Source organism: Microchirus variegatus (assembly GCF_963457635.1).
Source record: "Microchirus variegatus genome assembly, chromosome: 2".
Taxonomy (NCBI): domain Eukaryota; kingdom Metazoa; phylum Chordata; class Actinopteri; order Pleuronectiformes; family Soleidae; genus Microchirus; species Microchirus variegatus.
Window position 1 is genome coordinate 737,700 of NC_139803.1, and position 65,643 is coordinate 803,342.

Sequence of the window (65,643 nt, forward strand, 5' to 3'; positions counted from 1 at the left end):
CTAATTCCAAAAGTTTCAAAATTTTCCAAAAAGTTTCCAAAATCTACCTAAAATTCCAAAATCTACTTAAACTTCCAAAATCTACTTAAACTTCTATAATCTACTTAAACTTCCAAAATCTACTTAAGATCTACTTAAAGTTCCAAAATCTACTTATAATTCCAAAAATCTACTTAAACTTCCAAAATCTACTTAAAGTTCCAAAATCTACTTAAAGTTCCAAAATCTACTTAAAATTCCAAAAATCTACTTAAAGTTCCAAAATCTACTTTTAAGTTCCAAAATCTACTTAAAGTTCCAAAATCTACTTAAAATTCCAAAAATCTACTTAAAGTTCCAAAATCTACTTTAAGTTCCAAAATCTACTTAAAGTTCCAAAATCTACTTAAAATTCCAAAATCGACTTAAAATTCCAAAATCTACTTAAAATTCCAAAATCTACCTATAATTCCAAAATCTACTTAAAATTCCCAAATCTACTTAAAACTTCAAAAAATTATCTATAAACTTCCAAAATCTACCTAAAATTCCAAAAATCTACTTAAAGTTCCAAAATCTACTTAAAGTTCCAAAATCTACTTAAAATTCCAAAAATCTACTTAAAGTTCCAAAATCTACTTAAAATTCCAAAATCTACTTTAAGTTCCAAAATCTACTTAAAGTTCCAAAATCTACTTGAAGTTCCAAAATCTACTTAAAATTCCAAAATCTACTTAAACTTCCAAAATCTACTTTTAAGTCCCAAAATCTACTTATAGTTAAAAAAATCTACTTAAAATTCCAAAATCAACTTAAACGTTTCCTTGTGTAAACTGAAGTTTGTAAACCACTCACTCTCCCACACCAAAGTCCATAGAGTAAACCAGTGATTTTAACATCACAGCACACAGGAGTTCACAGGAGTTGTTGATCCACTGCTGCCTCCATCACTAACTTACAATGACTGATTTTAGTGAATTCGGCTTTTAAAATATTTAATTTAGACTTAACTCAGTGACACAAAGTGACCACACGAGGCAGCAGAGGACCAGCAGCTCCTGTGTCCCTGTGAGCTAAAATCCCCGGTGTTCTCTATGGGCTTTGGTGAGGCAGAGTTCCCTCGTCTTACCTGGATGTCGCGGTTAAAAATGGCCTTGGTGAGTCTCTTCAGTGACGCACACTCTCTCTCGGTGAAGCCGGCCTTCAGGTTGAGCAGAGGGATCCTGGACGTGTCCCTGGTCAAGGCCTTGGGGTGAGAGTAGCCCAGGACCTTGAAGTCGTTGTGGACGGCGTGGCCGATCACCACCTTCCCCATCAGCAGCCTGAGGATCTGCCACAATAACAAGTTTACATGAACCAGGAAACCTTTGCTTTATCTTTATGACTTAAAGGTTTAGAGTTGTAAAATAAAAGGAACTCCCATTCAACATGTGGAATAAAAGCATTTTCCCCAGAGCTTCTTGAGCCTGATTTCTGCAGGTTCTGCATTTTGCCAAAAGCTTTCAGACTTCTTCCTGAACCTCAGTGTCCTCAGTGTTCCAGCTTCTCAGGTCTGGGTCCTCCAGGTTCTAACTCCTCAGTTCTGGATCCTCTGCGTTCTGACTCCTCGGCTCTGGATCCTCCAGGTTGTAAATCCTCCAGGTTGTAAATCCTCCAGGTTGTAAATCCTCAGTGGGTGCTTCAGGTTCTAACTCCTCCCGGTTCTGACTTCATGGCTCTGGGTTGTCAGCTTTCTGACTCCTTGGCTCTGGGTCCTCCAGGTTCAAACACTTTAGCTCTGGGTCCTCCAGGTTCAAACACTTTAGCTCTGGGTCCTCCAGGTTCTAACTCCTTGGCTCTGGGTCCTCGAGGTTCTAACTACTCAGCTCAGGGTCCTCCAGGTTCTGACTCCTCCAGGCCTTCTGACTCCTCTGCATTCGGAATCCTCGGCTTTGGATCCTCCAGGTTCCGACTCCTCCAGGTTCCGACTCCTCCAGGTTCCGACTCCTCCAGGTTCCGACTCCTCCAGACCTTCTGACTCCTCGAGGTTGTAAATCCTCAGCATTGGGTCCTCCAGGTTCTAACTCTACCAGGTTCTGGGTCCTCCAGGTTCTGACTCCACGGCTCTGGATCCTCTGCGTTATGACTCCTTGCTTTGGATCCTCCATGTTCTACCTCCTCAGCGTTCTGACTCCTCAGCTCTGGGTCCTCTGAATTCTGACTCCTCGGCTCTGGGTCCTCCAGGATCTCCCTCCAGGATCTAACTCCTCAGCTCTGGATCCTCCAGGTTCTGACTCCACGGCTCTGGATCCTCTGCGTTCTGACTCCTCGGCTCTGGATCCTCCGGAATCTAACTCCTCAGCTCTGACTCCTCCAGGTTCTGACTCCACGGCTCTGGATCCTCTGCGTTCTGACTCCTCGGCTCTGGGTCCTCCAGAATCTAACTCCTCAGCTCTGGGTCCTCCAGGTTCTGACTCCATGGCTCTGGGTCCTCTGCATTCTGACTCCTCGGCTCTGGGTCCTCCAGAATCTAACTCCTCAGCTCAGACTCCTCCAGGTTCTGACTCCTCGGCTCTGGGTCCTCCAGAATCTAACTCCTCAGCTCTGGGTCCTCCAGGTTCTGACTCCATGGCTCTGGGTCCTCTGCATTCTGACTCCTCGGCTCTGGGTCCTCCAGAATCTAACTCCTCAGCTCAGACTCCTCCAGGTTCTGACTCCTCGGCTCTGGGTCCTTCAGGATCTAACGCCTCAGTGTTCTGACTCCTCAGCTCTGGATCCTCCAGGATCTAGCTCCTCCAGGATCTAACTCCTCAGCGTTCTGACTCCTCAGCTCTGGATCCTCCAGGATCTAGCTCCTCCAGGATCTAACTCCTCAGCTCTGGGTCCTTCAGGATCTAACGCCTCAGTGTTCTGACTCCTCAGCTCTGGATCCTCCAGGATCTAGCTCCTCCAGGATCTAACTCCTCAGCGTTCTGACTCCTCAGCTCTGGATCCTCCAGGATCTAGCTCCTCCAGGATCTAACTCCTCAGTGTTCTAACTCCTCAGCTCTGGGTCAGAGGCTCAGAGTGAGCGAGGTTTGTCTGTACGGCCGCTCGTTTCTCCAGTCGCTCATTCGTGAGCCTGTCGCTAACCTTTGAGCCGAAGGATCCAGAGCCGAAGAGTCGGAACACCGAGGACGCTGAGGTTCAGGAAGAAGCCTGAAAGTTTTTGGCAAAACGCAGAACCTGCAGAAACCCGAGAAGAAGAAGCTCCGGGGGAGAACGCTTTTATCTGACATCATTTTGAAGGTGGATCTGTAAGAAACATTACCGAAACGCAGAGTTTGCTCACCTCCCTGCGAGCCTCGCTGTACGGCGTGGCGTTGACCAGATCGCCGCGCCGGATGCCGCTCCATCGCGTGCGGTAGTCCGTGACGGGCACGGAGGGGTTGATGAACTTGTCGTAAACGACGTCCCCGTCGTAGGACACGATGCTGCAGCGCGCTAGCTGGCTAATGTGTCCTTTAGGTCCCGTCCCCACCATCTCACAGTCAAGAGCCAGGTACTTTGTCGGGTTTGCTGCGGAGGACGTGGAGGACGTGGAGGACGTGGAGGACGTGGCGGACGTGGAGGGTCCTGCTGCTGCTGCTGCTGCTGCTGCTGTTGTTGTCATGTTTACACTCGGAAAAGAGGAAGCCCTGGAACCTGCTTGTGCTAAACCCCTCCTCTGCCTGGGACCAGCAGGTGGCGCCGGTTGCGCTCCATTGTAGCGCAGAGCGTGGTCGATTCTGCACCACTCGACGTGCTGCTGCTGCTGGTTGTTGTTGTTGTTGTTGTTCTTGCGTTTGCCTTCGACGAATCGCTTCCTCTCTGAGAACGGTACGATTTTCCTCTTAAAGTTCGCCGCTCCTCGCTGCGCGTCGCCGCCACCGCCACCGCCGCCACGGGGAAGCCGCGCGTGGTTGGTAAAGTCCGACATGGCACCTCGACACAAACGGAGCGCGGAGTTCTGCTTAGTTTTGACCTTATCAACATTCGTGGTCGACGTTTGTAAACGACATCCTGCAAAAAAACAAAGGCGCGATCAACACACGGAGGAACTCACGGCACGTTTATACACTTCTAACTGACTTTGGTATCAGTCACGTGACCTCAGAGCTCCTCCCCAATGTGGGCGGAGTCACTGACACACCAGACTCCTCTGTTAAATATGGACATTTGAGACGTTTGCTTTGCTAAATGTTGGAAATTGTCTTTAATGTTTTCAGGGAATTTAAAGTCTTTTTTAACTTTAATCTACAGTTGGACATCGTTGGCTTTGATTCTTGTGTCTGACATCAAACTCATGATTCTGACAAATCTGTGCGATTAGGGATTATCAGTAGATTGTGGAACTTTAAATAGATTTTCAAAGTTTATATAGAATTTGGACATTTTAAATAGATTTTGGAACTATAAGTAGATTTTGGAATTATAAGTATTTTGGAACATTAAGTAGATTTTTGGAATTATAAGTAGATTTTGAATGTTTATAGAAAATTTGGGAATTTTAAGAAGATTTTGGAACTATAAGTATTTTGGAATTATAAGTAGATTTTGGGATTTTAAGTAGATTTTGGAACTTTAAGTAGATTTTGGAATTATAAGTAGATTTTGGAGCTTGAAGTAGATTTTGGAACTGTTACAACAAATATAAGTAGTATTTTTAAGTCTTTTTATCTTTAATCTACAGCTGAACATTGTTGACTTTGATGTCACACTCACAACTCTTCAGTGATGACACTGACCAACAGTGGGATTAGGGATTGTCATCAGATTTGTAGTCTTTTTAACAGACCATCAGTTCAGCATTATTCATCAGAGCAGGAACTAAACAAAACTTGACTCTTTGTTTATAAAATGAGTTCGTTTTCATGAGTTAGTTAATATGGAGAATTTGCCAGGTGCAAGATTCAAAAAGGTGATTTAAAAAAATAAAAAAATACACTTTCATCAGAGCGAAAAGGGATTATGTATAAAATAAATAAAAAGTAAAGTTTTGTAAACACACAATTTAGTTTTTTAACCTCTAGTTTTTATAATCACCATGATTTAAGATCATCTGGGACAGATACTGACCACTGCTGTATGTTGTTATTTAACGCTATACAAGTAAAATTCAATTAAATTGGGCGAAATTTTACTTTATACTTTTATACAGCACAGGACACAAGAACACCGGCTAAAGAATTAAAGATAAAACATAAACGAGTGAAGTTCTGAAAGACGAGTACATTTAAAGACAAAATAAAAACATCAACTTCCGCTTCTTATCAGCGTTAGCCAGCACATGCTACATGCTACTTCGCCGGTCCTGACTCTCCGTGAGCGGGAAACTGTGCGCTGTGACGCCGCAGACACGGGCAACGTCGGCGGCGACAGACATTCAACAAGTCGGTCCGTAAATAAAAAGAGTTTACAACGAGCGGAAATGAGTAATAATGAGGAAAAAGGAGCAGACCTGGCGCGAGGCGGAGCGGTGACCTCCGTTCACCGCAGAACGACACGTTCACATCCGGGTCACGATGCCTTCACGGACCATGGGAAAAGAGCGGATCAAGCAGCACTCTGAGCAGAATGTAAGAATCTAAACAGCCTTTGTTTATGAAACATCTTTTTAACAAACAACTAAATAATCTGAGATAATTCACCAAACTGAGATTAGCTTTTTGTTGAGGATTTATAGTTTTAGTCTCAGGTTTGTAAAACAATATTATGGGATTGAAATGTTGCTCCAAAAAAGTCTGAAAACTCTGGAGTCAAACTTGTTTTGTCTCAGGTTGGATGGATGGACTGATGGTTGGATGGATGGACAGATGGTTGGATGACTGGACAGATGGTTGGTTGGATGGATGGATGGATGGACAGATGGTTGGATGATGGACAGATGGTTGGTTGGATGGATGGATGGATGGACAGATGGTTGGATGGATGGATGGATGGATGGATGGATGGTTGGACAGATGGTTGGGTGGATGGATGGATGGACGGATGGTTGGACGTCTGTCTTTTCATGTGTTTGTTGACTTGTTTAGTCTCAGGTTGGATGGCTGGACGGACGGTTGGATGGTTGGATGGATGGACAGATGGTTGGACGTCTGTCTTTTCATGTGTTGTTTGTTGACTTGTTTCATCTCAGGTTGGATGGATGGATGGACGGATGGTTGGATGGATGGACAGATGGTTGGACGTCTGTCTTTTCATGTGTTTGTTTACTTGTTTTGTCTTAGGTTGGATGGATGGACAGAAGGTTGGATGATGGTTGATTGGATGGAAAGATGGTTGGATGGTTGGACAGATGGTTGGATGGATGGACAGATGGTTGGACGTCTGTCTTTTCATGTGTTGTTTGTTGACTTGTTTTGACTCAGGTTGGATGGATGGACAGAAGGTTGGATGATGGTTGGATGGATGGAAAGATGGTTGGATGGATGGACAGATGGTTGGACAGATGGTTGGATGGATGGACAGATGGTTGGACGTCTGTCTTTTCATGTGTTGTTTGTTGACTTGTTTTGACTCAGGTTGGATGGATGGACAGAAGGTTGGATGATGGTTGGATGGACAGATGGCTGGATGGACACATGGTTGGATGGATGGACGGATGGCTGGATGGATGGACAGATGGTTTGATGGATGGACAGATGGTTGGATTGATGGACAGATGGTTGGATGTGAAGCGAACTGGGGGCCTCGGTCGGACACAATGTCGGAGGGGAACCCGTGGAGCCTGAAGACATGGTTCACCATCAATTCACCGGTTTCTGTAGACGATGGCAGCTTTGGGAGAGGAATAAAGTGTACTGCCTTGGAGAACCAGTCGATGGCGGTGAGGACGGTGGTGTTACCGTGTGAGGCAGGTAGACCAGTAATTAAGTCACCGGCGATGTGGGACCAAGGACAACGGGTGGGTTGAGAAGCCCAGCTGGAGGACGGTTGGACGATTTCCCTCGGGCGCAGATGGAGCAGGCGGAGACGAAGGTCGTGGTGCTGGTGAGGAACCTCAGAGAGGTTGGGAGGCTCAGCAGCAGTCGGAATTCCTGCCTGGAGGACGACTCGCTGGTCGATGAATGACTCGTCGGCACCAGAGTCTATGAGGAAGACGAGGGAGATGGATTGTTGCGCCCAGAGAACCTGACCAGCCAGAGCGATCAAAAACCCTTCGTAAGTCACTGGAGAAGGCGTTAAAAGTGACTGAAGAAGGTTCGGTTAGCCCATTGCGCAGCTCTACCAGATAATAAATTATCCGCAAATTCTATCTTAGCACTGTCGGTGGGATAGTTAGTTGGTTGAAGGTTAAATACTAAAAAACACTGGAACAAACCAAAAAACTAGAACATTTTCCAATCTCCCCGGAATAATGTTCAGGAATAGGAACGTATGGTTCACGTGAAACAGAGGGAGTAACAGGAGTGGAAGTAGCCGCTAGCTAGGCGAGGTGTAGCGTTAGCAGATGCCTGATAATAATGCAAATGAGTTAGCTTAGCTGCGACACGTCGTCGTTTCCAAACCTGCTGCTGATTTTGAATTTGAATTCACCCACAGGGTTTTAGAAAGACACTTTTCCAACAGGAAACTGGAGTTTGTAAACCACTCACTCTGCCACACCAAAGTCCACAGAGGAAATCTCAAACACTGACAAACAACGTGAGCTTTTGTTCTAGAGTCTCGTCTTTGTCTCTGAAGACAAACACAGACGTCCTGAGTGAGTTTGGACAGTGGGACAAACACTGAGCCATAAAGTGCTGCTGCTTTGCATCCAACGTTAATATTAACTCAGTGTTGACAAATGATATGGTGACTTTGACTGTAACGGCTGTTTCTGTCTGATCGTCCGTCATTTTGTCTCTGCTCGTCTTCATTTCACCTAAGAAGACAAACCACAGAGATCTGAAGACATCGACGGACACAGAAGTAAGTCCATCTTTATCATAGAGCTGACAGATGGACGGACGTCTGTCTCCTCATGTGTTTGTTGACTTGTTTTGTCTCAGGTTGGTTGGATGGACAGATGGATGTTGGATGGATGGCTGGATGGACAGATTGACGGACGTCTGTCTCTTCATGTGTTGTTTGATGACTGTCTCAGGTTGGATGGGTGGACAGATGGTTGGATGTTGGACGGATGGTTGGATGGATGGACAGATGGTTGGATGTTGGACAGATGGTTGGATGGATGGACAGATGGTTGGATGTTGGACGGATGGTTGGATGGATGGATGGACAGATGGTTAAATGAATTGTTGGATGGATGGACAGATGGTTGGATGTCTGTCTCTTCATGTGTTTGTTGACTTGTTTTGTCTCAGGTTGGATGGGTGGATGGATGAACAGATGGTTGGATGTTGGATGGATGTTGGATGGATGGACAGATGGTTGGATGGGTGGACGGATGGTTGGATAGATGGACGGATGGTTGGATCAATGGACAGATGGTTGGATGTTGGACGGATGGTTGGATGGCTGGACAGATGGTTGGACGTCTGTCTCCATGTAATTTTTGTTGACTTGTTTTGTCTCAGGTTGGATGGGTGGACAGATGGTTGGATGGACAGATGGTTGGTTGGATGGACAGATGGTTGATGATCGACAGATGGTTGGATGGATGCATGGATGGACAGATGGTTGGATGGATGTACAGATGATTGGATGATGGACAGATGGTTGGTTGGACAGATGGTTTGACGGATGTACAGATGATTGGATGATGACAGATGATTGGATGGATGGACACATGGTTGGATGATGGACAGATGGTTGGACGCCTGTCTTTTCATGTCTTCTTTCTTGTCTCAGGTCAACGATGAACATGGGGGAGAACAGTGACATCATCCTCTCAGTTTACATCATCTCCTTCCTGATTGGCTTCCCGTCCAACGTCCTCGCTCTCTACGCCTTCAGTGTGAAGATCAACTCCAAACCACGTCCCATGGACATCCTGCTCCTCAACCTGACTGTGTCCGACCTGCTCTTGTTGATCTTCCTTCCTCTGAAGATGCATGAGGCGGCGTCAGATATGATGTGGAATCTTCCCTACGTCCTGTGCTCCATCACTGCTTTTATCTTCTTCTGGACCATCTACACCAGCTCCTTGTTGCTGATGGCAGTTAGCATGGTCCGCTACATTGGAGTAGCTTTCCCCATCAACTATCATCTGCTGCAAAGACCTTTGTACGCAGTCGTGATCGGTGCTGTTTGTTGGATCATTTCAGGAGCTCATTGCACCATCACCTTCTTCATCCAGGAGCATCCAGACTTTGCTAACATCTCCACCCGTGCTAATCACAGTTTTTGCTACTCGCACCTCTCAGAGAAGCAGCTCGGGGTTCTCCTCCCGGTGCGTTTGGAAATGTTCTTCGTGCTCTGCCTCGTTCCTCTTCTAGTTTCTTCTTACTGCTACTTGCACTGCATCTGGATCCTCTACAGATACCCCGGGTTTTCTCAGAACCAGAAGAGGAAGTCCATCGGCATGGCCCTGGGAACTCTGGCTGTGTTTGTTGTTTGTGTGATTCCATACAACATCTCTCACGTCGTGGGTTTCTTTGGGAACGAGAGTCCAACATGGAGGAAATACGCCTTGCTTCTCTGTGTCTTCAACACTTGTATTGATCCAATCATCTTCTACTTTTCTTCTTCAGGCTTCTTCAGCTGCTCGGGTGAAAAGTCCATTTTCAGGAAGCGTGGACTCCTTCGTTTTAATATGCAGGGCACAAACTCGGGCTAAAAATACCCCATAATAATCATATACTGTATATAGGTACATAACACAACAGCTTCATATCTGGCTTCAATCTTATGTTTGTGTTGAAAGTGCTACGACACAGCACGTGTTGACGTTTGTGCTAACTTAGCTTGTAGCTGCTTTTAAATTAGGCTTCGTCTCAGGCTCATTAAAATAAGGTGATCTCAGGTTTGTCCACAAGAGTCCGCTGCATTGGAATTGGAACAAGATCCGAGCCATCAATACCTAGTCCCTGTCGGTAATTGCATTCCCTGCTAGCATAACTGCTTTGGTCAAAGTAAGAGCGAGAGGTCGCTGACAACAACAACCCTCAGTACTCTCAGGGTTGTGCGGAGGACGAGTGAGCGTCAAAGCCACGATGAAACGACCATCATCCAAGATTATAGAACAGGAAGATGGCCCCCAGTGATGACCTGGCTCAGGGCAGAGAGGAAAACATGGAAGGACAAGTCCATACATGGAATGTTCCACCGTCAAATTAAAGAAGTGGCTGGTATCAGGAACAGGCCCTAAGAACCAGATCAGCAGAAGTTAAGGTCTAAAACCAATGATTTACCGAGTGGAACGGTTCAGTACGGTCCATTTATTTTTGTGTTTCCATTAGAAGTAGAACCAACAATAACCCTAACCCCAACAGTTCCATTCTTTAGCACCCTTTTTCCTTGAGGTATCAGAGTAAAATGGTACATTAAGGTCATGGTGGAGTGAGGGTTAGGGGTTAGGTGTTAGGGTAGAAGGTTAAACTACGAGACTCCCCCCACTGACCACCAGTAACAACAGCAAATCATCTAATGTTCCTGCTCAGTGATGGACATTTTCTACTGACACTGATCCTGAATGTGCTGCTGATTTGCATCTGAAGGTAATTATAACTGCAGATTTGACTGTGACTGTTGTTTCCTCTTAAACCTTTTTCATTTTGCCTCATTTGAAATCAGTCGTCTTTGACCAAAGGAGCTGTGAGGACAACGGAGACAAACCACGTCCACCAAACTGAAGTAAGTTCATGTCTTCAACTCAAGTTTAAGCTCAAGACGACAACAGCTAAATACAGACTATTTACTGTGGACAGATGGTTGGACGTCTGTCTCTACATGGGTTTGTTGACTTGTTTGGTCTCAGGATGGATGGATGGACAGATGGTTGGTTGGATGGACAGATGGTTGGTTGGATAGACGGACTGATGGTTGGACGGATGGATAGACCGATGGTTGGATGGATGGACAAATGGTTGGTTGGATGGATGGACAAATGGTTGGTTGGATGGACAGATGGTTGGTTGGATAGACAGACCGATGGTTGGATGGATGGAAAAATGGTTGGATGGATGGACAGATGGTTGGACGTCTGTCTCTTCATGGGTTTGTTGACTTGTTTGGTCTTAGGTTGGATGGATGGACAGATGGTTGGTCTCAGGACAGATGGTTGGATGGATGAAAAGATTGTTGAATGGATGGACAGATAGTTGGTTGAATGGACAGATGGTTGGACGTCTGTCTCTACGTGGGTTTGTTGACTTGTTTGGTCTCAGGATGGATGGATGATTGATGGATGGACAGATGGTTGGTTGGATGGACAGATGGTTGGTTGGATAGACGGACTGATGGTTGGATGGATGGACCGATGGTTGGATGGATGGACCGATGGTTGGATGGATGGACAAATGGTTGGTTGGATGGACAGATTGTTGGTTGGATAGACAGACCGATGGTTGGATGGATGGAAAAATGGATTGATGGATGGACAGATTGTTGGACGTCTGTCTCTTCATGGGTTTGTTGACTTGTTTGGTCTTAGGTTGGATGGATGGACAGATGGTTGGATGGATGGACAGATGGTTGTTGGATGGACAGATGGTTGGATGGATGAACAGATTGTTGAATGGATGGACAGATGGTTGGATGGATGGACAGATGGTTGGATGGATGGACAGATGGTTGGATAATGGACAGATGGATGGTTGGATGACATATGGTTGGATAGATGGACAGATGGTTGGTTGGATGACATATGGTTGGATAGATGGACAGATGGTTGGTTGGATGGACAGATGGTTGAATGGATGGACAGATGGTTGAATGGATGGACAGATGGTTGAATAGATGGACAGATGGTTGGTTGGATGGATGGATGGAAGCCTGGCTTTCATGTGTGTTGACTTGTTTTGTCTCAGGATGTACAGATGGATGGACATATGGTTGAATGGACGGACAGATGGTTGTTGGATGGACAGATGGTTGTTGGATGGACAGATGGCTGGATGGATGGACAGATGGTTGGATGGATGGACATATGGTTGGACGCCTGTCTTTTCATGTCTTCTTTCTTGTCTCAGGTCAACGATGGACACAGAGTTGAACAGTGACATCATCCTCTCAGTTTACATCATCTCCTTCCTGATTGGCTTCCCGTCCAACGTCCTCGCTCTCTACGCCTTCAGTGTGAAGATCCACTCCAAACCACGTCCCATGGACATCCTGCTCCTCAACCTGACTGTGTCCGACCTGCTCTTGTTGATCTTCCTTCCTCTGAAGATGCATGAGGCGGCGTCAGATATGATGTGGAATCTTCCCTACGTCCTGTGCTCCATCACTGCTTTTATCATCTTCTGGACCATCTACACCAGCTCCTTGTTGCTGATGGCAGTTAGCATGGTCCGCTACATTGGAGTAGCTTTCCCCATCAACTATCATCTGCTGCAAAGACCTTTGTACGCAGTCGTGATCGGTGCTGTTTGTTGGATCATTTCAGGAGCTCATTGCACCATCACCTTCTTCATCCAGGAGCATCCAGACTTTGCTAACATCTCCACCCGTGCTAATCACAGTTTTTGCTACTCGCACCTCTCAGAGAAGCAGCTCGGGGTTCTCCTCCCGGTGCGTTTGGAAATGTTCTTCGTGCTCTGCCTCGTTCCTCTTCTAGTTTCTTCTTACTGCTACTTGCACTGCATCTGGATCCTCTACAGATACCCCGGGTTTTCTCAGAAACAGAAGAGGAAGTCCATCGGCATGGCCCTGGGAACTCTGGCTGTGTTTGTTGTTTGTGTGATTCCATACAACATCTCTCACGTCGTGGGTTTCTTTGGGAACGAGAGTCCAACATGGAGGAAATACGCCTTGCTTCTCTGTGTCTTCAACACTTGTATTGATCCAATCATCTTCTACTTTTCTTCTTCAGGCTTCTTCAGCTGCTCGGGTGAAAAGTCCATTTTCAGGAAGCGTGGACTCCTTCGTTTTAATATGCAGGGCACAAACTCGGGCTAAAAATACCCCATAATAATCATATACTGTATATAGGTACATAACACAACAGCTTCATATCTGGCTTCAATCTTATGTTTGTGTTGAAAGTGCTACGACACAGCACGTGTTGACGTTTGTGCTAACTTAGCTTGTAGCTGCTTTTAAATTAGGCTTCGTCTCAGGCTCATTAAAATAAGGTGATCTCAGGTTTGTCCACAAGAGTCCGCTGCATTGGAATTGGAACAAGATCCGAGCCATCAATACCTAGACCCTGTCGGTAATCGCATTCCCTGCTAGCATAACTGCTTTGGTCAAAGTAAGAGCGAGAGGTTGCTGACAACAACAACCCTCAGTACTCTCAGGGTTGTGCGGAGGATGAGTGAGCGTCAAAGCCACGATGAAACGACCATCATCCAAGATTATAGAACAGGAAGATGGCCCCCAGTGATGACCTGGCTCAGGGCAGAGAGGAAAACATGGAAGGACAAGTCCATACATGGAATGTTCCACCGTCAAATTAAAGAAGTGGCTGGTATCAGGAACAGGCCCTAAGAACCAGATCAGCAGAAGTTAGGGTCTAAAACCAATGATTTACTGAGTGGAACGGTTCAGTACGGTCCATTTATTTTTGTGTTTCCATTAGAAATAGAACCAACAATAACCCTTACCCCAACAGTTCCATTCTTTAGCACCCTTTTTCCTTGAGGTATCAGAGTAAAATGGTACATTAAGGTCATGGTGGAGTGAGGGTTAGGGGTTAGGTGTTAGGGTAGAAGGTTAAACTACGAGACTCCCCCCACTGACCACCAGTAACAACAGAAAATCATCTAATGTTCCTGCTCAGTGATGGACATTTTCTACTGACACTGATCCTGAATGTGCTGCTGATTTGCATCTGAAGGTAATTATAACTGCAGATTTGACTGTGACTGTTGTTTCCTCTTAAACCTTTTTCATTTTGCCTCATTTGAAATCAGTCGTCTTTGACCAAAGGAGCTGTGAGGACAACGGAGACAAACCACGTCCACCAAACTGAAGTAAGTTCATGTCTTCAACTCAAGTTTAAGCTCAAGACGACAACAGCTAAATACAGACTATTTACTGTGGACGGACGGTTGGACGTCTGTCTCTACATGGGTTTGTTGACTTGTTTGGTCTCAGGTTGGATGGATGGACAGATGGTTGGATGATGGACAGATGGTTGGATGGATGAACAGATGGTTGTTGGATGGACAGATGGTTGGATGGATGGACAGATGGTTGGATGGATGGACAGATGGTTGGACGTCTGTCTCTACGTGGGTTTGTTGACTTGTTTGGTCTCAGGATGGATGGATGGATGGATGATTGATGGATGGACAGATGGTTGGTTGGATGGACAGATGGTTGGATGGATGGACAGATGGATGGTTGGATAGACATATGGTTGGATAGATGGACAGATGGTTGGTTGGATGGACAGATGGTTGAATGGATGGACAGATGGTTGAATAGATGGACAGATGGTTGGTTGGATGGATGGATGGAAGCCTGGCTTTCATGTGTGTTGACTTGTTTTGTCTCAGGATGTACGGATGGATGGACAGATGGTTGGATGGACATATGGTTGAATGGACGGACAGATGGTTGTTGGATGGACAGATGGTTAGTTGGACAGATGGATGGATGGATGGACAGATGGATGGTTGGATGGACAGATGGTTGAATGGATGGACAGATGGTTGGTTGGATGGACAGATGGTTGAATGGATGGACAGATGGTTGAATGGATGGACAGATGGTTGAATGGATGGATAGATGGTTGTTGGATGGACAGATGGTTAGTTGGACAGATGGTTGGATGGATGGACAGATGGTTGGATTGATGGACATATGGTTGGACGCCTGTCTTTTCATGTCTTCTTTCATGTCTCAGGTCAACGATGGAGGTCAACAGTGACATCATCCTCTCAGTTTACATCATCTCCTTCCTGATTGGCTTCCCGTCCAACGTCCTCGCTCTCTACGCCTTCAGTGTGAAGATCCACTCCAAACCACGTCCCATGGACATCCTGCTCCTCAACCTGACCGTGTCCGACCTGCTCTTGTTGATCTTCATCACTCTGGAGATGCATGCGCTGGCGTCAGACTTGCCGTATCGTCCCTACGTCCTGTACACCATCACTGCTTTTATCATCTTCTGGACCACCTCCACCAGCTCCTTGTTGCTGATGGCAGTTAGCATGGTCCGCTACATTGGAGTAGCTTTCCCCATCAACTATCATCTGCTGCAAAGACCTTTGTACGCAGTCGTGATCGGTGCTGTTTGTTGGATCATTTCAGGAGCTCATTGCACCATCACTACCATCATCGTCTCTCAGGATCCAGACTGTGCTAACATCACCACCCATGCTAATCACAGCGTCTGCTATAGGGAATTCAGAGAGAAGCAGCAAGTCGCTCTCATCTCGATGTTTGTTGAAATATTATTTGTGCTCTGCCTCGTTCCTCTCACAGTTTGTATCTACTGCTACTTGCACTGCATCTGTATCCTCTACAGAAACCCCGGGTTTTCTCAGAAACAGAAGAGGAAGTCCATCGGCATGGCCCTGGGAACTCTGGCTGTGTTTCTTGTTTGTGTGATTCCATTCAATGTCACTTATGTTTTGGTTTCCTTTGGGATCATGAGTCAAACATGGAGGAAATATTTCTTCCTTCTCTGCGTCTTCAACACTTGTATTGATCCCATCATCTTCTGCTTTTCTTCTCCAGGCTTCTTCAGCTGCTCGGGTGAAAAGTCCATTTTCAAGAAGCTTGGACTCCTTCGTTTTAATATGCAGGGCACAAACGCGGGCTAAAAATACCCCATAATAATCATATACTGTATATAGGTACATAACGCAACAGCTACACATCTGGCTTCAATCTTATGATTGTGTTGAAAGTGCGAAGACACAGCACGTGTTGACGTTTGTGCTAACTTAGCTTGTAGCTGCTTTTAAATTAGCCTTCGTCTCAGGCACATTAAAATAAGGTGATCTCAGGTTTGTCCACAAGAGTCCGCTGCATTGGAATTGGAACAAGATCCGAGCCATCAATACTTAGCCCCTGTCGGTAATCGCATTTCCTTGCTAGCATAACTGCGTCGTCAAAGTAAGAGCGAGAGGTTCACAACGAATACCGGTTTATATTTTCGTTATGATATGAATTTTTAATATCCCGCCATAACTGGTGTATTTGATCACAACGTTCGGAACGTTGACATACAAACATGGAAAGTTACGAAATCAAACTACAAGTAGAACATGCTGACACAGAAGAACTCGCAGAAGTCTGGTTTGCCAGTAGACACGTTCTGCATGTAAACGTTTCATTAATGTTTATATGTTTGTTTCAATCACTGAATGAAGGGACAAGAGTCAGGACCTTACATCACTTGCACAAAACGTTAGATCAGCATTTGTTTGTCATTTAAACCAGTGTGAGCAGAGAGCGAGAGAGAGAGAGAGAGAGAGAGAAAGAGAGTGAGGTCTGCGCTCTTGGTCATTAGTTCATTTACTTATATGTTGTGAAATATGTTTAAACTTAAATAAACTACAAAAACAGGTAGTTGTGTCTCGTTGTATTACTTTGTCCTGTTATTGACGTCATGCTGTCATCACCTGACAGTCTGGCTGATTGAAAACCTCCAGATGCAGCGGATGTAAATACTATGCAAATATATTTTAATACCTGTGTTTTTTCTCTGTGTATTCATGACAGTAAAGGTATAGACCATAGTTAATCTACTGCAGTAATTCTGTTCTCAACCAGCAGAAAATGCTGTGAACACTTGATTATGCATGAAAAAAAAAAATACAGTGAAACCGTTCGAATTTTGAAAAATACCGTGATATATATTTTTGGTCATACCGCCCAGCACTAACGCCTGGACTGTACTGTACTGGAAATAATAATAATAATAAAAAATTATACGCCCTACTTTTACGCAGGACGCCCTATAGACGCCCTATTTTTTTCCTCCCATTTTCTCCCGATAACCAACGAAACGAAGTTGTGATGACGAACGCAAAAACTGTGGCCAGCACCTATTAAATGCTGGAAAGTCTCTTTGCAGAGTTCACAGATTATGAACTCCCCTACAGAACTCTCTTCTCTCTCTTTGAGCAGTTAACTAAAGACATCAGCTCATCTGATGCATCTGTTATTCCTTAATTACAGCATTAAAGCATCTTCTAGATTGAGACCAGAGTGAAAACAATGAAAAGTGCGCTCTTGAGAATCTGTCAACACGTTTTACTAAGATCTACTCTGATCCCCTGTATTTCATCGCTGTACTCGATCCTCATCATAAAGATCATGTCATATATGGATGTGTGGATATAACTGCACATAGAGAAATGATCCATTCTGCGTTGGATATGCAGAGCCCTCTTATAGCTGCACACAATGCAGGAGAGAGAGAAGATCAGAGTCAGCATTTTTATTATTATTATTATTATTATTATGAGGGGGGGGGTGATACGGCCCAGCCTCACCCAGACTCTAACTTATACGGCCCCCAGGCAAATTGAGTTTAAGACCCTTGGTCTAAAACCAATGATTTACTGAGTGGAACGGTTCAGTACGGTCCATTTATTTTTGTGTTTCCATTAGAAGTAGAACCAACAATAACCCTAACCCCGACAGTTCCATTCTTTAGCACCCTTTTTCCTTGAGGTACCAGAGTAAAATGGTACATTAAGGTCATGGTGGAGTGAGGGTTAGGGGTTAGGTGTTAGGGTAGAAGGTTAAACTACGAGACTCCCCCCACTGACCACCAGTAACAACAGCAAATCATCTATTGTTCCTGCTCAGTGATGGACATTTTCTACTGACACTGATCCTGAATGTGCTGCTGATTTGCATCTGAAGGTAATTATAACTGCAGATTTGACTGTGACTGTTGTTTCCTCTTAAACCTTTTTCATTTTGCCTCATTTGAAATCAGTCGTCTTTGACCAAAGGAGCTGTGAGGACAACGGAGACAAACCACGTCCACCAAACTGAAGTAAGTTCATGTCTTCAACTCAAGTTTAAGCTCAAGACGACAACAGCTAAATACAGACTATTTACTGTGGACGGACGGTTGGACGTCTGTCTCTACATGGGTTTGTTGACTTGTTTGGTCTCAGGTTGGATGGATGGACAGATGGTTGGTTGGATGGACCGATGGTTGGATGGATGGACAAATGGTTGGTTGGATGGACAGATGGTTGGTTGGATAGACAGACCGATGGTTGGATGGATGGAAAAATGGTTGGATGGATGGACAGATGGTTGGACGTCTGTCTCTACATGGGTTTGTTGACTTGTTTGGTCTCAGGATGGATGGATGGACAGATGGTTGGATGATGGACAGATGGTTGGATGGATGAACAGATGGTTGTTGGATGGACAGATGGTTGGATGGATGGACAGATGGTTGGACGTCTGTCTCTACGTGGGTTTGTTGACTTGTTTGGTCTCAGGTTGGATGGATGGATGGATGATTGATGGATAGACAGATGGTTGGTTGGATGGACAGATGGTTGAATGGATGGATGGATGGTTGGTTGGATGGATGGATGTTTGGAAGCCTTGCTTTCATGTGTATTGACTTGTTTTGTCTCAGGATGGACGGATGGATGGACAGATGGTTGGATGGATGGACATATGGTTGAATGGACGGACAGATGGTTGTTGGATGGACAGATGGTTGTTGGATGGACAGATGGTTAGTTGGACAGATGGATGGATGGATGGACAGATGGTTGTTGGATGGACAGATGGCTGGACGGATGGACAGATGGTTGGATGGATGGACAGATGGTTGGACGCCTGTCTTTTCATGTCTTCTTTCTTGTCTCAGGTCAACGATGGGGATGAACAGTGACATCATCCTCTCAGTTTACATCATCTCCTTCCTGATTGGCTTCCCGTCCAACGTCCTCGCTCTCTACGCCTTCAGTGTGAAGATCCACTCCAAACCACGTCCCATGGACATCCTGCTCCTCAACCTGACTGTGTCCGACCTGCTCTTGTTGATCTTCCTTCCTCTGAAGATGCATGAGGCGGCGTCAGAATTGCTGTGGAATCTTCCCTACGTCCTGTGCTCCATCACTGCTATAATCTTCTTCTGGACCATGTACACCAGCTCCTTGTTGCTGATGGCAGTTAGCATGGTCCGCTACATTGGAGTAGCTTTCCCCATCAACTATCATCTGCTGCAAAGACCTTTGTACGCAGTCGTGATCGGTGCTGTTTGTTGGATCATTTCAGGAGCTCAATGCACCATGGCCACTATCTTCATCCAGGTACATCCAGACTTCTCCACCCGTGCTAATCACAGCGTCTGCTTTAGGGAATTCTCAGACAAGCAACTCGAGGTTCTTTTCCCGATGCGGTTGGAAATCTTCATCGTGCTCTGCCTCGTTCCTCTTCTAGTTTGTATCTACTGCTACTTGCACTGCATCTGGATCCTCTACAGATACCCCGGGTTTTCTCAGAAACAGAAGAGGAAGTCCATCGGCATGGCCCTGGGAACTCTGGCTGTGTTTGTTGTTTGCGTGATTCCATACAACATCTCACACATCTTGGATTACTTTGAGCACGAGACAACATGGAGGGACTACGCCTGGGTTCTCTGCGTCTTCAACACTTGTATTGATCCAATCATCTTCTGCTTTTCTTCTCCAGGCTTTTCCTTCTTCAAGAAGCACGGCCTCGCTCCTTCAGCAGCAAGGATACAGGAAGTGAGCTAAAGTTATCTTCGTCATGACCACAATCACACAGTCACACAATTACATAGCTAGCTTGAGTCTCTCTCCCGGGCTGAAGCATCGAAAATTAGTTTAAGGTTTCACCAGGTCTGTTTCTGATGTGATGGCGCCACCTAGTGACCTGGATCCCCAATGAAACATCACAAGTCCAGCAATAGAGAAATGGGCGTGGCCGAAGACATTGTGGACCAACTCTGAAGTTAATCTGACCAAATGTCCACGAGGAGTTTGTTTGTTGAGAACTCTGTGAAAAGTGCAAAAAAAATCCAAAATGGCGGACTTCCTGATGTTACAAAAATATACTTAAAGCTCCAAAATCTACTTAAAATTGCAAAAATCTACTTAAAATTGCAAAAATCTACCTAAAATTCCAAAATTCTACTTAAAGTTACAAATTTAAAATCTACTTATCTCACTGTTACGCAGACTTTTCCTTGTGACCACACGAGGCAGCAGAGGACCAGCAGCTCCTGTGTCCCTGTGAGCTAAAATCACTGGTTTTCTCTATGGGCTTTGGTGTGGGAGAGTGAGTGGTTTACAAACTTCTGTCTAACAGTTAAAGATAAAGACGTGAACGTGTGACGTCGATGTCGTAGATTTTAACAGCTAAGTCTTTTGCTAAAGTGGCTAAAAGCAGTTTTTCCTGTGTTTGTTTTTCATAAAACCAAAACACTGAAGTACGTTCAAATGTCTTATTTAGTGACTTCAGCGTTTTGAAATGCTTTGGTTCAGATTGAGCGCAGTGACACAAAGTGACCACATGAGGCAGCACTGAGTGTCAGTGTGTGTGTGTGTGTAAACAAACAGCACAGTCACTTTGAATAAAAAAGCAAATAAAGACGATGTTTTAATGCAGAGGTCAAGTGTCACATTTTATTCTTTTATAATCGTTTCTCCATCCTGGGTCACAACCTTTGACCTTTGACCTTTGACCCTGTGTGAGTGTGTGAGGTTTAACGTGAGCCGGAGACTCTTCTGCACTCGTGCATCCTGTAGGCACACATGTAGAATATACCTGCAAACACAACAACAACAACAACAACACAATACACGTGAGTGAATGACTGAGTGTGAACAAGTGTGAGTGAGTGTGTGTGAGTGAGTGTGAATGAGTATGAGTGTGAATGAGTGAGTGTGCGAGTGAGTGAGTGTGTGTTAGTGAGTGAGTGTAAATGAGTGAGTGAAAATGAGTGAGTGATTGAAAATGAGTGAGCGTGAATGAGTGAGTGTGAATGAGTTAATGAGCGTGTGAGTAAGTGTGTGAGTGTGCGTTAGTGAGTGAGTGTAAATGAGTGAGTGAGAGTAAGTGTAAATGAGTGAGTGTGTGTGAATGAGTGAGTGAGTGAGTGTGAACGAGTGAGTGTGTGAGTAAGTGTGTGAGTGTGAATGAGTGAGTGAATGATTGAGTGTGAATGAGTCAGTGAGTGAATGAGTGAGTGAGTCAGTGAGTGAAAGTAAGTGTGAATGAGTGAGTGAGTGTATGAGTGAGTGAGTGAGTGTGAATGAGTAAGTGTGTGAGTGTGAATGAGTGAGTGAGTGATTGAGTGAGTGATTGAGTGAGTGAGTGAATGAGTGAGTGAGTGAGTGATTGAGTGAGTGAGTGAATGAGTGAGTGAGTGAATGAGTAAGTGAGCGAATGAGTAAGTGAGCGAATGAGTGAGTGAGTGAATGAGTGAGTGAATAAGTGAAAATGAGTGAGCGTAAATGTGTTAATGAGTGTGAACGAGTGAGTTTGTGAATGAGTAAGTGAGTGAGTGTGAGTGAGTGTAAATGAGTGAGCGTGAATGAGTTAATGAGTGTGAACGAGTGAGTGAGTGTGAATGAGTAAGTGAGTGAGTGTGAATGAGTGAGTGAGTGTGAATGAGTGAGTGTCCTCTGTATGTGTGTATGTGTGTGTGTGTGTGTGTGTGTGTGTGTGCTCATCTTTCAGGTTGCAGGATCCAGATCCAGTTTATTCTTCTTCTTCACTTCATGACCATATAAATAAAGGTATCAAAGTATTTGTTGGTGTACTTGTGTATATATATACATATACATATATATATATATATATATATATATATATATATATATATATATATGTATATATATATATACACATACACACAGTAAATAACAGCTGTACCTAATAAAGTGAACTAACCTGCGAAGAAGGTCATGAGCAGAGCGACCCAGCCCAGGATGTAGGACCATGAGAAACGCCAGTCACCAAAACGCTTCCCCAGGAAGTTCACCGTCACTCCGGTGTAGACGGCCATGGCAAGAAGAACAAAGAGAGCTGACACACACACACACACACACACACACGTTTACATACTCAAATCATGCTCATGATGATGATGATGATGATGATGATGATGATGATGGTGTGTGTTTATTATGGTCTGTTAGAAAAACTCACTGGAGACGAAGAACATGATGCCGGCAGCAAACGAGCGGTTGAACTTCTCGAAGGCGGAGAAATGAGCGAAGGAGAGGATTCCGGCGATGATGCCGGCGAAGCACGACATCGCAGAGAGGATCATGAAGGCGCGAGTGGCGTTCCAGTACGCTGAAGAGGAGAGGAAGCACTCATCATCATCATCATCATCATCATCATCATCATCGTCATCTATGAGTCTGGATCATCAAAGTCTCACTGATTCCTTATTTCTGTCCTCACACCAAACCTCATAGAGAAAACCAGTGATTTTAACATCACAGGGACACAGGAGCTGCTGGTCCTCTGCTGCCTCGTGTGGTCACTTTGTGTCGCTGAGTTAAGTCTAAATTAAATATTTTAAAAGCCGAATTTTACAGAATCCAACATTGTAAGTTAGTGATGGAGGCAGCAGTGGATCAACAACTCCTGTGAACTCCTGTGTGCTGTGATGTTAAAATCACTGGTTTAGACTTTAGTGTGGGAGAGTGAGTGACTTTGGTGTATAAAAAAAGATTTTAGCCACTTAAGACAATAAGACAGAAGGACAAAACAATAAAAATCTGCATCGGTTTAAGTCTACGACATCTTAAGAACATGTTCACGTCTTTATCGTCACTGTCAAACAGACTTTTCCTTGTGCAAACTGAAGTTTGTAAACCACTCACTCTCCCACACCAAAGTCACTCACTCTCCCTGCACCAAAGTCCATAGAGTAAACCAGTGATTTTAACATCACAGCACACAGGAGTTCACAGGAGTTGTTGATCCACTGCTGCCTCCATCACTAACTTACAATGACTGATTCTGTAAAATTCAGCTTTTAAAATATTTAATTTAGACTTAACTCAGTGACACAAAGTGACCACACGAGGCAGCAGAGGACCAGCAGCTCCTGTGTCCCCGTGAGCTAAAATCACTGGTTTTCTCTATGGACTTTGGTGCATGAATGTGCTCCCGTTAACTGTCATGACTTAAATCACTTCCCCACTTACCGATACTGTCCGTCTGCATGTAACACTTCCCAGACATGCAGTACCTCCACAGGCCCTGATGGGCGAAGCTGCTGGACAGACGGTACTGCATCCAGTAGTCTGTTGCCGTGGAGACGACCAACAGGATGTTCCCCATGACGGCGCAGAACAGACCTCCTCCCATGAAGCTGTACATCATGAGTGACGCGAAGACGGCGGCCGAGGCTTCAGGCTCTGAGCAGAGAGGAGGAAACACACATAAAATATACGTCAGATTCAGGCTACGACGTTGTAAACCACTCACTCTCTCACACCAAAGTCACTCACTCTCCCACACCAAAGTCCATAGAGTAAACCAGTGATTTTAACATCACAGCACACAGGAGTTCACAGGAGTTGTTGATCCACTGCTGCCTCCATCACTAACTTACAATGACTGATTTTAGTGAATTCGGCTTTTAAAATATTTACTTTAGACTTAACTCAGTGACACAAATTGACCACACGAGGCAGCAGAGGACCAGCAGCTCCTGTGTCCCTGTGAGCTAAAATCACTGGTTTTCTCTATGGACTTTGGTGTGGGAGAGTGAGTGGTTTACAAACTTCAGTTTCCTGTCGTTAAATTCTGTCTAACAGTTAAAGATAAGTAGAATTTTTAAATTTTAAGAAGATTTTGAAACTTTAAGTAGAATTTTAGAATTTTAAGTAGATTTTAAAACTTTAAGTAGAATTTTAAAACTTCAAGTAGATTTTGAAACTTTAAGTAGATTTTGAAAATTTAAGTAGAATTTTAAAATTTTAAGTAGAATTTTAAGTTGAATTTTAGAATTTTAAGTAGATTTTGAAACTTTAAGTAGATTTTTGGAATGTTAAGTAGATTTTGAAACTAAGTATACTTTTGTGACTTTAAGTTGAATTTTAGAATGTTACGTAGAATTTTGGAATTTTAAATAGATTTTGAAACTTTAAGTAGAATTTTAGAATGTTAAGTAGATTTTTGTAATGTTAAGTAGATTTTGATATTAAATAGTAGTGACCACACGAGGCAGCAGAGGACCAGCAGCTCCCGTGTCCCTGTGAGCTAAAATCACTGGTTTTCTCTATGGACTTTGGTGTGGGAGAGTGAGTTTTTTTTTTTTTAACATGTTGACATCAAAACATCACTTAAATCAAGCCTGAATTAAATGAAATCTTACCTGAATTAATCAGGATAAATGAGTCCAATTAAGAGTCAGCCTTTCCTCAGAGAGACAGAGACAGAGAGAGTGAGGACGAGGACGAGGACGAGGACGCCGGAGTCTTTTCTGTCGATGGAGGCAAAATCCTTTAAACTGCACTGGGAGGACTTTGGGGGTCAGGGGTCATGGGTGGGAAAGGGGGCGTGGCCTGTGTGGACACGAGGCTGCAGCCGCGTCCTCGTCTGTTGTTCTAGAACTGTGGATGTGCAGAGGCACGCAACTACTGCTGTGATCAATGGAACATGCTGAGGTACACACTTTACACACACACACACACACTTTACACACACACACACACACACACACACACGCACACACACTTTACACACACACACACACACAAACACACAGTCAGTGCCTCATTCTAAAAACATGAACTGTGCCTTTAATGAACTAAAAAGACACAAACGTGACTTTAAAAATCACATTTATTATCGTTAATAAAACACTTTAAACCTTTATAAAACATGAAAACAGCAGCAGGACGTGTGGACACTTCAGAGACAGATTAGACATTTAAGAGACACTTCAAAGACAGATTAGAGACACTTCAGACTTCAAAGACACTTCAAAGACTTCAGACACTTCAGAGAGACACTTCAGAAACAGATTAGAGACAGATTAGACATTTAAGAGACACTTCAGAAACAGATTAGAGACACTTCAAAGACAGATTAGAGACAGTTTAGACAGATTAGAGACATTTCAGAAACAGATTAGAGACACTTCAGACTTCAAAGACACTTCAAAGACTTCAGACACTTCAGAGAGACACTTCAGAAACAGATTAGAGACAGATTAGACATTTAAGAGACACTTCAGAAACAGATTAGAGACACTTCAAAGACAGATTAGAGACAGTTTAGACAGATTAGAGACATTTCAGAAACAGATTAGAGACACTTCAGACTTCAAAGACACTTCAAAGACTTCAGACACTTCAGAGAGACACTTCAGAAACAGATTAGAGACAGATTAGACATTTAAGAGACACTTCAGAAACAGATTAGAGACACTTCAAAGACAGATTAGAGACAGTTTAGACAGATTAGAGACACTTCAGAAACAGATTAGAGACACTTCAGACTTCAAAGACACTTCAAAGACTTCAGACACTTCAGAGAGACACTTCAGAGACAGATTAGAGACAGATTAGACATTTAAGAGACACTTCAGAGACAGATTAGAGACACGTCAAAGACTTCAGAGACAGATTAGAAACAGACTAGACATTTAAGAGACACTTCAGAAACAGATTAGAGACACGTCAAAGACTTCAGAGACAGATTAGAAACAGATTAGACATTTAAGAGACACTTCAGAAACAGATTAGAGACACTTCAGACTTCAGAGACACTTCAAAGACTTCAGACACTTCAGAGAGACAGTTCAGAGACAGTTCAGAGACACTTCAAAGACAGTTCAGAGAGAGATTAGAGACACTTCAAAGACAGATTAGAGACAGTTCAGAGACACTTCAAAGACAGATTAGAGACAGTTTAGAGACACTTCAAAGACAGATTAGAGACAGTTTAGAGACACTTCAAAGACAGATTAGAGACACTTCAGAGACAGATTAGAGACACTTCAAAGACAGATTAGAGACAGTTTAGACACAGATTAGAGACATATTAGAGACACTTCAGAGACAGATTAGAGACACTTCAAAGACAGATTAGAGACACTTCAAAGACAGATTAGAGACACTTCAAAGACAGATTAGAGACAGTTTAGACACAGATTAGAGACAGATTAGAGACACTTCAAAGACAGATTAGAGACAGATTAGAGACACTTCAAAGACAGATTAGAGACACTTCAAAGACAGATTAGAGACACTTCAAAGACGCTTCATGGACAGATAAGAGACACTTCAAAGACAGATTAGAGACACTTAAGAGACAGATTAGAGACACTTCAAAGACAGATTAGAGACACTTCAAAGACAGATTAGAGACAGTTCAGACGGTCGTAGCCACTCTGACAGGAGGTGGAGGCACAAACGAGGGCAGAGCCACCGAGCGTTCAGACGGAGTCTGAAAGAAAACCAGGATTAAATCACGTAAAAACACATTAACGTTCCACTGCAACGTAGTTTAATCAGAGGAGATTAAACCACAGATTACCTGCCGTAATCTGTTGTAATCTGGAGGAGACTTGAGTCCTCCTGACAGCAGGTGGTGAGGAGTCACTTCAGACTGGACGACAACTGTCTGAGACACAAACAACAACAAGTGGACCAGATTAAGATTAAAGGCTCACTTCACTTTCTCTATGGACTTTGGTGTGTGAGAGTGAGCAGTTTACAGACTTCACTTTCCTGTGATCTTTAAATGATAATAAACATGTATTTAAAACCTATATTTGCTCATGTTACTTGTAAAGTGTATGATTTTAAAGTGACCTCTGACCTTCTCCACAGCTCTGGACACTGGATATCTCGCCTGTCGATCTACGACACAAACAACAACAACAACAACAACAACAACAGCTCAGTGTTTTTTAACACGCGGGAAAACGTCAATAAAAACAAGAAGAAACAGAAACAAAAACTCCGCCCACTTCTGTTGTTGTAGCAGTAGACGCAGACGTAAACAAGGACGGAGAGAAGAACCAGGAAGAGGAAACTGCAGGGGATTCCTGCTGCTATACCAGTGATGGCAGGACCACTGAGGCCTTCACCTACACACACACACACACACACACACACACACACACACACACACACACATCTTAAGAAAATGTCTTATTTTCCAGTTACACAACAGGAAACTGAAGTTTGTAAACCACTCACTCTCCCACACCAAAGTCACTCACTCTCTCACACCAAAGTCACTCACTCTCCCACACCAGTCACTCACTCTCCCACACCAAAGTCACTCACTCTCCCACACCAAAGTCACTCACTCTCACACACCAAAGTCACTCACTCTCACACACCAAAGTCACTCACTCTCTCACACCAAAGTCACTCACTCTCACACACCAAAGTCACTCACTCTCTCACACCAAAGTCACTCACTCTCCCACACCAAAGTCACTCACTCTCTTACACCAAAGTCACTCACTCTCCCACACCAAAGTCACTCACTCTCCCACACCAAAGTCACTCACTCTGCCACACCAAAGTCACTCACTCTCCCACACCAAAGTCACTCACTCTCTCACACCAAAGTCACTCACTCTCCCACACCAAAGTCACTCACTCTGCCACACCAAAGTCACTCACTCTGCCACACGAAAGTCACTCACTCTGCCACACCAAAGTCACTCACTCTGCCACACCAAAGTCACTCACTCTCCCACACCAGTCACTCACTCTCCCACACCAAAGTCACTCGCTCTCTCACACCAAAGTCACTCACTCTCTCACACCAAAGTCACTCACTCTCCCACACCAAAGTCACTCACTCTGCCACACCAAAGTCACTCACTCTGCCACACCAAAGTCACTCACTCTCCCACACCAAAGTCACTCACTCTCCCACACCAAAGTCACTCACTCTGCCACACCAAAGTCACTCACTCTGCCACACCAAAGTCACTCACTCTGCCACACCAAAGTCACTCACTCTGCCACACCAAAGTCACTCACTCTCCCACACCAAAGTCACTCGCTCTCCCACACCAAAGTCACTCGCTCTCTCACACCAAAGTCACTCACTCTCTCACACCAAAGTCACTCACTCTCCCACACCAAAGTCACTCACTCTGTCACACCAAAGTCACTCACTCTCCCACTCACTTAATTTAGACTTAACTCAGTGACACAAAGTGACCACACGAGGCAGCAGAGGACCAGCAGCTCCTGTGTCCCTGTGAGCTAAAATCACTGGTTTTCCCTATGGACTTTGGTGTGGGAGAGTGAGTGGTTTACAAACGTATAAACCTGAATGACGACTCTACAAACCTGGACCGGTTCTCTGGACCTCAGATGGTTCTCCTTCAGTGGTTCTAGCCTTGGGGACGACCCTGAAGCGGTAAGTTCTCTTTGGGTCGAGGACGGAGACGTCGGTGCTTCGAGCAGAACCAGGTCTCTGTTGGATGGTGAGATACTGGACTGAGGCTCGGTGAGTTTGGACCCTGATGGGATTCTGGCTCAGGAGATCTGGACCTTTCATCTGGACGTCAAAGCCTGTGAGATCAAAGCATCAGAGCTAAACCACGTCACACTGATTTTACCTGATTTTTTTTTCAGGATCTGTTTGTACGAGATTTTTTTTCGGGGTCTGTTTTTACAAGACTTTTTCGGGGTCTGTTTTTACGAGATTTTTTTTCAGGGTCAGTTTTTACGAGATTTTTTTACGAGTCTGTTTTTACGCAACTTTTTTTCGGGGTCTGTTTTTAATAATACTTTTTTTCAGGGTCAGTTTTTTCGTTATATTTTTTTTCGGGTTCAGTTTTTACGAGATTTTTTTTCTGAGTCTGTTTTTACGAGACTTTTATCGGGGTCTGTTTTTACGATTTTTTTTTCAGATTTTTTTTTAACGTTACTTTTTTTTGGGGTCAGTTTTGACGTGATTTTTTTTCCGAGTCTGTTTTTACGCAACTTTTTTTTAGGGTCAGTTTTTACAATATTTTTTTCGGGGTCTGTTTTTACGACATTTTTTTTCAGTTTTTTTTTTTTTACCAATACTTTTTTTCGGGGTTAGTTTTTACGATATATTTTTTTCAGGGTCAGTTTTTACGATATTTTTATTCAGGTTTTTTTTTAACGCTACTTTTTTTCAGGGTCAGTTTTTCCGAGATTTTTTTTCCGAGTCTGTTTTTACGCAACTTTTTTTTCAGGGTCTGTTTTTAAGATATATATATTTTTTAAAAACTTAATTTAAAATCATTTATTACAGATTTGTGACATTCTAAACGAGTACAGATGAGTCACTGTGTACCGGACACTTGCCTGCTGCAGCGCCCCCTGTCCATAAATATTTACTCCTACATCACATGGAAAACTTTTTAAATAAAAACATCGTCATTTGTTTTCTCTTCTTTTTGTTTTCTGACCGTTCTGGTTTTTTTCTGTTTTATGTAAACACAAACCAGCATGAGAACACACACACACACACACACACACACACACACACACACACACACACACACACACACACACACACACACACACACACACACACACACACACACACACACAGTTTCTTGTTTTGAACACACAGTTAACTTCACACTCACACCTTCATTTTCTCACTGATTCATCTTTTCACCTTCAATCTTTACACAGTTTTTTTTTACCTGTGACGACAGAAGTGGGCGGGACCTCCCAGGTCAGTGTGACGATGGTTCCCTCTGGATTAGAGAATAATCTGAAATCAGAGACCGCTGGCCCTGGACACACACACACACACACACACACACACACACACGTTAACTATGACTGAAGGTTCTTTGTGCTCACGGTGAATTTAAAGTCAGACAAAGTTTATCGTCAGCTCTGACTCAGGGAAACATGAACCATCTCCAGTGCTGTGTTTCTGTCATGGTACGACTCAGTTTGGTAGGAAAACTTCAGGAAACTTAAGTTTGTAAACCACTCACTCTCCTCACACCAAAGTCCATAGAGAAAACCAGTGATTTTAGCTCAAACCAAATTAAATATTTTAAAAGCCGAATTCACTAAATAAGTTAACTAAACTCATGGTTGTTAAGTTACTGTTATTAATGTTATTATAGTAACACTGTGATGTTAATGTGATGTTGGTGTGGGAGAGTGAGTGACTTTGGTGTGGGAGAGCGAGTGACTTTGGTGTGAGGAGAGCGAGTGACTTTGGTGTGGGAGAGTGAGTGACTTTGGTGTGAGAGAGTGAGTGACTTTGGTGTGGGAGAGTGAGTGACTTTGGTGTGGGAGAGTGAGTGACTTTGGTGTGGGAGAGTGAGTGACTTTGGTGTGAGAGAGTGAGTGACTTTGGTGTGAGAGAGTGAGTGACTTTGGTGTGAGAGAGTGAGTGACTTTGGTGTGGGAGAGTGAGTGACTTTGGTGTGGGAGAGTGAGTGACTTTGGTGTGGGAGAGTGAGTGACTTTGGTGTGGGAGAGTGAGTGACTTTGGTGTGAGAGAGTGAGTGACTTTGGTGTGGGAGAGCGAGTGACTTTGGTGTGGGAGAGTGAGTGACTTTGGTGTGGGAGAGTGAGTGACTTTGGTGTGGGAGAGTGAGTGACTTTGGTGTGAGAGAGTGAGTGACTTTGGTGTGGGAGAGTGAGTGACTTTGGTGTGAGAGAGTGAGTGACTTTGGTGTGGGAGAGTGAGTGACTTTGGTGTGAGAGAGTGAGTGACTTTGGTGTGAGAGAGTGAGTGACTTTGGTGTGGGAGAGTGAGTGACTTTGGTGTGGGAGAGTGAGTGACTTTGGTGTGAGAGAGTGAGTGACTTTGGTGTGGGAGAGTGAGTGACTTTGGTGTGAGAGAGTGAGTGACTTTGGTGTGAGAGAGTGAGTGACTTTGGTGTGAGAGAGTGAGTGACTTTGGTGTGAGAGAGTGAGTGACTTTGGTGTGGGAGAGTGAGTGACTTTGGTGTGGGAGAGTTAAAATAATCGTAGACTTGATCTGATTTTTAGCCTCTTTTGCTGCTTCTAGCCACAGGAGGCGCTGCACACAGCTCAGGTAATGTACATGTATGCGTATGATAGGACACCTTGCAGCTGGAGCTCCCCCCTCTGGCTGCCCAGAGGGTTGCGGCAGATGCAGGTGTATTTCTCTCGGACAAAGTCGCTGACGTTGTAGCTCCAGATGTGTAGCTGCGTTCTGTCGTCGCTGATCTGATGGTTCGACCCGTCTGTGATGATGTCATCGCCGCCTCTGGACCACGACACCAGCGCCGCGGGTCGAGCCTCACTCACACACTGCAGCACAACCACCATCCTGCCCTCAGAGTCCACTGAGGTCCTCACAGCAGGCAGGAAGTGGACTGGACTCACTGAGGAGGAGCAGGAGGAGGAGGAGGAGGAAGAAGAGGAGGAAGAGGAGGAGGAAGAGGAGGAGGAGGGGGGAGGAGGAAGAGGAGGGTCACAGGTTTCACTTTTGCTCAGATTTAAAAATCCATGTCTGTTTTTGCAACATCCCACTCCCCTCCTCCCTGTCTGTTTTTACGATATTTTTTTTTGGGGCCTGTTTTCACGAGATAAAAACTTCTTACAGGTCGTGCTTGCTCAACAGTGACACCTGGTGGTGATCATACCTGCGGTGATGTTGCACTGATTGTTTTGGACGGGGTGGACGGCCGTGCACGTCACCGTTCTGCCGTCGAGGTCGTCTGAGGCGGAGACGGTCACGTTGACGTCGGCTTCTCCGCTGATGCTGTCGCTCAGTGCTGGGAAAGACAGCTGCGCCTCTGGAGCGCCCCCTGGCCACTGACAGTGGTACTGAAGCTGGGTGTTGTCATTCACTGACTGCACAGAACACGTCATGTTGTCCGACGGCTTCTCTGCTCCATGACAGAGTTAGCGTTAGCGTCATCACAGACATCATCATATAAATCATCACAAACATCATCACAAACATTGCAAACATCACAAACATCATAAACATCACAGACATCATCAAAAACATCACAAACATCGCAAACATCACAAACATCGCAAACATCATAAACATCACAAACATCACAAACATCACAAACATCATCACAACATCATCACAACATCATCACATCATCATCACAAACATCACAAACATCATCACAAACATCATCACAATCATCACAAACATCACAAACATCGCAAACATCACAAACATCATCACAAACATCGCAAACATCATAACAAACATCACAATCATCACAAACATCATCACAAACATCACAATCATCACAAACATCATCACAATCATCACAAACATCATCGCAAACATCACAGACATCACAAACATCATCACAAACATCATCACAAACATCACAAACATCATCACAAACATCACAAACATCATCACAACATCATCACAAACATCATCACAACATCATCACAAACATCATCACAACATCACAAACATCATCACAACATCATCACAAACATCATCACAAACACCATCGCAAACATCACAGACATCACAAACATCATCACAAACATCATCACAAACATCACAAACATCATCACAACATCATCACAAACATCATCACAACATCATCACAAACATCATCACAACATCATCACAAACATCATCACAAACATCATCACAAACATCACAAACATCACAATCATCACAAACATCATCACAAACATCATCACAAACATCATCACAAACATCATCACAACATCACAAACATCATCACAACATCATCACAATCATCACAAACATCATCACAATCTTCACAAACATCACAAACATTGCAAACATCACAAACATCATCACAAACATCATCACAAACATCACAAACATCACAAACATCATCACAAACATCGCAAACATCGCAAACATCATCACAAACATCGCAAACATCATAACAAACATCACAATCATCACAAACATCATCACAAACATCACAAACATCACAATCATCACAAACATCATCACAAACATCATCACAAACATCACAAACATCACAATCATCACAAACATCATCACAATCATCACAAACATCATCACAAACATCATCACAAACATCACAAACATCACAATCATCACAATCATCACAAACATCATCACAAACATCACAAACATCACAATCATCACAAACATCACAAACATCACAAACATCACAATCATCATCACAAACATCACAGACAGAATTTTACGAACCGTAAACGTTTAAAGTCAAAGTCTTGTGTCGTTCGTTTCCCGTCTGGTCGTTGATCAGTGAACACGTGTAAACGCCTCCTTGACCGATCGTCACATTCGTCAGATCCAGAATTCCGTCGTGAGAAACAGGAAGTGACTGATCGTCAAAGATCCAGCGGACGCTCGGCGGCGGGAATCCGTCTGCGAGACACGCGAGGCTCAGTGAGTCGCCAGAGACGTAGAAAGACCGAGGTGGACGAGCCTCGAGGGTGGGCTCGTCTGGACCGTCTGGAGACGAAGACACTTATGAGACACAAGCCCCGCCCACTAACTCAGACGGACAAAACCTTATATGATACATAAATATTTTCACGAGGTTTTTTTTCTCGAGTCTGTTTTTATACAAGATTATTTTTCGGGATCGGTGTCTACGAGATTTTTTTGTTCAGGTCTGTTTTTACAAGATATTTTTTCAGGTCGGTTTTTATGATTTTTTTTTCGGGGGTCTGTTTTTACGAGAATTTACGAGCTATAAATTTTTTTTAAAAAATATACGTCTGTTTTTACGAGATTATTTTTCTGAGTCTGTTTTTACGAGATTTTTTCCCGGGATCTGTTTTTACGAGAATTTACGAGTTATAAAAAAGTTTAAAAATTTCACGTCTGTTTTTACGAGATAATTTTTTGGGGTCTGTTTTTACGATATTTTACGAATTATAAAAAAAGTTTTAAAAATCCACGTCTGTTTTTTCGGGGTCTGTTTTTACGAGAATTTAGGAGTTCTAAAAGTAAAATAAATGTCACATTATATGGTATGATTATTTTTCGGGATCGGTGTCTACGAGATTTTTTTGTTCAGGTCCGTTTTACAAGATATTTTTTCAGGTCCGTTTTTATGATATTTTTTTCTGGGGTCTGTTTTAACGAGAATTTACAAGTTATAAAAAAGTTTTAAAAATTCATGTCTGTTTTTACGAGATTTTTTTTCGGGGTCTGTTTTTACAAGATTTTATGAGTTATAAAAAAAGTTTTAAAATCCACGTCTGTTTTTACGATATCTTTTTCTGGGTTTGTTTTTACAAGATTTTTTTTCGGGGTCCGTGTTTACGAGATTTTCTTGTTCAGGTCTGATTTTACAAGAATTTACGAGTTCTAAAAATGTAAAAAAAATATCAAAAAGTTTAAAAATATGTCACATTTGTTTTTACGCAATTTTTTTTCTGGGGTCTGTTTTTACGAGTATTTACGATTTATAAAAAAAGTTAGAAATTCATGTCTGTTATTACGATATTTTTTTCTTAATGAAGTTTCTCAAACACAGGGGGCGGACCCACACAGGGGTCGTGGGTCATGAGACCTTTGGTGGAAACACAAACCACGCAGATGACACAGAACCCTTAGGCTGCTGTGATTGGTGGTGTAAAAAGGGGGCGTGGTCTTACACAGCACAGTGACGTTGATGTGCGTCTCCACGCGGCTGTAAGGGTTGCTCAGCAACAGCGTGTAGCACCCGGTGTCGCTGCGGTTCGGTCCGTGGACCACGAGGCTCCTCTGCTCCACAGTGTAGTGAGACGTGGTCTCCAGAGCTCGGCCTCTGAAGAACCAGACCTGGTCCTGGATCAGGCCCTGAGACATGCTGAAGACCAGAGAGAAGAGGTCCACGCCCTCTATCACCACATCAGGATGAAGCTTCAGAGACACCTGCTGGATGATTTCTGTCACAGCAGGAGAGGAGGAGGAAGAAGAGGAAGAGGAGGAAGAGGAGGATGAAAAGGATGAAGAGGAAGAGGAAGAGGAGGATGATGATGAACCACAGCTGCACACGCCATAACATGTGTGTAAGTAAATTTTTTGGAATTTTAAATAGAGTTTGGAAATGTAAGTAGATTTTGAAATTTCAAGCGAATTTTGGAAGTTTTTTGAAAGATTTTGGAATTTTAAGAAGTTTTTTAAAACTTTAAGTAGGTTTGAACTTTAAGTAGATTTTTGGAACTTTAAGTAGATTTGAACTTTAAGTAGATTTTTGGAACTTTAAGTAGTTTTTTGAAACTTTAAGTAGATTTGAACTTTAAGTAGCTTTTTGAAATTAGAGTAGATTTTGGAATTTTAAGTAGATTTTGTAACTTTAAGAAGTTTTTTGAAACTTTAAGTAGATTTGAACTGTAAGTAGATTTTTGGAACTTTAAGTAGTTTTTTGAAACTTTAAGTAGATTTTTGGAACTTTAAGAAGTTTTTTTAAACTTTAAGTAGATTTGAACTTTAAGTAGATTTTTGGAACTTTAAGTAGTTTTGAACAATAAGTAGATTTTTGGAACTTTAAGTAGTTTTTTGAAACTTTAAGTAGATTTGAACTTTAAGTAGATTTTTGGAACTTTAAGTAGTTTTTTGAAACTTTAAGTAGATTTGAACTTTAAGTAGATTTTTGGAACTTTAAGTAGTTTTTTTAAACTTTAAGTAGATTTTGGAATTTTAAGTAGATTTTGTAACTTTAAGTAGATTTGAAATTTTAAGAAGTTTTTTGAAACTTTAAGTAGATTTTGAAATTTTAAGAAGTTTTTTGAAACTTTAAGTAGATTTTTGAAATTAGAGTAGATTTTAGAATTTTAAGTAGATTTTGGAACTTTAAGTAGATTTTGGAACATTTATTAGGATTTGTAAATTTAAGTAGATTTTAAAACTTTGGTCACTTTGCGTCACTCCTCTGTGTTATTTCCTGTGATTGACAGTAGAATAATCCCTGAACTATAACAGTGTGGATTAAGCAGATGGTTTAATCCGGACTCACCAAACACAGTGAGCGTGAACGAGGCCACAGCTTTATTCAGTCCAGACTTGGTCAGCTCCACGCTGTAGTTCCCTCCGCGCTCCACGGCCACGCCCACAAAGGTGAGGGAGCCGTCGTCCTGGACGACCAGCGCCCCCCTGAGGTCAGAGGCCACATCTGCAGGCTCAGAGGAGCCCACGGTCCAGGTGAGGACGGGTAAAGACCCTCTGAACCAGGTCACCACGGGGTCAGAGGCTCCACTGAAGGTCACGGCCAAGGTCACGTTGGTGCCGGCTCGACCAATCACACGAGAGGATCCGACAGGAGAGACGACCAATCTGCAGTGAGCGCCTGTCAACAGGAAGTCATTCATTCATTCATTCATTCATTCAGTATTCATTCATCCATTCATTCAGTCATTCAGTCGTTCATTCAGTCATTCATCCATTCAGTCATTAATTAATTAATTAATTAATTAATTAATTAATTCAGTCAGTCATTCATTCATTCATTCATTCAGTCAGTCATTCATTCATTCATTCATAAACCAGAGTTGGTTTAGGGATAAATGTTATACTGCAGCACAAAACTCACATATGTGTACTTTACTTTGTTATTTATGTACTTTTACCCATCACTACATTTGCTCTAACTCTTTCACATTCACTCATTCACACGTCTTTGACTCACATTCACTCGTTCACACGCTGCATCATGGGCTGAAGTGTCTTTGCTCAAGGACACATGTAGACGAGCTGAGCCGGGAATTGAACCCACAACCTTCAACTGTTGAAAGACAACTCACTCACACACACACACACACACTCACTCATGTGTCCGCCTCACTTGTTCACTCACAATCACTCACTCATTTATACACAATCACTCACAGACTCAGAAACTCACTCATTCACAGACTCAGACACTCACTCATTCACAGACTCAGAAACTCACTCATTCACAGACTCAGAAACTCACTCATTCACAGACTCAGACACTCACTCATTCACACAGACTCACACTCACTCATTCACAAACTGTGAAACTCACTCTTTCACACACACTCACTCATTCACAGACTCAGAAACTCACTCATTCACACATACACTCACTCATTCACACAGACTCAGTAACTCACTCTTTCACACATACACTCACTCATTCACAGACTCAGACACTCACTCATTCACAGACCAGACACTCACTCATTCACACAGACTGAGACAATCACTCATTCACAGACTCAGACACTCACTCATTCAGACTCAAAAACTCACTCATTTACACTCACTCATTCACATAGACTCAGACACTCATTCACTCACTCAGTCACAGACTCAGACACTCACTCATTCACAGACTCAGACACTCACTCACTCACACAGACTCAGACACTCACTCATTCACAAGACTCAGACACTCACTCATTCACAGACTCAGACACTCACTCATTCATAGACTCAAAAACTCACTCATTTACACTCACTCACTCATTCACAAGACTGAGACACTCATTCACAAGACTGAGACACTCATTCACACAGACTGAGACACTCACTCATTCACTCACAGACTCAGACACTCACTCATTAACAGACTCAGACACTCACTCATTAACAAGACTGAGACACTCATTCACACAGACAGACAATCACTCATTCACATAGACTCAGACACTCACTCACTCATTCACAGACTCAAAAACTCACTCATTTACACTCACTCATTCACATAGACTCAGACACTCACTCATTCACACTCACTCACACACTCTCTCAGTCCAAGGCCCATCACACTCACACACACTCGTCTCACTCACTCACTCACTCGTTCACTCTGGTGTCACTCACACACACTCGTCTCACTCACACTCACTCACTCACACTCTCACTCGTTCACTCTTACCGTGAGGACAGAGGTGAAGACAGATGATCAGAATCCCTGAGCTCCAGAACTCCTTCAGAATCATCGTGTCAGAAATAAACTGAGTTTGTTTCAAGGTTTCAGACTGAGGTGAAACACCTGTGTGTGTGTGTGTGTGTGTGTGTGTGTGTGTGTGAGAGAACAGAGACGCTCACCTGTGTGTGTGTGTGTGTGTGTGTGTGTGAGAACAGAGACGCTCACCTGTGCTGAGTCAAAGCCCTGATTATGTGAAGCCACGCCCCCCTTATCTACACACACACACAAATGCTGGTCTCACAGTCTTTGTGTGGACATGTACACACACACACAAACACACACACACACACACTAGTTGCTGATTAAGGAAATCCAACAGGAAACTGAAGTTTGTAAACCACTCACCACTCACTCTCTCACACCAAAGTCACTCACTCTCCTCACACCAAAGTCACTCACTCTCCTCACACCAAAGTCACTCACTCTCTCACACCAAAGTCACTCACTCTCCCACACCAAAGTCACTCACTCCCACACCAAAGTCACTCACTCTCCCACACCAAAGTCACTCACTCCCACACCAAAGTCACTCACTCTCCCACACCAAAGTCACTCACTCACTCTCTCACACCAAAGTCACTCACTCTCCCACACCAAAGTCACTCACTCACTCTCCCACACCAAAGTCACTCACTCACTCTCCCACACCTAAATGTCACTCACTCTCCTACACCAGAGTCACTCACTCTCTCACACCAAAGTCACTCACTCTCTGACACCAAAGTCACTCACTCTCCTCACACCAAAGTCACTCACTCTCCCACACCTAAATGTCACTCACTCTCCTACACCAGAGTCACTCACTCTCTCACACCAAAGTCACTCACTCTCTGACACCAAAGTCACTCACTCTCCTCACACCAAAGTCACTCACTCTCCTCACACCAAAGTCACTCACTCACTCACACCAAAGTCACTTACTCTCCTCACACAGAAGTCACTCACTCACTCACACCAAAGTCACTGACTCTCCAACACCAAAGACACTCACTCTCCCACACCAAAGTCACTAACTCTCCTCAAACCAAAGTCACTCACTCACTCACTCACACCAAAGACACTCACTCTCCCACACCAAAGTCAATGACTGATTTTAGTGAATTCAGCTTTTAAAATATTTACTTTCGACTTAATTCAGTGACACAAAGTGACCACACGAGGCAGCAGAGGACCAGCAGCTCTTGTGTCCCTGTGAGCTAAAATCACTGGTTTTCTCTATGGACTTTGGTGTGAGGAGAGTGAGTGGTTCACAAACTTCAGCTTCCTGTTGTTAAAGTCTGTCTAACAGTGAAAATGTGACGTAGACTTTGCGTTTTCATGGACTGGATTCAAAGGAGAGAAAAAGCATCAGATTGAAAACAATGGAGGAGTTTATTGTCGTTGTGTTTTAGTTGTGTACGTTCACACAGAGACACTGTGGACGTATTTACATATATATATTTATCTCATTTACATAAACACATGATCATCAGTGGCTTGTGAGAGAAAACCACACCCCTGTGTGGTTTAAAGGGACAGTTCCCTGAAGTGGAAGGTTGTGTTGTTGTTGTTGTTGTGGACAGTGTCTCTCTGTGTTTGTCCTCACAGTGTCAAACAGAGGGAGTCCAGTCCACAGTCCAGTCCAATTCTTCATCAAAGACCTCCTGAAAACACACAACATATATTTTCTGATTTTATTTCAAAATAAAAGTCTCCACAGACGTTAAACACATTAAAACAATACCTCACTTTTCAAAATAAAAGTCTCCATATCTGTTAATCCATGTTAAAACAATCCCACCCTCTTCAAAATAAAAGTCTCCACATCCTTTAAAGACATTAAAACTATCCCATACTTTTCAAAATAAAAGTCTCCACATCCGTTGATACGCATTAAAATAATCCCATACTTTACAAAATAAAAGTCTCCACATCCATTGATACGCATTAAAACACAATCCCACCCTCCCCTATCCACTTCTCTTAATCCTCATTGGAAAACAATCCCACCCTCTTCAAAATAAATGTCTCCATATCCGTTAAACACATTAAAACAATCCCACACTTTTCAAAATAAAACTCTCTATATCCGCTAAACATGTTAAAACAATCACATACTTTTCCAAATAAAACTCTCCATATCTGTTTAACACATAACAATCCCACCCTCTTCAAAATAAAAGTCTCAATTTTTGTTAATCCTCGTTGGAAAAGAATCCCACACTTTTCAAAATAAAAGTCTCTATATCTGTTAAACATGCTAAAACAATCCCACCCTCTTCAAAATAAAAGTATTCATTTCTGTTAATCCTCGTTGGAATAGAATCCCACACTTTTCAAAATAAAACTCTATATCTGTTAAATACGTTAAAACAATCCCACACTTTTCAAAATAAAACTCTCCATATCCGCTAAACATGTTAAAACAATCCCCACCCTTTTCAAAATAAAAGTCTCCATATCTGTTTAACACATAATAATCCCACCCTCTTCAAAATAAAAGTCTCCATTTGTGTTAATCCTCGTTGGAAAACAATCCCACCCTTTTCAAAATAAAAGTCTCCATATCTGTTTAACACATAACAATCCCACCCTCTTCAAAATAAAAGTCTCCATTTGTGTTAATCCTCGTTGGAAAACAATCCCACCCTCTTCAAAATAAAAGTCTCCATGTATGAAACATGAGGTGAGTTGTTGTAGTGTGTAAGGACCAGCTCACCCCTCTGCTGCGGCTGTGACCTTTGACCTCTGCTCTATATCCTGCCCGTCTCCTTCAGCCTGGACACCAGGTCGTCCACCGTCTCCACCTTGATCCCTGCCAGCCTCTGTGGAGGCTCGTCCACCCTCAGAACCTCCAGCCGCGACGTCAGATCCACGCCCAAGTCTGCGGGCTTCACGTTAGCGATCTTCTTCTTCTTGGCTTTCTGAGAGGACGACAATAATAATATGATGTTATATCTGTTAACAGAGAGCGCCCCCTACCCTGATAATCAAGTGAAAACATGGCTGCAAGCAATGACACATTTAAAACCACTGGTGTTCTCTTCTATGGGCTTTGGTGTGGGAGAGTTTTCCTGTTCCAACAGTGAGATAAAGACATGAACACTTTTTTCCCATGATGCCTTGCAGCCTACCATGATGTTGGGCAGCGTGGCGTATCTGGGCGTGTTGAGCCTGAGGTCAGCGGTCAGAACAGCGGGCGTGTTGATCTTAATGGTCTCCAGACCTCCGTCGACCTCCCTCACCACTCTGATCTGGTCTCCTTCAAGAGACACTTCAGAGGCAAACGTTCCCTGAAGAGGAAAAACGTGACAACATTCAACATGGCCGACTTCCTGTCGAGTCCAGGAAATGGTTCAGATCCACGTTTTCCTTCGTCTTGGAACATCACAATAAGTCTCCATAACTGTTAAACCACGTTAAAAAATAATCACTCACTTTTCAAAATAAAAGTCTCCATAACTGTTAAACCACGTTAAAAATGATCCCACGCTTTTCAAAATAAAAGTCTTCATAACTGTTAAACCACGTTAAAAATGTCCCCACACTTTTCAAAATAAGTCTCCATATCTGTTATACCATGTAAAAAATTACCCCACACTTTTCAAAATAAAAGTCTCCATAACTGTTAAACCACGTTAAAAAATAATCACTCACTTTTCAAAATAAAAGTCTCCATAACTGTTAAACCACGTTAAAAATGATCCCACGCTTTTCAAAATAAAAGTCTTCATAACTGTTAAACCACGTTAAAAATTACCCCACACTTTTCAAAAATAAAAGTCTCCATAACTGTTAAACCACGTTAAAAAATAATCACTCACTTTTCAAAATAAAAGTCTCCATAACTGTTAAACCACGTTAAAAATGATCCCACGCTTTTCAAAATAAAAGTCTTCATAACTGTTAAACCACGTTAAAAATGTCCCCACACTTTTCAAAATAAGTCTCCATATCTGTTATACCATGTAAAAAATTACCCCACACTTTTCAAAATAAAAGTCTTCATAACTGTTAAACCACGTTAAAAACAATCTCTCACTTTTCAAAATAAAAGTCTCCATAACCTTTAAACCACATTAAAAAATAATTCCACACTTTTCAAAATAAAAGTCTTCATAACTGTTAAACCACGTTAAAAATGATCCCACACTTTTCAAAATAAAAGTCTTCATAACTGTTAAACCACGTTAAAAACAATCTCTCACTTTTCAAAATAAAAGTCTCCATAACCTTTAAACCACATTAAAAAATAATTCCACACTTTTCAAAATAAGTCTTCATAACTGTTAAACCACGTTAAAAATGATCCCACACTTTTCAAAATAAAAGTCTCCATAACTGTTAAACCACGTTAAAAATAATCTCTCACTTTTCAAAATAAAAGTCTTCATAACCGTTAAACCACATTAAAAAATAATCACTCACTTTTCAAAATAAAAGTCTCCATATGTGTTAAACCACGTTAAAAAATAATCACTCACTTTTCAAAATAAAAGTCTCCATATCTGTTAAACCACGTTAAAAATGATTCCACACTTTTCAAAATAAAAGTCTCCAAGGCCGTTAATCCACGTTAAAACAAAATGCTACCCTCACAAATCCCATACTTTTCAAAATAAAGGTCTCCATTTCTGCTCATTTGCAATAAATCACAACCCCACACCCTTCAAAATTAAAGTCTCCATATCCGTTCAACACATCAAAACAATCCCAGCTTTTTCAATACAAATCTCCATGTTTGTTCATCCTCGTTGGAAAATATTCCCACACTTTTCAAAACGAGTCTCCATATCTGTTAAACACGTCACTGTCAGAGTGCTCCATCTACAGGTGAGTGGGTGTAAGTGCAGCACAGGTTCAAAGGTGACCTCTGAGCTGCTGATGTTTACAGGTTCACTGTCACCGACTCAAACCAGTCTCTGCTGCTCAGACAGTGAGGAGTTCAGACCAGGACAAAGACCGACATCACAAACACACTCATATATATATATATATATATATATATATATATATATATATATATATATATATATATATATATATATATATATATATATATATATATATATGTGTTCCTCTCATTTTCTATGGTATTTTGCTGTAATATTAACAAATTCCTGGACAAAAAACCTGGTATGGATTAGACAGGTGGAGGTGGACTCACCTGAGGCCAGTCGAGCAGAGCCGCCGTCATCTGTCCTGTCTGGTTACAGTCATCATCGATGGCCTGAGAAAGTCACACGTTTGTTTATTTAACAGCCTGCGAGTGTTCAGCTTCTTAAATGTGAATATTTACATGTTTCTGTCATTTTTCAGCTTCTTAATGTGAATAATTTCATGTTTCTGTCATTTTTCAGCTTCTTAAATGTGAATATTTTCATGTTTCTGTCATTTTTCAGTAATAAATGTGAATATTTTCATGTTTCTGTCATTTTTCAGCTTCTTAAATGTGAATATTTTCACGTTTCTGTCATTTTTCAGCTTCTTAAATGTGAATATTTTCATGTTTCTGTCATTTTTCAGCTTCTTAATGTGAATATTTTCATGTTTCTGTCATTTTTCAGCTTCTTAATGTGAATATTTTCATGTTTCTGTCATTTTTCAGTAATAAATGTGAATATTTTCATGTTTCTGTCATTTTTCAGCTTCTTAAATGTGAATATTTTCACGTTTCTGTCATTTTTCAGCTTCTTAAATGTGAATATTTTCATGTTTCTGTCATTTTTCAGCTTCTTAATGTGAATATTTTCATGTTTCTGTCATTTTTCAGCTTCTTAATGTGAATATTTTCATGTTTCTGTCATTTTTCAGCTTCTTAAATGTGAATATTTTCACTTTTCTGTCATTTTTCAGCTTCTTAAATGTGAATATTTTCATGTTTCTGTCATTTTTCAGCTTCTTAAATGTGAATATTTTCAAGTTTCTGTCATTTTCCAGCTTCTTAAATGTGAATATTTTCATGTTTCTGTCATTTTTCAGCTTCTTAAATGTGAATATTTTCATGTTTCTGTCATTTTTCAGCTTCTTAAATGTGAATATTTTCACGTTTCTGTCATTTTTCAGCTTCTTAAATGTGAATATTTTCACGTTTCTGTCATTTTTCAGCTTCTTAAATGTGAATATTTTCATGTTTCTGTCATTTTCAGCTTCTTAAATGTGAATATTTTCATGTTTCTGTCATTTTCAGCTTCTTAAATGTGAATATTTTCACGTTTCTGTCATTTTTCAGCTTCTTAAATGTGAATATTTTCATGTTTCTGTCACTTTTCAGCTTCTTAAATGTGAATATTTTCACGTTTCTGTCATTTTTCAGCTTCTTAAATGTGAATATTTTCATGTTTCTGTCATTTTTCAGCTTCTTAATGTGAATATTTTCATGTTTCTGTCATTTTTCAGCTTCTTAATGTGAATATTTTCATGTTTCTGTCATTTTTCAGTAATAAATGTGAATATTTTCATGTTTCTGTCATTTTTCAGCTTCTTAAATGTGAATATTTTCACGTTTCTGTCATTTTTCAGCTTCTTAAATGTGAATATTTTCATGTTTCTGTCATTTTTCAGCTTCTTAATGTGAATATTTTCATGTTTCTGTCATTTTTCAGCTTCTTAATGTGAATATTTTCATGTTTCTGTCATTTTTCAGCTTCTTAAATGTGAATATTTTCACTTTTCTGTCATTTTTCAGCTTCTTAAATGTGAATATTTTCATGTTTCTGTCATTTTTCAGCTTCTTAAATGTGAATATTTTCAAGTTTCTGTCATTTTCCAGCTTCTTAAATGTGAATATTTTCATGTTTCTGTCATTTTTCAGCTTCTTAAATGTGAATATTTTCATGTTTCTGTCATTTTTCAGCTTCTTAAATGTGAATATTTTCACGTTTCTGTCATTTTTCAGCTTCTTAAATGTGAATATTTTCACGTTTCTGTCATTTTTCAGCTTCTTAAATGTGAATATTTTCATGTTTCTGTCATTTTCAGCTTCTTAAATGTGAATATTTTCATGTTTCTGTCATTTTCAGCTTCTTAAATGTGAATATTTTCACGTTTCTGTCATTTTTCAGCTTCTTAAATGTGAATATTTTCATGTTTCTGTCACTTTTCAGCTTCTTAAATGTGAATATTTTCACGTTTCTGTCATTTTTCAGCTTCTTAAATGTGAATATTTTCATGTTTCTGTCATTTTTCAGCTTCTGAAATGTGAATATTTTCAAGTTTCTGTAAATTTTTCAGCTTCTTGAATGTGAATATTTTCATGTTTCTGTCATTTTTCAGCTTCTTAAATGTGAATATTTTCATGTTTCTGTCATTTTTCAGCTTCCGAAATGTGAATTTTTTCAAGTTTCTGTCATTTTTCAGCTTCTTAAATGTGAATATTTTCATGTTTCTGTCATTTTTCAGCTGTTTTCAGATTTTTTAAAGCTGAGTTATTAAATGCGAGGTTAGCTTAGCGCGGCGGTGTCACCTGTTTGCCGAGGATGACGAGCTGAGCTTCCTCCTTCTTGGCCAGAGCAGCCAGGATCTTGGAGACGTGCAGTGGATTCAGGGTTTCGTAGTCTTTCGCGCTCACTTCCACGTGAATGCCTCGGTCAGCTCCCATGGCGAGGGCTGTGCGGATGGTCTCCTGAGGAAAAGAGTCGTGACACGGACACGGCGTCGATGAATTAGGCAAATAAACTTCATCGGGTTACACTGCTAATGTGTCCAGGGTTCTGGATGTATGACAGGTCACACCCACCTGTGCTTGCTGTGGTCCACAGCTGACCGCCACCACCTCCTTGATCAGCTTCTTCTCCTTCAGCTTGACCGCCTCCTCCACGGCGATCTCACAGAAGGGGTTCATCGAGTGTTTGACGCCATCTGTCACCACGCCGCTTTTGTCGGGCTTCACGCGAATCTGAGCGACAGGGCGACATTTTGTTTTTTAACCCATATCACCCATAGAACTTTTTGTACACAAACACACGAAAACTACAAAACTACAGACAAAACAAAACAAGTAGCACATGACACGTGTGTGTGTGTGTGTGTATGTGTGCAGCTCATTATTTGGCAGTCAGTCTGTTGATGGATGTATAAAATATAGCTCGTTACTAGGCAGTTAGTCTGTTGGTGGATTTATAGAGCAGCTCGTTATTTGGCAGGCAGTCTGTTGGTGGATGTACAGAAGAGATCACTATTTGGCAGTCAGTCTGGTTGTGGATGTATAAAATATAGCTTGTTATTAGGCAGTTAGTCTGCTGGTGGATGTATAGAAGAGCTCACTATTTGGCAGGCAGTCTGTCAGTGGATGTATAGAGTAGCTCACTATTTGGCAGGCAGTCTGTCGGTGGGCGTATAGAAAAGCTCACTATTTGGCAAGCAGTCGGTTGGTGAATGTATAAACTATAGCTCGTTATTGGGCAGTTTGTCTGTTGGTGGACGTATAGAAGAGCTCACTATTTGGCAGGCAGTCTGTCGGTGGCTGCGTTTCCTACAAATGTGACGGTGTTTTGTTGAGCAGATCCGGTTGAGAGCAGCTGAAGCAGGAGAGTTCAAGCAGCTGCACACACTGATAACAACTACTCGTGTTTTTTATATATATAAAAGAACAAAAACGGGTTTTTATTTTATTTTTCCCGCTTCTTGAATGTGAATGTTTATTTAATAATTTATTATAAAGATAAAAAGGAAGAGAAACTTTGGTTTGTGGACGAAACTAAGGCTGAACAATGTGGTTTAGAGGGTCAGAGTTGCAATAAATACTTCTGCATACATACATATACACATATATTAAATATATATGTATGTATATGTATACAATATATATACATACACATATAAATACGTATATGCTCCCTGTGACAAACTTTGACTCTTACACAACTGCTGTTCGCTGGCGTTAGCATGCTAACGTTAGCTAACAGAGCTCAGAAAGTCGTCCCGAGTGAGGACGGGACAAACAAAGAGTATCGTTTAAACAACAGCGACACGGCGGTGAACCGTAGAATCGTGTGTGTGTGTGTTTTTTTTTACCTTCACCGCGTAGTCGATGACACGCTTCACTCCGACGAGGACACGAGCAGACATGGTTTACAGCAGCGGAGCTAATGTCACCGCGATGAACCTTCACCTGAACAACACACAGCGGACCGATTTCACTGTGACTCCACCGAGACAGCGCGGAGGGTTCCGCCTACCGCTTCAGCCAATGAAATACTCAGGGACACGCCCCCTCCCTAATCTGATTGGCTGGCTGCGTTGTTAAATTCAACTCAAATTCAACACACTTGCCGTTTCAGCGATGATTTGACATGAAAATGAAATAAATACGATCACAGTTCGCACAGAATGAGATTTCTTTGAATACCGAACATTAGTGAATGACTTAAAACTAACCTTAACCCCGAAAAGTCGTTTAAATGTAATGTAAAGTTAGCGGCAAGTGACGCGGTGCTCCTCACATAAGCTTCGTCATGAAACACGATCCGACAGAGGAAGGTTCCGCTTCATGTGGGGCAAAGAGCAGTACGGAAGAGGATGAGGGCCAATGTAAAGAAAAGTAAAGTCTTTAAAACTATTTATAGCCGTTAAAATAACAAACAAACACAATATTTATAATGTTCACTTTGTTGATGTTTTTACGATGCCTTTTGTGTTAAGAAAATAATAATAACAATTTACAAACTTTATTTTCTGGTGTAACACTGATGTTGAATTCATTTTCTTAGCACTAATAAAATAACTTTTATTTTGGAAAATGTGCTTGGCTTTACGACTTTCCCGCTCCTAAAATGATTTGTAGGGTAACTGAAATTAATCAAATCCCCAAAAAGGGTTAAAAAAAAAAAAAAGAAGCTCCATGGGATTTTTTTGTTGCAGTACCCACAGTGGCCACCATGCAAACATTGTCTTCACGGCAGAGTGGGCGGAGCTCTATCCAGTTCGTATAAGACATCCATGCGCGCGAGTCAAACACGGAGAAGTGTAACCGATTCTTTTGAGTGAACCGATTCCACAGATTCAATACACGGAAGTGAGCTGTCGTTCCCGCTGTGAGGTCACGTGTCCCCTCCTCCCCTCCGCCCCTCTCCGTGTCCCCGTGTCTCTCTGCCTCACATGACCTGACTGTTTGTCCTCGTGATCACTCACTTCCACCTCCGCCTGTCACTCACGGAATACCGCGGTGTTTTTTGTCCCTGATGGATATGCTCGAACAGAGTCTGGACACCGTAAGGTAAACCGAGCCGACACACACACAAGCTAGCAGCTACATGCTACATGCTACTCCTCCCCCCCCGACAGCTAGTTTTGTTGTAAGCTAACCGAGGCCTGAGCTGCAGTTAGCTTAACAAACTAACAACAAACAAACATCAGCCTTTAATCCGCTTTCAGTGTAAACGCACTGAGCTGAGTCAGAGTTCGACTCAACACACACTCACACACACACACACACACTATTTCACACTAAACTACGATGACGACAGAAGCTACGTCAGCTAAGTTAGCTTCCGCTAGCTAACATAAACATAAACAAACCGAGCACAGTATTCACAAAGTTTCTGTTTTAAAATGTCAAACGTTTTAAACTGAAGAACGTTTTTATTATTATTATTATAATAATAACAAGAGTTTATCTTTTAAAGTAAAACTTAAAAACAACCAATAATACTTAATTAATCCGTCATCTGAGGGAATTTATTACGTGGACATGTTGTCAATCATCGATGACTCAATCACCAACTATTTTGATATTTATATTTTAATATTTAAATTTAAATATCTTTTAATTTGTGTTTTTCAACAAAAAAATAATTCAAACTGAATATATGTGTGTATATATATATATATATACATATGTGTGTGTATATATGTGTGTATATGTGTGTGTGTATATATATATGTGTGTGTATATATGTGTGTGTGTGTATAATGTGTATATATGTATAATGTGTATATATATATATATATATGTGTATATGTATGTGTGTATGTATATATATATATATATATATATGTATATATATATACATATATATATAGACATTTTAAGTGTATATACACATATATATATAAATACACTTATATATACATATATACATACATACACAGATACATATATATATATACATATACACATATATACATCACATTTTTGGTGTTGAAAATGGACACAAAAGGGGCGTGGCCACGGCAGCCGTTATGTATGTATATATATATATATATATATATATATATATATATATATACACACACATATACATATACATTTTGGCAAATTAGGACCATTGGCGTCGACACAGGAAGTGACCTGTAACTTTGTCGCACATTATTGACCGATCAGCTCCATATGACCTTTGACACTTAATCACGGTGATCGTCAGAAACTTTAAGACTTTTACTTCAGTATTATTATATAATAATATTCTGGTAACTTACTTGTACTTCTACTCAAGTGTATCCCCTCTAACGTACTTCATACAGGATTGTTTGCAGCTTTAATCATCACTATTGTTTATGTTTTTATGTCTGTTTTGCAGCCAAGAAAAACAACAAGAAGAAGCGGTGCAGGGATCTGAAGGTAAGAACTAACCAACTCACTATTATTGACACGGTTAATCATCATTCCTTTGTTTATGGAGCAAAGAAACCAGAAAACATTCACATTTAACATTTAATAAAGTAAGATCTGCCTCTGTTCTGTGCTTCACTCTCTGTGTAGAAGCAGCAGCAGACGATCAGAGCAGCGTGGCTGTAGCCAGTGTTCAGCAGACTGCAGCGTTTGGAGATCACAACATACAGTATCAGTTCCGCTCAGAGGGGGGGCAGGTATGTGATCATTGTTTATACACTTTAATAAAAAGATTTTTAATTTAAGGTCTACGATACATGTTCATGTTTCTGTCATTTTTCAGCTTCTTAAATTTGAATATTTTCATGTTTCTTTCATTTTTCAGCTTCTTAAATGTGAATATTTTCATGTTTCTGTCATTTTTCAGCTTCTTAAATGTGAATATTTTCACGTTTCTGTCATTTTTCAGCTTCTTAAATGTGAATATTTTCACATTTCTGTCATTTTTCAGCTTCTTAAATGTGAATATTTTCATGTTTCTGTCATTTTTCAGCTTCTTAAATGTGAATATTTTCACGTTTCTGTCATTTTTCAGCTTCTTAAATGTGAATATCTTCACGTTTCTGTCATTTTTCAACTTCTTAAATGTGAATATTTTCACGTTTATGTAATTTTTCAGTTTGTTAAATGTGAATATTTTCACGTTTACGTCATTTTTCAGCTTCTTAAATGTGAATATTTTCACGTTTCTGTCATTTTCAGCTTCTTAAATGTGAATATTTTCATGTTTCTGTCATTTTTCAGCTTCTTAAATGTGAATATTTTCACGTTTACGTAATTTTTTAGCTTCTTAAATGTGAATATTTTCACGTTTCTGTCATTTTTCAGCTTCTTAAATGTGAATATTTTCATGTTTCTGTCATTTTTCAGCTTCTTAAATGTGAATATTTTCACGTTTCTGTCATTTTTCAGCTTCTTAAATGTGAATATCTTCACGTTTCTGTCATTTTTCAACTTCTTAAATGTGAATATTTTCACGTTTACGTAATTTTTCAGTTTGTTAAATGTGAATATTTTCACGTTTACGTCATTTTTCAGTTTGTTAAATGTGAATATTTTCACGTTTACGTCATTTTTCAGCTTCTTAAATGTGAATATTTTCACGTTTCTGTCATTTTCAGCTTCTTAAATGTGAATATTTTCATGTTTCTGTCATTTTTCAGCTTCTTAAATGTGAATATCTTCACGTTTCTGTCATTTTTCAACTTCTTAAATGTGAATATTTTCACGTTTACGTAATTTTTTAGCTTCTTAAATGTGTATATAAACGTGTTTGTTGCAGTGAGCGAGCACGGTGGCATTGTGACGAGGTTAAATATTGATATAGATCTAATGAAAGCGAGTAAACAACAACAACATCATGTATGAATGTATTATTCATGTCGTTATTTTGCTTCATGCGGACACACTCACACGTTGCTGTGTGTGTGTGTGTCAGGTTTGTCGTGTGTTTGTTTTTGTCAGATTGCTTCAAACTGTTCCCTTTTTTGCATCAGGAGGATGGGGAGCTGTGTGTGTGTGTGTTTCCCACAGTCACATGACTCAAGTGTGGATGAAGATGATGATGATAATAATGAACATTGAGCATTAATGAAGTGCGGCTCGTCCGAGCGATCATGTGACTCCTCTCTGCTCTGTGATTGGCCGGCGGAGGCTGCTGTCACATGTCAGTCAGGAGGAGAGTCACATGACGCCAGAGAATAACAAAAACCCATTCTTGGAACAAACCAGCTCAATTTTCTTATCCTGAATAAATTGGATGAGGGACGTGGTGAAAGGGTGAGGTTTGGATTATCACGACGGAGACGTCTGTCACGTTAGAACATGATCAACAAATCGACGTGTCAGGTAAGAAGAGTCGGTTATTCTCTTTATCAGGACACATCTCACTTTAACTTCTCTACGTTCAGTTTGAATGTTTAGATTCATTTAAGAAGCTGAAAAATGACAGAAACATGAAAATATTCACATTTCAGAAGCTGAAAAATGACAGAAACGTGAAAATATTCACATTTCAGAAGCTGAAAAATTACAGAAACGTGAAAATATTCACATTTAAGAAGCTGAAAAATTACAGAAACATGAAAATATTCACATTTCAGAAGCTGAAAAATGACAGAAACGTGAAAATATTCACATTTAAGAAGCTGAAAAATGACAGAAACGTGAAAATATTCACATTTAAGAAGCTGAAAAATGACAGAAACGTGAAAATATTCACATTTAAGAAGCTGAAAAATTACTAATAATAGAAAATATTCACATTTAAGAAACTGAAAAATGACAGAAACGTGAAAATATTCACATTTAAGAAGCTGTCTTTCTAAGTTTATGTCGACTAATTTCTCCGTTCATTGACGACTTATTGATGAGTGTTTGTCTCACCTGTAAACGATGATGATGATGATGATGATGATGCTCCAGGTGACGTACAGGGTGGTCCAGGTCAGTGAGCAGCACCTGGACGGTCATGATGATGGAGGTGGAGCGGTGAGCGTGGTCTCTGCTGCAGCGTTCTCTGCAGCTCCTCAGGCCGTGGCTCAGGTAAAGGATCAGTGCGCGACATGGAGGAAACAAGGACTCTGATTGGTTATCATCATCGTGAACATGTGTGTGTGTGTGTGTGTCAGGCTGTGATCCAGAACTCCTTCAGTAATGGTGGCAGTCCAGCAGCAGACGCAGTGGGAGGTGAAACGCGCTTCGCTTACTTCCCGGCGACGGCGGTGAGCGACGGGACGGTGTCTGTGCAGACGGCCGCCACCGCTGACCCCGCCCTCGCACAGGCGGGAGGAGGTGAGTGGCTCCTAACACTGTAACACAAACAGTGACTCATCATCATCATCATCATCATCATCATCATCATGGTTAATGATGGATGTGTTGATCAGCGTTTGTCGTCCACAGCCACAGGACAGTTCTACGTCATGATGACGCCGCCTGACGTCATTCAGACGGGAACGCAGCGCACCATCGCTCCACGCACACACACTTACTCTGCGTGAGTTTACACACACACACACACACACTTACTCTGCGTGAGTTTACACACACACACACACTTACTCTGCGTGAGTTTACACACACACACACACACTTACTCTGCGTGAGTTTACACACACACACACACACACTTACTCTGCGTGAGTTTGCACACACACACACACTTACTCTGCGTGAGTTCACACACACACAAAGTTTCAAAAGTCTACACAAAATTCCCAAATTCAACTTAAAGTTCCAAAATTTTCACTCACTTTCAAAAGTCACTCACTCTCTCACACCAAAGTCACTCACTCTCCCACACCAAAGTCACTCACTCTCCCACACCAAAGTCACTCACTCTCCCACACCAAAGTCACTCACTCTCCCACACCAAAGTCACTCACTCTCCCACACCAAAGTCACTCACTCTCTCACACCAAAGTCACTCACTCTCCCACACCAAAGTCACTCACTCTCCCACACCAAGGTCACTCACTCTCCCACACCAAAGTCCATAGAGTAAATCAGTGATTTTAACATCACAGCACACAGGAGTTGTTGATCCACTGCTGCCTCCATCACTAACTTACAGTTAGTCATATAGTAAAATTTGGCTTTTGAAATATTTAATTTAGACTTAACTCAGTGACACAAAGTGACCAAACGAGGCAGCAGAGGACCAGCAGCTCCTGTGTCCCTGTGACTGGTTTTCTCTATGGACTTTGGTGTGGGAGAGTGAGTGGTTTACAAACTTCAGTTTACACAAGGAAAAGTCTGTCTAACAGTTAAAGATAAAGTGTGTTTACGTGTTTGTTTACATGTGTGTTTGTGTGTTTACGTTCTCTCTCTCATGAATAATGTATGACATCATCATGAGTAAAGAGTGACATTTTTTTTCTCTGATGTTTTCACAGGAGTGAGAGTGAACTGCTGCAGCGTGATGATTGGTGAGGACACACACACACACACTGTCCCTGTGTCAGTCCTTTCAGGATAAAATGAAAAAACAAAACCCATCACAAATTGTTAATTTGAATTTCAAAATAAAAAAAAAACTGATCAAAATAAAATTAAAGATGAATAAAAAAAATCATAAACGGTTTGCTTTTCAAGATAAAATGAAAAAAAAACCATCACAAATTGTTAATTTGAATTTCAAAATAAAAAACAGATTACAAACTGTTAATTTGATTTTCAAAATAAAATGAAAAAAAGCATCATAAATTGTTAATTTGATTTTCAAAATAAAAAGGAAAAAAACATCACAAATTGTTAATTTGAATTTTAAAAATAAAATAAACAGATTACAAATTGTTCATTTGATTTTCAAAATAAAATGAAAAAACCCATGACAAATTATTAATTTGATTTTCAAAATAAAATGGAAAAAACAGATTACAAACTGTTCATTTGATTTTCAAAATAAAATGAAAAAACCCATCACGAATTGTTCATTTGATTTTCAAAATAAAATTAAAGATGAATAAAAAAAATCAAATACGGTTTGATTTAAAAATAAATAAATAAATAAACCCTGGTAATTTGATTTTCAAAATAAAATGAAAACACGAGACCACAAACTGTTAATTTGATTTTCAAAATAAAATAAAAAAATAAAAACGATTACAAAGTGTTAATTGTATTTTCACAATAAAACGTAGCCCAGCAGTGAGACAGTGGTTGAGGAATAACAGTGATATTTCACTGCTTTTGCATCAAATCTGATTGTTTTACACAAAGATGACGACGACACAGAATATTATTCAACAACTATATCAAAGTTCAGTGTGGAAACGTTTCACTTTATTCCTGTTTACGCCCATAAAAAGTTAAGTTTCCACTTTGCACACACACACACACACACACACACACACACACACACTCTTGATGTCACACACGTCTGCACTGACCTCAGTCCAGTGTTTTTAAACGTCTTCTTCCATCAGGACAGAGGAAATGAGCTCATTGTTCTTTATCTGGAAACAAATGAGTCGACTATAGTTTCACTTTCAAAGTCTCAGTCTTCTCGTTTATTCAGTTTTCAATAGAATTAGTTTTTGTGTATATGTGAGTTTTTGTGTACATGTGAATGTGGGGACGAACTAACTGATAATAACAAAGGCCCATTTTCACATTCTGGGCTCGTTCGTTCCTGCGTTTGAACATTTAAATATTAATTAAGACGATAAACAATAACTCATATAAGAGACAAAAAAAATTATCCACGTTTATGTCTACGTCACATGATCATCACGTCTTTATCTTCACTGTTAGACAGACTTTAACAACAGGAAACTGAAGTTTGTAAACCACTCACTCTCCCACACCAAAGTCCATAGAGAAAACCATTGATTTTGGCTCACAGGGACACAGGAGCTGCTGGTCCTCTGCTGCCTCGTGTGGTCACTACTACTTAGTTTCAAAATCTACTTAACATTCCAAAAATCTACTTTACATTCTAAAATTCTAATTAAAGTTTCAAAATCTACTTAAAATTCTACTTAAAGTTTCAACATCTACTTAAAATTCTTCTTAAAATACCAACATTCTACTTAACATTCTAAAAATCTACTTAGTTCAAAATCTACTTAAAATTCCAAATTCTACGTAACATTCTAAAATTCAACTTAGTCACAGAATTATACTTAGTTTAAAAATCTACCTATACATTCCAAAAATCTACTTTACATTCTAAAATTCTACTTAAAGTTTCAAAATCTACTTAAAATTTTAAAATTCTACTTAAAGTTTCAAAATCTACTCAAAGTTTCAAAATCTACTTAACGTTCCAAAATTCTACTTATCTTTAACTGTTAGACAGACTTTTACGACAGGAAACTGAAGTTTGTAAACCACTCACTCTGCCACACCAGTAACAGTGTCACTGATTCTGTGTTTGTCTGCAGGAAAATGGACGGACCTCGAACTCCCAGAGATGAGAGGAGGAGAGCGCAGCATAATGAAGGTGTGTGTGGCCACCAGAGGGCACTGTTGAGTCTGTGAAGACCTGATCCTGGACATGAGAGGATTGTTGTTTTTAACCTGTTTCTGAATTCACCTCCAGACTTTTACTTTGTTAAGGGTTGAGATTAACACTTAATGTTGTCAGGGTTTTTAAGTCTTTTTAACTTTATTCTACAGTTTGACTCTGTTCTGTTTAGATTCTTGTGTCGGACGACACTCTCTGACCAATCAGTGGGATTAGGGATTATAAGTAGATTTTGGAATTATGAGTACATTTTGGAACTTTAGGTAGATTTTGTAACCTTTAGTAGATTTTGGAACTTTAAGTACATTATGGAACTTTAAGGAGATTTTGAAACTTTAAGTAGATTTTGGAACTTTAAGTAGATTTTGGAATTTTAAGTAGCTTTTGGAAACTTTAAGTAGATTTTAGAAACTTTGAGTAAATTTTGGAACTTTAAGTAGATTTTGGAACTATAAGTAGATTTCGGAACTTTAAGTAGATTTTGGAATTATAAGAAGATTTTGGAACTTTAAGTAAATTTTGGAATTATAAGCAGATTTTGGAATTTTAAGTAAATTTTGGAATTATAAGCAGATTTTGGAATTTTAAGTAGATTTCCAAGTCTTTTTAACTGTAATCTACAGTTGAGTCTTGTGTCAGATAAATAAACGTGTCCTTGTTTCTTCCATCAGTTGAAAGACGACGCAGAGACAAGATCAATAACTGGATTGTGACGCTTTCCAAAATAATCCCAGATTGTAACGTGGACAGCACCAAGACTGGAGCAGTGAGAGCCTCCGTCACATGACTTCACCTGCTACTGTCATGTTCACATCATTCACACGTTCACATCATTCACGCGTTCACATCACGTTCACCTGTGCGTCTGCTTCCTCCTCCAGAGTAAAGGAGGAATCCTGTCCAAAGCCTGCGATTACATCCGTGAGCTGAGGACGAGCAACCAGCGTCTGCAGGAGAGTGTGAAGGAGGTGGAGAGGATACAAGTGGACAATGAGCTGTGTCGACAACAGGTAAACAAGAGCCTCAACAAACCACTCACTCTCCCACACCAAAGTCCATAGACCAGTGATTTTAACATCACAGCACACAGGAGTTCACAGGAGTTGTTGATCCACTGCTGCCTTCATCAATTCGGCTTTTAAAATATTTCATTTAAACATACTTCAGTGACACAAAGTGACCACACGAGGCAGCAGAGGACCAGCAGCTCCTGTGTCCCTGTGAGCTAAAATCACTGGTTTTCTCTATGGACTTTGGTGTGGGAGAGTGAGTGGTTTACAAACTTTCCTGTTGTTAAAGTCTGTCTAACAGTTAAAGATAAGTAGAATTTTGGAACGTTGAGTAGATTTTGAGACTTTAAGTCGAATATTGGAATTTTAAGTAGAATTTTGGAATTCTAAGTAGAATTTTGGAATTCTAAGTAGATTTTGAAACTTTAAGTAGAATGTTACATAGATTTTTGGAATTTTAAGTAAAATCTTGGAAGTTTAAGTAGAATTTTAGAATGTTACATAGATTTTTGGAATTTTAAGTAGAATTTGAAATTTTAAGTAGAATTTCAGAATGTTACGTAGATTTTTGGAATTTTAAGTAGATTTTGGAACTTTAAGTAGTATTTTAAGTGTTCTATACTTAAACCTACAGTCTACAATCTCTATGGGCTTTGGTGTGGGAGAGTGAGTGGTTTACAGACGTCAGTTTCCTGTCGTTAAAGTCAGTCCAACAGTTAAAGATAAAGACGTGAACACGTTCGTGGATTTAATCTGACGTAGATTTCACGAGCAGAGTCTCGTCTTCTCGTCTTTTTTTTTTCAGATGGAGGAGCTGAAGAACGAGAACGCTCTGCTGAGAGCTCAGCTGCAGCAGCACGGCATCGAGGTCGTCGGAGAGACGCCGCCGCCGCCGCAGTGACCACACACACACACACACACACACACGGGGACGCTCGTGACACGTCAAACCAACGTAGCGGCGTTTGACGACGGGGTGAAAAAACCACGACGAGGACTTTGTGCGTTTTTTCCGAACCCTTCGCTGTCGTCGGCTGTCGATGGAGATGATTGACAGCGCAGTAGGAAACAAAGATGGAGACGACTCGTCTCTCACAGACTGTCTCATGTTTGTCCTCTCATCGTCTTCTGCCCCACAAATATTAACTTAGTTCATGCTTTCATCCTCTGTGTCCTTTTAAACTTGTCTTATTATTATTAATAATGTTGTTTTTAGCTGCTTTAATTTATTAGTGCGCATGTTAACACACACACACACACACACATGGATGATGTAAATACGCCGCATCATGTTTTAAACACAGACGTCACAGGACGACGCGGCAGACTTTTCTCTGGGAGTAAACAATCAATAATCAATTCTTCATCATCAAGTTGTTTTTAGCCCCGCCCACAAAATTTAAACACAATGTTATTTGTGTTTGTGTCCACAGGGAAAAAAACCCAAATAACAACAACACACATGGAGACCTTTAAAGGGATAGTTCAGGGGTTTTTGGAAAAACATCCACTCACTCTCCCACACCAAAGTCCATAGAGAAAACCAGTGATTTTATCATCACAGGGACACAGGAGCTGCTGGTCCTCTGCTGCCTCGTGTGGTCACTTTGTGTCACTGAGTTAAGTCTATTTAAAAGAACTCCTGTGTGCTGTGATGTTAAAATCACTGGTTTTCTCTATGGGCTTTGGTGCAGGGAGAGTGAGTGGTTGACAAACTTGAAGACCTAAAGATCATGTGACGTAGACGTCGTAGACTTGAACGGACGTGGATTTTATGAACTGAGTCGTGGACACAAAATGGCCGACTTTGTTAAACCAACAACAACAAAAAAAACCGCTTTATCCCTTTAATGCATCTAATTTGTGACTGTGTGTGTTTAAAGCTGTGGTATGAGAGTTCCTCCACGTCATGTTTTTTCATTCATTCGAGTTGTTTGGACAAACAAACAAACAGACTGACTTCCTGTGTGCAGCGGCCTCACTGTTCTCAGGTTCAACAGTAAAAGTAAATAAACAAATAAATCACTTTTTACAATAAAAATAAAAACTTTCACAAACTAAGAAACTGAACTTTGGTTGTGTTTCATTATTTAATCCGAGTATTATAATAATTTTTATTTAAATCACAGTTAAAGGACCAGTGCGTAAGATTTAGTGGCACCTAGGGGTGAAGTTTCATATGACAAAGGTCAAAGGTTAAAAACTGAAATAAATAAAAAATAAACAAACTTAGCAAAGGAAATGTTGAAAATGTCAATTTTAAAACTGAAAATTATTAATAGGTTGAAAAATTACAGCAAGTAGAAAATATTCACATTTAAGAAGCTTAAAAATGACAGAAACGTGAAAATATTCACATTTAAGAAGCTGAAAAATGACAGAAACGTGAAAATATTCACATTTAAGAAGCTGAAAAATGACAAACGTGAAAATATTCACATTTAAGAAGCTGAAAAACGACAGAAACGTGAAAATATTCACATTTAAGAAGCTGAAAAATGACAGAAACGTGAAAATATTCACATTTAAGAAGCTGAAAAATGACAGAAACGTGAAAATATTCACATTTAAGAAGCTGAAAAATGACAGAAACGTGAAAATATTCACATTTAAGAAGCTGAAAAATGACAGAAACGTGAAAATATTCACATTTAAGAAGCTGAAAAATGACAGAAACGTGAAAATATTCACATTTAAGAAGCTGAAAAATGACAGAAACATGAAAATATTCACATTTAAGAAGCTGAAAAATGACAGAAACATGAAAATATTCACATTTAAGAAGCTGAAAAATGACAGAAACGTGAAAATATTCACATTTAAGAAGCTGAAAAATGACAGAAACGTGAAAATAGTCACATTTAAGAAGCTGAAAAATGACAGAAACATGAAAATATTCACATTTAAGAAGCTGAAAAATGACAGAAACGAGGATTATTGTGGTCAGATTAATGGACACAGGTAATATTTGTCAACAGTGAAGCTCAGCAGACCGACAGGCGTCTGAGTGTCTGTGTCTCTGTTTGACGTCGCTGATCTCTGATCTCATGTCCTCGCTCTGATTGGGACACGAGGATGTTTTCTCCACCACAAACATGGAGGTCTTTGAACACACACACACTCTTTCACCGTGTTTTCACTCACTCACACGCTCATAATAACACATTCATACACGTTTGTTTACAGTCACATGATCACGTCTTTATCTTAAACTGTTAAACTGACGTTTGTAAACCACTCACTCTCCCTGCACCAAAGTCCATAGAGAAAACCAGTGATTTTAGCTCACAGGGACACAGGAGCTGCTGGTCCTCTGCTGCCTCGTGTGGTCACTTTGTGTCACTGAGTTAAGTCTAAACTTCAGATTTTTGGTAGTTAAAGTCTGTCTAACAGTGAGCTAAAGCTTCAGAAACGGTTTAGAGTTAAGCTCAGACAGGGGGCGCTCACAGTGCAGTCCTCTCATATTATGGTCTGTACTTGTCAAAACCATGAACTGTCCCTTTAAGAGGATTCCAGGCTCGTCCTTGCTGGGATTGGGATTAACCGACCGCGCTCGCTCACTTCCAGTAATCTGCCCTGAAAATTCCACACACGTCGGGGAATTTCCCACAGTCACAGAGCTCCACGCTGCCCCCTTCACACTGACGGTGGTATTACACTCACATGAGACATGAGGACAGAAGGACATGAGGACAGAAGAACGTAAGGACATGAGGACAGAAGAATGTAAGGACAGAAGGACTTGAGAAGGACGGGTTCAGATGAAGATGGTGAAAGAGGACAGAAGGACATGAAGACAGAATGTAAGGACAGAAGGACTTGAGGACAGAAGGACTTGAGAAGAGAAGGTTCAGATGAAGATGGTGAAAGAGGACAGAAGGACTTGAGGACAGAAGAACATGATGAAGATCAAAGGACAGAAGGACATGATGAAGATCAGAGGACAGAAGAACATGATGAAGATCAAAGGACAGAAGGACTATGATGAAGATCAGAGGACAGAAGGACATGATGAAGATCAGAGGACAGAAGGACATGATGAAGATGGTGAAAGAGGATAGAAGGACAGAAGGACATGAGGACATGATGAAGATCAGAGGACAGAAGGACATGATGAAGATCCGAGGACAGAAGGACATGATGAAGATCAGAGGACAGAAGGACATGATGAAGATCAGAGGACAGAAGGACATGATGAAGGTCAGAGGACAGAAGGACATGATGAAGATCAGAGGACAGAAGGACAAGATGAAGATCAGAGGACAGAAGGACATGATGAAGGTCAGAGGACAGAAGGACATGATGAAGGTCAGAGGACAGAAGGACATGATGAAGATCAGAGGACAGAAGGACATGATGAAGATCAGAGGACAGAAGGACATGATGAAGACCAGAGGACAGAAGGACATGATGAAGACCAGAGGACAGAAGGACATGATGAAGATCAGAGGACAGAAGGACATGATGAAGATCAGAGGACAGAAGGACATGATGAAGACCAGAGGACAGAAGGACATGATGAAGATCAGAGGACAGAAGGACATGATGAAGATCAGAGGACAGCTGAGGTGAACGTCCTGCTGCAGCGTCTGCTGAGGTGAAAGTGTCCTCCTCTGGTGACTTTGTTTGAACAGCAGATTACTGATTACACACAGATCGTTAATCTGTCTCTCTTCATGTTTTCACTCTTCAGGTTTATTTAGTCTCAGTCATAAACAGCTGAGTCATGATCAGTCAAACGCTCACAAACTCACCACTTCACAACAATCAGTCATTTAGAGGAAAAACAACAAAAACTGTCATTTAGAGAACTCTTACTAAAGTAAAGGTCAAAGTTCAGCGTTTACATCTTTATCTGAGTCTGTAAACCACTCACTCTGCCACACCAAAGACCACAGAGATTACAGTTAGACAGACTTCAATATACTACTTAAACTTACAAAATGTACCTAAATTTCCAAAATCTATTTAAAGTTACAAATCTACTTAAACTTCCAAAATCTACTTAAATTTCAAAAATATACTTAAAGTTCCAAAATCTACTTATCTTCACTGTAACACTGACTTTTCCTTGTGTAAACTGAAGTGAGTAAACCACTCACTCTCCCACACCAAAGTCACTCACTCTCCCACACCAAAGTCCATAGAGTAAACCAGTGATTTTAACATCACAGCACACAGGAGTTCACAGGAGTTGTTGATCCACTGCTGCCTCCATCACTAACTTACAATGACTGATTTTAGTGAATTCAGCTTTTAAAATATTTAATTTAGACTTAACTCAGTGACACAAAGTGACCACACGAGGCAGCAGAAGACCAGCAGCTCCTGTGTCCCTGTGAGCTAAAATCACTGGTTTTCTCTGTGGGCTTTGGTGTGGGGGGAGTGAGTCAGATGTGGGACTTCCACAAAGCAGAAAGAGTGGACATGTCGGGGTCAGGAGTTTCTCCTGTGCAGAGTTGGGTAACTGCTGCCAGGAAAGGGGCGGAGCCTCAAGGGGAGATGAAGCAACGTCAAAGTGAGTGAGTTTGTATAAAAAGTCAGTGTCGCTCTGGACAGAGTCAGAGAAGCTGAGACGAAAGAGAGAGAGAGAGTCTGAAACAGTCGTAAAGAGACTAAAGACAGAGAGAGAGACACTGACCTGAAGAGGACGACGACCTCTGACCTCTGACCTCTGACAAGATGAAGGCATTCAGCATTGCAGCTGCAGTGACACTCGTGCTCGCCTTTGTTTGCTTCGTGGAAATCCGCGCCGTCCCGTTCACCACGGTGAGATTATCCAGATTATCATCATTATTACTATTATAATTGTTATTATTATTATTGTTATTAATGCTGTGTGTGTGTGTGTGTGTGACAGGTGCAGCAGCTTCATGAATCACAAGGACACGACAACAACAACGACGACAACAACGACACTCCAGCCGAGACACCTGTGGACTCACACATGGTACGATCCAGGCCGTTCAAAGTGAGGCTCGTGGGCCACACGTGGTCCGCCTGCTGCCTCTGAGCGGACCCACCTGATTATACCAGATATTTTATTTTATTTATATTCAGAGGCTTCAATCAAATTGATTTATTTTATTTTAAAGAGGAAAAAAAACGTGGAAAAAAAAGAGATTTATTTATTTTTTTACTTTAAAATAAACATAAGTATTCTTAAATGTGTCAAACTTCTCTTCTCCAGAGCATGTTTGACGTTTATTTAATTTTATTTCAAAGTAAAAGCGATGCCGTTGCTCATATTTTGAACCTTTTTTATTTTTATTTATACGCTAACATGCTAATGTGACATCAAAGCAAGTAATGCCGAATGATAGCATACGTTGGTGGGCATGGATGCTAACATTACCAGAGGTGACACAGCAGCTCCTGTGTCTCTATGGGCTTTCAGGGTTTCCTTGTGTAAACTGAAGTTTGTAAACCACTCACTCTCCCACACCAAAGTCCATAGAGAAAACCAGTGATTTTAACATCATTTATCATTTAAACTTTCATTTATTTTATTTTATTTCATAGTAAAAACGATGCTTTCGCTCATAATTTTTAACCTTTTTTTAAATTCACTTTATACATTTATTTTGGTAACTTCTGCCTAAAATAAGTCAAACATACAGAGTTGTATAAATGACAACAGTTAAAGTCATTTTTTAAAGAGAAACAAATGCAGATTTTATAAAGTAAATTAAACTACATTAACATAAACAATACAACAATATAACAAACTACTATTTCACTAAAACGCTGATTAAAATATATTTTGTGTAATAATATATAAATAAATATTTGGAGTTCTTATCAATTTATTGCCTGAAAAATGACTTTTTTTTGTTTAAATTCTTAAATACAAACTTTTTAATTCCCTGCTGTTTTAAAACAGAAACGAGCCAAATATTCTGAGATTAAGAAAAATAATCTGTAATAATAACGTCGCCTGTTGATTAAAAACGTGAAACTAAAATGAGGACAAATCAGTCAAAAACAAAGTCAACAGAATTGAATAGAGCTCTACACGTTCATCACAGCAGGGATTAGGGATTAAATTCAGACGTAATCTCAGATTATTGAGACACAGTTTGATATTTTTCTCTTAAAACTCGCCAAGATCATTTGACTTGTTAGGTATTCAGGTCTTACTTTGTTTGCAGTGATGATGATGATGATGATGATGATGCTGATGAAGCCCCTCCCCCCTCTCTCTCACAGATGGTACATCCCGTCAGAGTCAGACGATGGAGTCACATCCACCTGTGTCGCTGGTGCAGAGACTGCTGCGACTCCTCGTCCTGGGTTTACTGCTGCAGGATTAGCAAAACCTCCAAATAATTAACTTATTATTATTATTATTGTCTGTTTGTCATTTCTTTTATATACATATATATGTATGTATGTGTACATGTATGTATATAACGAGGTAAAAGAATAAATAGAGCGTTTGGAATAAACCACCCAATGTTTCTGTGGTTTCGTCCCGAGGCTGTTTCTCAGTTTACTGATCCAGACGGCGGCGGCGTCTTTATCTAAATTAAATCGCTAATACATAAACAAACAAACACACAAACAAAAAGAAGATGAAAAACAAACAAACAGGAGATAAAAAAGAACTCAACCAACACACAACAGCAGGCAGCAGGAGATTTATACGCTAACATGCTAATGTGACAATAAAGCAAGTAATGCCGAATGATAGCATACGTTGGTGGGCACGGATGCTAACATTAGCAGCTAGCACCAGAGGTGACACAGCAGCTCCTGTGTCCCTGTCATGTTAAAATCTCTGGTTTTCTCTATGGGCTTTGGTGTTTGCTTGTAAATAAACTGAGGTTTGTAAACCACTCACTCTCCCACACCAAAGTCCATAGAGAAAAATCAGTGACTTTAGCTCTTGAGGACACAGGAGCTGCTGTGTCACCTCTGGTGCTAGCTGCTAATGTTAGCATCTGTGCTACAACAACTTTAACTATCATTCAGCATTATTATTTTTTTAATGACATATTAGCATGTTAGCATATACATTACCTACTTTACTCACTTGTTGTCCATGAAATATTGTGAAAACCAGACGTAGAAAAAAACACTATTTTATATAGGTGTGTGTGTGTGTTCTTGCACTTGAGGCATACTGAGGACCAGTGAGGGTTTTTAACCAACAAAGTGAGGACATTTTTACGAAGTAAGGACATTTTGGTCAAGTCACTTCCTTAGGTTGTTAACATGCTATAATCTGAGAGAGGTCCTCAATTTGGTACAAAAACCTGTTTTCCAGGCCTGGTGTTTAACACACTTTTTGCTCTGGGGCTCCACCTGCAGACATGTTATGGTACTGCACCCAGTAGTAGTTCTTTATAGATGTCATTCACGAAGTAGATATTTGTAATTGTGTAGATTTATATGAAAGTGGAAATGCTGGTCCTCACTTTGTCAGCACTTTTACCCGGTCCTCAGTATGCAGCAAGTACAAGAGTGTGTGTGTGTGTGTGTGTGTGTGTGCGTCTCACAACACCATTTGCATTTAGATCAGCCTCTCTCTGCTCGCGTGTGAGTCGATACGGCGGCGGCTGCTGCTAAGAAGAATGGATGAAGGCGCTAATGAAGGTGAACCGCCAACACACACACACACACACACACACACACACACGCCGTCTGGCCCCTCCCCCCAGCCACCCCAGCTCCACCCATCACCACACAGCAGCACCTGCACTCGTTAGTTTTAATTAACGGACGAGGGCCGAGCTACAATAACACTCAGTCAGTCACAGGATTATTAGGAGGAATAATTCTTGTTTTTTTTGTAATTCAGGTCACACGAGATACAGAGACTCACTCTAATCTGAGAAAATCTATGTCAGATTAAGTCTACGACGTCTTTAAGAACACGTTCACGTCTTTATCTTTAACTGTTAGACAGACTTTAGTAAACCACTCACTCTCCCACACCAAAGCCCATAGAGAAAACCAGTGATTTTAGCTCACAGGGACACAGGAGCTGCTGGTCCTCTGCTGCCTCATGTGGTCACTTTGTGTCATTGAAGTATGATTAAATATTTTAAAAGCCGAATTTTACAGAATAATTCATTGTAAGTTAGTGATGGAGGCAGCAGTGGATCAACAACTCCTGTGAACTCCTGTGTGCTGTGATGTTAAAATCACTGGTTTTCTCGATGGACTTTGGTGTGGGAGAGTGAGTGGTATACAAACCTCAGTTTCCTGTTCTTAAAGTCTGTCTAACAGTTAAAGATAAAGACGTGAACGTGTTTTT

The 65,643-nt window shown here is 41.0% G+C and overlaps 10 protein-coding genes across 10 annotated transcripts in view; 6 read left to right on the top strand and 4 right to left on the bottom strand.

The window, feature by feature from the left end:
* The window catches only part of isg20l2 (interferon stimulated exonuclease gene 20-like 2), a 5,023-nt gene extending 1,068 nt beyond the window's left edge, over positions 1-3,955 (bottom strand). The window contains exons 1-2 of the mRNA XM_083910802.1: positions 3,290-3,955; positions 1,109-1,309 (exon numbers count right to left, since the gene is read on the bottom strand). Of these exons, the coding sequence (XP_083766928.1) occupies positions 1,109-1,309; positions 3,290-3,916 (828 nt within the window). The 5' untranslated portion in view covers positions 3,917-3,955. The remainder of the gene's footprint in view (positions 1-1,108; positions 1,310-3,289) is intronic.
* Positions 3,956-6,682: 2,727 nt separating this feature from the next.
* Positions 6,683-9,700, top strand: LOC310944559 (free fatty acid receptor 3-like; the record flags this gene model as incomplete). Its single annotated transcript, XM_083910359.1, has 4 exons — positions 6,683-6,836; positions 8,286-8,371; positions 8,499-8,518; positions 8,773-9,700. The coding sequence occupies 4 exons, from the start codon at positions 6,683-6,685 to the stop codon at positions 9,698-9,700; spliced, it is 1,188 nt and encodes a 395-aa protein (XP_083766485.1).
* Positions 9,701-12,060: 2,360 nt separating this feature from the next.
* Positions 12,061-12,981, top strand: LOC310944560 (free fatty acid receptor 3-like; the record flags this gene model as incomplete). The annotated part of the gene is made up of 1 exon (XM_083910360.1): positions 12,061-12,981. One exon carries the CDS (start codon positions 12,061-12,063, stop codon positions 12,979-12,981), a length of 921 nt encoding a protein of 306 aa, XP_083766486.1.
* A 1,901-nt stretch (positions 12,982-14,882) lies between these two features.
* On the top strand, positions 14,883-15,797 carry LOC310944561 (free fatty acid receptor 3-like; the record flags this gene model as incomplete). The annotated part of the gene is made up of 1 exon (XM_083910361.1): positions 14,883-15,797. One exon carries the CDS (start codon positions 14,883-14,885, stop codon positions 15,795-15,797), a length of 915 nt encoding a protein of 304 aa, XP_083766487.1.
* A 3,039-nt stretch (positions 15,798-18,836) lies between these two features.
* Positions 18,837-19,721, top strand: LOC310944562 (free fatty acid receptor 3-like; the record flags this gene model as incomplete). The annotated part of the gene is made up of 1 exon (XM_083910362.1): positions 18,837-19,721. One exon carries the CDS (start codon positions 18,837-18,839, stop codon positions 19,719-19,721), a length of 885 nt encoding a protein of 294 aa, XP_083766488.1.
* A 971-nt stretch (positions 19,722-20,692) lies between these two features.
* lim2.5 (lens intrinsic membrane protein 2.5) lies at positions 20,693-23,331 on the bottom strand (the record flags this gene model as incomplete). The annotated part of the gene is made up of 4 exons (XM_083910641.1): positions 20,693-20,754; positions 21,883-22,017; positions 22,141-22,290; positions 23,154-23,331. The coding sequence occupies 4 exons, from the start codon at positions 23,329-23,331 to the stop codon at positions 20,693-20,695; spliced, it is 525 nt and encodes a 174-aa protein (XP_083766767.1).
* A 3,000-nt stretch (positions 23,332-26,331) lies between these two features.
* vsig10l (V-set and immunoglobulin domain containing 10 like) lies at positions 26,332-37,820 on the bottom strand (the record flags this gene model as incomplete). Its single annotated transcript, XM_083910363.1, has 12 exons — positions 26,332-26,406; positions 26,497-26,583; positions 26,782-26,822; positions 26,933-27,052; positions 28,281-28,505; positions 29,618-29,710; positions 31,010-31,291; positions 31,553-31,798; positions 33,109-33,375; positions 34,422-34,802; positions 35,873-36,202; positions 37,757-37,820. The coding sequence occupies 12 exons, from the start codon at positions 37,818-37,820 to the stop codon at positions 26,332-26,334; spliced, it is 2,211 nt and encodes a 736-aa protein (XP_083766489.1).
* Positions 37,821-39,178: 1,358 nt separating this feature from the next.
* On the bottom strand, positions 39,179-46,926 carry etfb (electron transfer flavoprotein subunit beta). The gene is made up of 7 exons (XM_083885804.1): positions 46,805-46,926; positions 45,528-45,686; positions 45,255-45,413; positions 42,957-43,019; positions 40,924-41,082; positions 40,509-40,713; positions 39,179-39,453 (listed from the first exon to the last, which is right to left on the bottom strand). Exons 1-6 carry the CDS (start codon positions 46,856-46,858, stop codon positions 40,543-40,545), a joined length of 765 nt encoding a protein of 254 aa, XP_083741930.1. The 5' UTR covers positions 46,859-46,926; the 3' UTR covers positions 39,179-39,453; positions 40,509-40,542.
* Positions 46,927-47,883: 957 nt separating this feature from the next.
* On the top strand, positions 47,884-58,431 carry usf2l (upstream transcription factor 2, c-fos interacting-like). Its single transcript, XM_083910631.1, has 11 exons — positions 47,884-48,005; positions 49,309-49,349; positions 49,491-49,597; positions 51,825-51,944; positions 52,031-52,193; positions 52,305-52,398; positions 53,297-53,329; positions 55,289-55,347; positions 56,043-56,137; positions 56,253-56,381; positions 57,187-58,431. Exons 1-11 carry the CDS (start codon positions 47,971-47,973, stop codon positions 57,280-57,282), a joined length of 972 nt encoding a protein of 323 aa, XP_083766757.1. The 5' UTR covers positions 47,884-47,970; the 3' UTR covers positions 57,283-58,431.
* A 3,549-nt stretch (positions 58,432-61,980) lies between these two features.
* On the top strand, positions 61,981-63,710 carry hamp (hepcidin antimicrobial peptide; the record flags this gene model as incomplete). The annotated part of the gene is made up of 3 exons (XM_083910364.1): positions 61,981-62,150; positions 62,242-62,331; positions 63,591-63,710. The coding sequence occupies exons 1-3, from the start codon at positions 62,064-62,066 to the stop codon at positions 63,708-63,710; spliced, it is 297 nt and encodes a 98-aa protein (XP_083766490.1). The 5' UTR covers positions 61,981-62,063.
* Positions 63,711-65,643: the final 1,933 nt, after the last annotated feature.

Bases quoted from the DNA above. Each gene is read 5' to 3' on its own strand.
- etfb (XM_083885804.1), bottom strand. From the start codon at position 46,858: ATGTCTGCTCGTGTCCTCGTCGGAGTGAAGCGTGTCATCGACTACGCG. The intron at 41,083-42,956 runs GTGAGTCCACCT...TTTCCTCTTCAG, and splicing joins CTCTGCTCGACTGGCCTCAG to GGAACGTTTGCCTCTGAAGT. The intron at 40,714-40,923 runs GTAGGCTGCAAG...TCGTCCTCTCAG, and splicing joins CCACGCTGCCCAACATCATG to AAAGCCAAGAAGAAGAAGAT.
- usf2l (XM_083910631.1), top strand. From the start codon at position 47,971: ATGGATATGCTCGAACAGAGTCTGGACACCGTAAG. The intron at 52,194-52,304 runs GTGAGTGGCTCC...TGTCGTCCACAG, and splicing joins CCTCGCACAGGCGGGAGGAG to CCACAGGACAGTTCTACGTC. The intron at 56,382-57,186 runs GTAAACAAGAGC...TTTTTTTTTCAG, and splicing joins ATGAGCTGTGTCGACAACAG to ATGGAGGAGCTGAAGAACGA.